At 39.0% G+C, this 72,089-nt stretch overlaps 2 protein-coding genes across 3 annotated transcripts; both read right to left on the bottom strand.

The window, feature by feature from the left end:
* Positions 1 to 36,548: 36,548 nt before the first annotated feature.
* LLPH (LLP homolog, long-term synaptic facilitation factor) lies at positions 36,549 to 48,923 on the bottom strand. Its single transcript, XM_037846390.1, has 3 exons — positions 47,983 to 48,923; positions 38,400 to 38,611; positions 36,549 to 36,914 (listed from the first exon to the last, which is right to left on the bottom strand). The coding sequence occupies exons 2-3, from the start codon at positions 38,602 to 38,604 to the stop codon at positions 36,736 to 36,738; spliced, it is 384 nt and encodes a 127-aa protein (XP_037702318.1). The 5' UTR covers positions 38,605 to 38,611; positions 47,983 to 48,923; the 3' UTR covers positions 36,549 to 36,735.
* A 2,187-nt stretch (positions 48,924 to 51,110) lies between these two features.
* On the bottom strand, positions 51,111 to 70,559 carry TMBIM4 (transmembrane BAX inhibitor motif containing 4). Of its 2 annotated transcripts, XM_037846388.1 has the most exons (7): positions 70,390 to 70,559; positions 66,171 to 66,279; positions 64,323 to 64,428; positions 57,728 to 57,761; positions 55,706 to 55,823; positions 51,925 to 51,970; positions 51,111 to 51,371 (listed from the first exon to the last, which is right to left on the bottom strand). In XM_037846388.1, the coding sequence occupies exons 1-7, from the start codon at positions 70,484 to 70,486 to the stop codon at positions 51,165 to 51,167; spliced, it is 717 nt and encodes a 238-aa protein (XP_037702316.1). In that variant the 5' UTR covers positions 70,487 to 70,559; the 3' UTR covers positions 51,111 to 51,164. The 2 variants fall into 2 exon arrangements, with proteins under 2 accessions (XP_037702316.1, XP_037702317.1); XM_037846389.1 differs by lacking the exon at positions 51,925 to 51,970 and having other exon boundaries at positions 51,145 to 51,349.
* Between the last annotated feature and the right edge of the window lie 1,530 nt (positions 70,560 to 72,089).

The raw sequence follows: 72,089 nt of genomic DNA, 5'->3' as shown, positions 1-72,089 counted from the left end.
CAGAGAATGTACAGCCAAAAATTGAAGGGGAAAAAACTGTCACAGAGGTGCCATAGACAGCAAAAATGTTATGATCTTTCCCTGGATTTTGTGATGTTTATGGTGTGTGTTAGCCTTTCAAAAATTTACAGTTTAAATGTATTATAATTGTGATTTTCCCGTTCTAAATAAATATTTACATTCTTGTTTTTGTATACTTTTTATTAGAGGGTCACCAAAATTGTGTTAGCTCCAGGACCCACCAAACCAGCATGTACCCCTGGTTCTGATCCTTGCTCAGCCACTCTCCTGCCACGTGATTTTGGATGTCATCGTACTTCTGTGGTGACCCTTCTGCTTCCTTATCTATAAAATGAGAGGCATGGAGAGGTTAGTGGCTCCCAAACTGGACTGATCATAAGAATCATATGAGAAATTAGGAAAGGATTCAAGGCACCCAGAAAACAAATCTTCCCCAAGACAGTTGTTTGAATTCTCTAGCTCACTGAGAGATTGTTGCTGAGGTTTAAGTAGCAGCCTGATCCAGAAGGAAACTTGCTGCAGACTAGGGTGATGATTATAGATTTAAGAGTTTCCCCAGGTAGAAAACTGTGGGCTGTACCCTGGATGGGCAGGAGCGATACTGGATGTTAAGCTCTGGGATCGGGGGCTTTAGCTATTGATTGATTTTGTCCCCCATTGGAGTACAGAAACAATGAGGCCACCTACCTTCAAAACAGAAGCAATGAAGCCAGCTGCCATGTCAGCTTAAACAATGATCATCACATCAGCTACAGCTTAGATGGACTGAAACCAGAGAAGCCCTTAAATTTTATTGTCCGTTGTGATAAGTTAAATTATTGGTCACCATTCTTTGCTCATCTGTATAGGACCATATATCCATACCATTTGCCAGGTGTTTTAGTTTCCTAGGCTGCTCAAAGCAGATGCTATGAAATGGGTTGGCTTTAAACAATGGAAATTTATTAGCTGACAGTTTGAGGTTGACTGAATGTCCAAATCAAGACATCATCACCAAGGTGATGCTTTCTTCCCAAAGACCAGGTGCTGGTGATCCTTGGCCCCTGTGCCACATGGTAAGGTACATGGCGTTGTCTACTGGTCTCTCCCTTCTCTTTTGGGTTCCATTGATTTCCGCTTCTTGCTCTTGTGACTTTCTCTTTCTCTCTCTGTATTCATTCCATTTATAAATGATTCCAGTAAGAGGATTAAGGCCCATCCTGACTGAGGTGGGTCACACCTTAGCTGAAGTAACCTCATCAAAAGATCAACAACAGCAATGGATTAAATTTAAGAACCTGTTTTTCCGGTACAGCTTCAAACCAACACACCAGGTAACTTTGCAGGGCTCTCCCACTGTGGGTGGAGATACTTCCCCACCCCCACCCCCACTGGTGTTGGGTTTGACCAGTTGCTTTTATCACTTGCTTTAGCAGATGTGAATGAAGCAGAGGCTTGAAGTGGGCTTGCATGATTTGGCTTATTTCTTGCATTCCTTCCATTTTCCTTGAAGAGAACTTGTTCTGGGTAGCTGCTGGTTCAAAGAAAGTGAAAGACTTGCAGAGCACACGTGAACCCAACTTATAGCCTAAGCAGGTCTGCCCTATTTAACTAGCAGACATGTGAGCATAAGAAATGTTTGCTTGTTGTTGTGTAAGGCATTGAGTTTTAGGGTGGATTGCTGTACAACATCATTGCAGCAATAGATGACTATTGTAACCACACAAGAGTCCCAAAGAACACAAAAAAGAGGGCAAGCCAGCCTGCCTTGGTCAGAGTTGCCTTCAACTGATTGAAATAAATGCTGTGACATTTCTTGCACCTACATTATGTGGCACAAATTTGTTCCCACCTCATTGTATGTGTATTGCTTTAATACTTTCCAGTTAACGAGCATGGTCAGGCTTGGGAATCACTAGATTAGATGACCTCTAAGGTTCTTTCTAATCTAAAACTTCATGATTCTTTATGATCCAGCTTACATCATTTGTTCACTGATTCACATGGAGCAACTCCATTCTGGCAGCTTCTGCTCCTAGTCAAGTGGAGGTCATTCTCTCCTCCTTGTGGGGATTGAATCATAACCCCCATGAAAGGCATGTTCAGATCCCAACTCCTGCTCCTGTGGGTGTAAACCCATTTGTAAATAGGACCTTTGAAGATGTTATTAGTTAAAGTGTGCCCAGACTGAATGAGCGTGGGCATTAATCCAACATGGCTAAAGTCCTTGTAGGAAATTGGACACAGAGAAGAAGTCACAGGGAACAGCCAGAAACTGGAAGTCAACGGAACCAGCAGAGAAAGGAGAAAACACAGCTATGTGCATTGCCATGCCATTGAAAGCCAAGGAGCCCCAAAGTTTGCTGGCCAGCAGAAGATACTGACCCAGGGAGGAAGCAGGGCTTAAGCCTTGAAACCATCAGCCAATAAATTCCAGGACTTCCAGATCAAATGGCTGCTTACAATTGGGTAGGGGTCCAGAAGTAAGGCAAAATTCAGTTAATAGCACAAATATGGAAATAAAAGTACCATACTGGAAATACTTTATAAATATTCATATTGAATAGGTACTTATTAGATTTTGCCTTTTGAACAAAGAACGTACGATAGAGGGAAAATAAAGTTATGTGGAATATTTGAAAGTCTCATCATCAAGAATGTCCAACTGACATCTTAGAAATTCCAAGACAGGGCCTGACCTTAAATATAGGTGGATATTAGAAGAATAATTGCTCCACTATATATTTTATTTTTCTTTTAATCAGGCTGTCTGTAACTTCTGGGGAGCATATAAAATTAATGGAATAAGTCCTCTACCACAGGACTTGCCCTTGGGAAGACTATTGCTGCAAAGGAGAGGCTAGGCCTCCCTATAATTGTGCCTAAGAGCCTTCTCCCAAATGCCTCTTTGTTGCTCAGAGGTGGCCCTCTCTCTCTAGCTAAGCCAACTTGGCAGGTGAAATCACTGCCCTCCCCCCTATGTGGGATCAGACACTCAGGGGAGTGAATCTCCCTGGCAGTGTGGAATATGACTCCCAGGGAGGAATGTAGACCCAGCATCGTGGGTTGGAGAACATCTTCTTGACCAAAAGGGGGAAGTGAAAGGAAATAAAATAAGCTTCAGTGGCAGAGAGATTCCAAAAGGTGCCAAGATGTCACTCTGGTGGGCACTCTTACGCACAATATAGACAGCCCTTTTTAGGTTCTAATGAATTGAGGTAGCTGGCAGTAGATATCTGAAACTATCAAACTACAACCCAGAACCCATGAATCTTGAAGATGATTGTATAAAAATGTAGCTTATGAGGGGTGACAATGTGATTGGGAAAGCCATATGGACCACACTTCCCTTTGTCTAGTTTATGGATGGATGAGTAGAAAAATGGGGGAAGGAAAAAAACAAACAAAGGCACCCAGTGTTCTTTTACTTTAATTGCCCTTTTTCACTTTAATTATTATTATTGTTATTTTTGTGCGTGTGCTAATGAAGGTGTCAGGGATTGATTTGGGGGATAAAAGCACAGCTATGTAATGATACTGTGAACAATCGAATGTACGATTTGTATTGTATGACTGCATGGTATGTGAATATATCTGAATAAAAAAATTAATGGAATATAAAGTCCATCTTTGGGGGAACTCCTGAGTACTTTTAGAGGTGTAATTCATCTGTAATAAGGTGTCAACATAGAAAGCACACCAATATTCACATCAGTCCCAAACGAATTCTTTCTATCCAAAGAGCAAGAAGTTTGCTGGATTAGAAAGGAATTTCCCTCTTTATCTTTAGAGATTATAACTTTTCTTCTTTTGTTACTGTTTCCTTCTCTTTCTCTCCTGGAAGGCTGACCTCTTCCTACTTTGTTCTTACTGATCCATCACATCCTACCCTAAGGAAAGAGAATCGCGGTTTAGACCACAGACTGTGTTTCATTGTTCAGCTTCTGTAAAAAGAGGTGTAATGATCCTTTATGCACTGCTAACTTTTGAACGTCTTGAGACCCTGGTATCTTTCTTTGGTAACCTCTAATTCTAGTTCAGGTGGGGTATATGCCTGTGTGTGGATATAGGCACACATTTTGGAGGTGATGATAAATTTTTAAAGCACAAAACAATTTTCTTCAAAAACAGACCTGAATTTAAAGGTGCTCTGGGAGGTCATATACTTATTCCAGTTTTGAGGCTTCATTCATGAAGGAGTTTTTAAAGGTTGGCTACCTTGACAGGAATATAGTCATTTGACAATATAGTCTCTGTGATGTTCGTCAATCTCACTTAAATGAATCAATTTCTGTGAAATAAAATTATGGCACCTACATATAATGGGAAGAATTCCCAACTCCGCAGCTGTTAAAAATAATTATTTAGCTCACCCCCAAGATGTATTGTTGAATGAAAAAAGGCAGAGGCAACAGTGTGTTTAATGTGTGACCATTTTTGTGAGGAGAAAAAAATAGAATATGTATGTACATGTTTATAAAAGCACAAAATATTTCTGAAGGAATACACAGGAAACTCGAACTGTGGTTGCCTCTGGGACCGTGGCCGAGGGCAGGACATAGATGGAGAGAAATTTATTTGTGACTGTGTATTTGAGTTTATCACATGTATGTTTTACCTATTTAACAAAAGAAATCTACCTCAGTCCCATTTTTAGTTGTCATGTAGAAGAGTTCTCTCCTGAAACAAAGCTGGGCTCTGGGGTCAGGCAGGTTAAGATTCCACTAACTGGGAGGCTTCACATGGAGCCCTTAGCTTACCTTGACATCCATCCCCTTTTCTGTAAAGTGGGGGAAATTATAACAACCTTATAACAAAAACAATGAATGGTAGGTCATGCAGTAGGCACTCAAAAAATCAGAGCCTCCATTTCTTCCCTGCATGTAGGTGATATGATGCTCTTAATAATATGCAAAATGTTAGTCATTTACCTCCTGTTCTTTTCCATCTTGTGTGACACCCAAAGGCTGTAAACAAATTGTGGGTTAAGAAGCGCCCCACTATGCTACAGGGAGCAGATACAGGTTCTTGGTGCCTCAAAACCAAGATCCTGACCGAGACAGCACCTTAGGTGGTGGTGGGGGTGGGGAAGGAAGTGGTTTTGAAGAAAAAGGAAAAAAGGCTGGGGTTGGGGGTAGACTTGTACTACTTGTATTGGTGCCTGAAATTTCACCATGAAATTTCTCCCTTTTTTATTTTGGTGGCTCGTAAATCCCTAGCAGCCTTAGTATAGATTATATTTGAGCCTCATCTGCTAACACTTTGCAGATAATTAGTTTAAGCAATTAAAATCCTCCCCCTCCCCAAACACCACCACCCATAAAAGCGAGGACTGTGAAAGGGGAGGCCAGCTAGCCTCTTGTTTGTCCAAACTACAACTTGATGGGATGTTAGAAAAATTAACTCTGCCTGGAGACCCTTTACTGCCATCTGCTGGCAAATTGTAAGTATTAACCATACAAATTCCCACAAGATAATGGCACTTCACCCTCCTTTCCTTCCCACTCCCAATCCCCACACCTACTCCCAACCATCCCCACCCCCGCTCTGGAATTGTGTGATATATGGCCTACATAACTGTGAGCAATGCCCCAAAAGAAGCTTCACAGCTTTGCCAAGGACTGGCACTACTTTTGCAGCACAGGCCCCCTTGATAAGTAGCTGTCATTTTCTGCTGTGTGTTCCCACCTGAATTCTTCCCTGCAAAGACAGTTTCCTTGGTGATTCTTGCCCATCCATGGTGCTGGGCTGAATGTTTCCCCCATCTCCCTTGTTTTAGTGTCCTTGTTGCTAAAGCAAATAACATGCCATGGGTTGGTTTAAACAATGGGAATTTATTGGCCCTCAGTTTTGAAGCTAAGAGAAGTCCAAAACCAAAGTGTCATCAAAGCGATGCTTTCTTCCTCAAGACTGGCATTCTGGGGCTGCCTGCCAGTGATCCTTGGTCCTGGGCTCCTCTGCCATGTGGCAATGCACATGGCAGCCTCTACTGGCCTCTCCCTTCTCTTCTGGGTTCCGTTGACTTTCAGCTTCCAGCTGCTTCCTCTGTGTGTTTTGTGTCTCCTCACTCTGCTTTTAAAAGACTCCAGTAATCCAGATTAAAGCCCAACATGATTCATTTGGGCCACACCTTAACTGAGGTAACATCTTGAAAAGATCTTATTTACAATGAGTCCACAACGACAGGAATGGATTAAGTTTAAAAACATGTTTTTTTCTGGGGTACATAGCTCCAAACCACCACAGAACCACTAGAATGAAATATCCGTATGGGCCCCTTCAGACCATTCTGAAGAGGGGTGCATGACCTCCCCAGGAGAAAAAAGTTTTTTAAAGAGTGTGAATTCATCTTTCCATCATTACTCAAGACAGCATCATAAATTGTGACAGCCAGGGGAGGCCGAATGGAATGCAGCATCACATGCAAGCTTTGTGGATGGGAAACAGATCTGACTAGGTGCCATCAAAACAAGGCAACTGGCCACTGGAAACTCTGCTGAGGTTTCGGGTGCTGGGTTGCAGAAAGAGGAGAGGAAGGGAAAGAAGTCCTGTGGGGCTCACACAGCCGGCCAGCCCCTCATCTCAAAGACAGAAATGAGGTTTGGCTTCATTCTTTTGAGCCCACTGATTGCTTTATTTCAAATTACCCTAACTACTTAGCATGGTAAATTAAGTTGAAACTCCCAAAAGTTTGCAGAAGGATGTCATCTAATCTGATTAAAAGGAATATTCCTGTCACAAGCTAGGGAGGAAATGGAAATTACTCTCAGTGCACTGCTATTAAATAATTTGCATAGACTTGCATATGCTAGACATCAGAAAAGCACATGCTCTTTAGATTTAATGAAATAATTTTCCCTCTCTAAAGACTGTTATAGTATCTGTCCTTCCCTATCTGTCTTTTTCTCTTCACATCTGTCTCTTTGAGTGTTAAAATTACTTCGTGGAAAGGGTATACAGCAATGCACAAACTACATGAACTATGCTAATAATCTTCTTGCTGGCAGGGCTTGGAGGTCCTGGAACTGCCTTGCCAAACTGCCCACGTGCCCTCTTCCTTTTCAATCTCACATAATTAAAGGCTCCCTTTACAGCCATTCAGAGGTTCAATTTGACTCAGTCGAGGCTTCCATTGATGGGGGCAGGGTGGTTAAAACCAATCCTTTGGCTCTACTTTCCAAATGATGTTTTCCTAACACCAAGGAATAGTATCTAAATCAAAATGAAAATGAAAGGAAAAATCCCCATAAAAACCAAGTCATCCATATCTGTTGCGTCTAGGATGCTGACATTGTGGTTGCACGTGTACAAAAATCATCCTTGAAAGATTTTTGCGCCTGCTCTGCTTTCCAAAGTTCAAAACCCTTGACAATGTTGGCTGCTGTTAAAGCATCACTCCCATTTTATCAATGGAGACAAGGAAGCCCAGATAGATGAACATGATGAGTTAGTGGCCAGGGGAGTGGAGAATGAAATCTATCTATTTTATATTCTCTACGGACATTCACTAGTTTTTTGGTAATATTTCAGCAGATCTCATGTTCAGTTGTAATGTAGCCAACAGAGGAATTCTGGTGAATTCCCCAACAAAATTACATTAGGATCAAATGTGATCGTTATAAATACTATCCAGATGTTGGGGATGGACTGGATATAACTCTTTAAGCCCTAAATTACAGTATAATAAATGCAAGCATGGGGATCTGCCAATACATCTGAACTTCATGTCGGAAACCAGGTCTGACCTTAATTTAACTCTATGAAGAATGAAGAGTTTCCCCACTTGTATATTTAGGATGCATCCAAAGATCTCCAAGAGCTATATTGTCACAAGTTTTATCACGTATTTGAAGCATAGCCATATCAGATTCTGGAGTCAGGCCAATCTTAATGCAAGCATTTTATTAACACATTTAGAAAGGAAATGGAATTGCAACCAGAAATAACTATCAAGGTTATGAAACAAACTTGTGAAATGAAACACAATATAATAATAAGATCCTACTTGTCCTTGGTAAATCTCAGTGAGTTCAGATACTATAATAAGCGGTAAAATATCTTTCTATGCAAACCAGGGATGCACACTAGCACAGTCCCACAGAGAAGGATAAAATTGAGCAAGAAAAAAACTTTGCTCTCTGGCCCTGAAATTTTTTCTGTCTACAAACTTGATAAACATAACTTTCTGTTATATTTGAAGATCAGTACTGAATATATCCTAAATAGAATGTATACAGTTAAAAGGGGAGGTGAACATTAATGGTGATTATAGGTTATATATATTCTAATGTAAAAAAAGGCAGGAATTTTGCAAAGCTGGAATCAATATAGTAAACAATTTGTTAAGTAGTAAACCATTGATTTATTATTTGTACATTACTTATGGCATGCCTACTCTCTATATGATGTGTTGAATGTTTTGGGAGAAACAGAAAATAAAAGGAAACATTTTAAGGAGTGCCAAACATGCATCAGGTCCTTTAAGAAATGTATGTTCTTTATCTGATCTTAATGTTGGGTGTACCAAACCATAGAATGGTCTCCTCCCTCAAGAAACTAAAAATATAGTGCCAAAAACATGAGATATACAACCCCCAAAATCTAGAAGTTAAATCACCAAGCAAAATAATAGATGTCACAAGTTAGCATCAATAAAGCAATGAGGGGACTCTGTGTACCTCCCACTACCAACTTTCAAATGAAACAAGCTATTTGCTGCAGTTGAATAGTATTGAGAAACACGTGAAATCAGCTACCAAAACAAAAACAAAAACAAAAACGTGAAACCTCCATCATGATTATAATTGTTTACAAGATATTAAAATATTCATATACTTTTTGCAAAAGGAAATAAAAATCTATCACAATCACATCCATATAGTCTTTGAGCCCTCCCACTTCTCTTTCCCAACCCGTCCCCCATATTTTTGCCACTCAGTATATGACCTTGAGGTAGACAAAAAAAAAGGGGAGTTCAAGAAGGGAGAGTTGTCTGAGAATGGGGAACATGGAGGAGCATCCCAGGCCTCAAGATATTCTCCAGGGAAAAGGCAGTGGGAGCTGAGATGCCCAGGCAGTGAGGGACCTGGAGTGTTAGAAGAAAAAGAATACCGAGAGTAGAGCAGGTTCATTGGCCTAAGGCAGATGTTCTCCAGTCAAGCAGTTACCTGAAATAATGAGTGGGGATTACTGAGAGAACTTGGAAGTGTCTGCTCCACCTCAAGGAAATAATTCGATCCAAAAACAAAGTAAACATACACTGTACAGAAAAAAACATCCTCAGGGTGAGGGTATCAATTTTTCACTCCTGGTATAAGACATCAATGTGAAATTAGACCTACACCAAATATTTATTATGGGACTTCTAAGAACAATGCATACAAAAATCTGGAGGTAGAACTTGGGGAAGGAGGGAGGGAGAGAAGACGACATGTCACCACCACCACCACCACCGTCTACAGTAAGCGTATCGTGTGCTGGAAACACTTTTACATGAGTTTTCTTATTTAATCCTCACAACCTATGAGGTAGCAATTAATCTGTGATTATGTGGAAACTGAGGCACAGAGGGGTTAAGTCTTTCACAGCCACTGAAGTGGAAGAACTAGCTGTGAGTCTGGTTGCAGTCTAGAGTCCCTGTCTTCAAGACATAAAAAAAGGATAGACCAGTCATCTTCAAACTGGAAGCCTTTTTAAAAATTACGCAGGGTTAAAGAGATATAATAGTCAGAGTTGCTAAAGTAAACTAGTGTTTTAGTTTCCTTGGCTACCCAAGCAAATACCATGCAATGGGGTGGCTAAAACAATGGGGATTTATTAGCTCATGGTTTTGAGGCTAAGAGCAAGTCCAAATCAAGAAGTCATCAAAGTAATGCTTTTTTTTTTCCTGAAAACTGCTGATCCTTGGTCCTGGGCTCCTCTTGTCACAGGGCAATACACATGGTGACCTCTCCTGCCCTCTCCCATCTCTTCCAGGTTCCCTTCACCTTCAGCTTCTTGCATCCTATGGCCTTTCTCTATATCTGTCTGAATTCCATTCTGTTTATAAAGGACTCCAGTAACAGGATTAAGACTCAAGTGGCTGGGCCACACCTTCAGTGAGTAACCTCATCAAAAGGTCCTTCTTACAATGGGTTCACACCCACAGGAATAGATTAAGAACATGTTTTTCTGGGGGAACCTACAGCTTCAATCACATCACAGCAAGGTTGACAAATGTAAGCATATACTAAAAGGAGATGATGGGGTCGAAACCTCAGCTAATGTCACTATTTAAGTGGAAAATGAAGGAAGAGAATGCAATGGAGACTGAGTTGTTCAAGATGCAGGAGAAGAAGCAAGAGTATTAGTGACATCAAGTCAAAGGAAAAGAGGGTTTCAAAAATATCAGTAATGTCCAATGTTGTGGAGAAATGACTGAGACTAGGCTCTTACTTCTAGATTTGAGTGCAATAACAATCCTAAAATCTCTGGGCTTAAAAAAGCAAGGTCGGGAGAGGCGGGGCAAGATGGCGGACTGGTGAGCTGTATGTTTTAGTTACTCCTCCAGGAAAGTAGGTAGAAAGCCAGGAACTGCGTGGACTGGACACCACAGAGCAATCTGACTTTGGGCATACTTCATACAACACTCATGAAAACGTGGAACTGCTGAGATCAGTGAAATCTGTAAGTTTTTGCGGCCAGGGGACCCGCGCCCCTCCCTGCCAGGCTCAGTCCCATGGGAGGAGGGGCTGTCAGCTCCGGGAAGGAGAAGGGAGAACTGCAGTGGCAGCCCTTATCGGAAACTCATTCTACTGATCCAAACTCCAACCATAGATAGACTGAGACCAGACACCAGAGAATCTGAGAGCAGCCAGCCCAGCAGAGAGGAGACAGGCATAGAAAAAAAAACAACACGAAAAACTCCAAAATAAAAGCGGAGGATTTTTGGAGTTCTGGTGGACATAGAAAGGGGAAGGGCAGAGCTCAGGCCCTGAGGTGCATATGCAAATCCCAAAGAAAAGCTGATCTCTCTGCCTTGTGGACCTTTCCTTAATGGCCCTGGTTGCTTTGTCTCTTAGCATTTCAATAACCCATTAGATCTCTGAGGAGGGCCCCCTTTTTTTTTTTTTTTTAATCCTTTTTTCTTTTTCTAAAACAATTACTCTAAGAAGCCCAATGCAGAAAGCTTCAAAGACTTGCAATTTGGGCAGGTCAAGTCAAGAGCAGAACTAAGAGAGCTCTGAGACAAAAGGCAATAATCCAGTGGCTGAGAAAATTCACTGAACACCACAACTTCCCAAGAAAAGGGGGGTGTCCGCTCACAGCCATCATCCTGGTGGACAGGAAACACTCCTGCCCATCGCCAGCCCCATAGCCCAGAGCTGCCCCAGACAACCCAGTGTGACGGAAGTGCTTCAAATAACAGGCACACACCACAAAACTGGGCGTGGACATTAGCCTTCCCTGCAACCTCAGCTGATTGTCCCAGAGTTGGGAAGGTGGAGCAGTGTGAATTAACAAAGCCCCATTCAGCCATCATTTCAGCAGACTGGGAGCCTCCCTACACAGCCCAGCAGCCCAGAACTGCCCTGGGGGGACAGCACTCACCTGTGACATAGCACAGTCATCCCTCAACAGAGGACCCGGGGTGCACAGCCTGGAAGAGGGGCCCACTTGCAAGTCTCAGGAGCCATACGCCAATACCAAGGACTTGTGGGTCAGTGGCAGAGACAAACTGTGGCAGGACTGAACTGAAGGATTAGACTATTGCAGCAGCTTTAAAACTCTAGGATCACCAGGGAGATTTGATTGTTAGGGCCACCACCCCTCCCTGACTGCCCAGAAACACGCCCCATATACAGGGCAGGCAACACCAACTACACATGCAAGCTTGGTACACCAATTGGACCCCACAAGTCTCACTCCCCCACTCACCAAAAAGGCTAAGCAGGGGAGAACTGGCTTGTGGAGAACAGGTGGCTCGTGGACGCCACCTGCTGGTTAGTTAGAGAAAGTGTACTCCACGAAGCTGTAGATCTGATAAATTAGAGATAAGGACTTCAATTGGTCTACAAATCCTAAAAGAACCCTATCAAGTTCAGCAAATGCCAAGAGGCCAAAAACAACAGAAAATTATAAAGCATATGAAAAAACCAGACGATATGGATAACCCAAGCCCAAGCACCCAAATCAAAAGACCAGAAGAGACACAGCACCTAGAGCAGCTACTCAAAGAACTAAAGATGAACAATGAGACCATAGTACGGGATACAAAGGAAATCAAGAAGACCCTAGAAGAGCATAAAGAAGACATTGCAAGACTAAATAAAAAAATGGATGATCTTATGGAAATTAAAGAAACTGTTGACCAAATTAAAAAGATTCTGGACACTCATAGTACAAGACTAGAGGAAGTTGAACAATGAATCAGTGACCTCGAAGATGACAGAATGGAAAATGAAAGCATAAAAGAAAGAATGGGGGAAAAAATTGAAAAACTCGAAATGAACCTCAGGGATATGATAGATAATATGAAACGTCCGAATGTAAGACTCATTGGTGTCCCAGAAGGGGAAGAAAAGGGTAACGGTCTAGGAAGAGTATTCAAAGAAATTGTTGGGGAAAACTTCCCAAATCTTCTAAACAACATAAATACACAAATCATAAATGCTCATCGAACTCCAAATAGAATAAATCCAAATAAACCCACTCCGAGACATATACTGATCACACTATCAAACACAGAAGAGAAGGAGCAAGTTCTGAAAGCAGCAAGAGAAAAGCAATTCACCACATACAAAGGAAACAGCATAAGACTAAGTAGTGACTACTCAGCAGCCACCATGGAGGCGAGAAGGCAGTGGCACGATATATTTAAAATTCTGAGTGAGAAAAATTTCCAGCCAAGAATACTTTATCCAGCAAAGCTCTCTTTCAAATTTGAGGGAGAGCTTAAATTTTTCACAGACAAACAAATGCTGAGAGAATTTGCTAACAAGAGACCTGCCCTACTGGAGATACTAAAGCGAGCCCTACAGACAGAGAAACAAAGAAAGGACAGAGAGACTTGGAGAAAGGTTCAGTACTAAAGAGATTCAGTATGGGTACAATAAAGGATATTAATAGACAGAGGGGAAAAATACGACAAACATAAACCAAAGGATAAGATGGCTGATTCAAGAAATGCCTTCACGGTTATAATGTTGAATGTAAATGGATTAAACTCCCCAATTAAAAGATATAGATTCGCAGAATGGATCAAAAAAAATGAACCATCAATATGTTGCATACAAGAGACTCATCTTAGACACAGGGACACAAAGAAACTGAAAGTTAAAGGATGGAAAAAAATATTTCATGCAAGCTACAGCCAAAAGAAAGCAGGTGTAGCAATATTAATCTCAGATAAAATAGACTTCAAATGCAGGGATGTTTTGAGAGACAAAGAAGGCCACTACGTACTAATAAAAGGGGCAATTCAGCAAGAAGAAATAACAATCGTAAATGTCTATGCACCCAATCAAGGTGCCACAAAATACATGAGAGAAACACTGGCAAAACTAAAGGAAGCAATTGATGTTTCCACAATAATTGTGGGAGACTTCAACACATCACTCTCTCCTATAGATAGATCAACCAGACAGAAGACCAATAAGGAAATTGAAAACCTAAACAATCTGATAAATGAATTAGATTTAACAGACATATACAGGACATTACATCCCAAATCACCAGGATACACATACTTTTCTAGTGCTCATGGAACTTTCTCCAGAATAGATCATATGCTGGGGCATAAAACAAGCCTCAATAAATTTAAAAAGATTGAAATTACTCAAAGCACATTCTCTGACCACAATGGAATACAATTAGAAGTCAATAACCATCAGAGACTTAGAAAATTCACAAATACCTGGAGGTTAAACAACACATTCCTAAACAATCAGTGGGTTAAAGAAGAAATAGCAAGAGAAATTGCTAAATATATAGAGACGAATGAAAATGAGAACACAACATACCAAAACCTATGGGATGCAGCAAAAGCAGTGCTAAGGGGGAAATTTATAGCACTAAACGCATATATTAAAAAGGAAGAAAGAGCCAAAATCAAAGAACTAATGGATCAACTGAAGAAGCTAGAAAATGAACAGCAAACCAATCCTAAACCAAGTACAAGAAAAGAAATAACAAGTATTAAAGCAGAAATAAATGACATAGAGAACAAAAAACAATAGAGAGGATAAATATCACCAAAAGTTGGTTCTTTGAGAAGATCAACAAGATTGACAAGCCCCTAGCTAGACTGACAAAATCAAAAAGAGAGAAGACCCATGTATACAAAATAATGAATGAAAAAGGTGACATAACTGCAGATCCTGAAGAAATTAAAAAAATTATAAGAGGATACTATGAACAACTGTATGGCAACAAACTGGATAATGTAGAGGAAACGGACAATTTCCTGGAAACATATGAACAACCTAGACTGACCAGAGAAGAAATAGAAGACCTCAACCAACCCATCACAAGCAAAGAGATCCAATCAGTCATCAAAAATCTTCCCACAAATAAATGCCCAGGGCCAGATGGCTTCACAGGGGAATTCTACCAAACTTTCCAGAAAGAAATGACACCAATCTTACTCAAACTCTTTCAAAACATTGAAGAAAATGGAACACTACCTAACTCATTTTATGAAGCTAACATCAATCTAATACCAAAACCAGGCAAAGATGCTACAAAAAAGGAAAACTACCGGCCAATCTCCCTAATGAATATAGATGCAAAAATCCTCAACAAAATACTTGCAAATCGAATCCAAAGACACATTAAAAAAATCATACACCATGACCAAGTGGGGTTTATTCCAGGCATGGAAAGATGGTTCAACATAAGAAAATCAATCAATGTATTACAACACATTAACAAGTCAAAAGGGAAAAATCAATTGATCATCTCAATAGATGCTGAAAAAGCATTTGACAAAATCCAACATCCCTTTTTGATAAAAACACTTCAAAAGGTAGGAATTGAAGGAAACTTCCTCAACATGATAAAGAGCATATATGAAAAACCCACAGCCAGCATAGTACTCAATGGTGAGAGACTGAAAGCCTTCCCTCTAAGATCAGGAACAAGACAAGGATGCCCGCTGTCACCACTGTTATTCAACATTGTGCTGGAAGTGCTAGCCAGGGCAAACCGGCAAGACAAAGAAATAAAAGGCATCCAAATTGGAAAAGAAGAAGTAAAACTGTCATTGTTTGCAGATGATATGATCTTATATCTAGAAAACCCTGAGAAATCGACGATACAGCTACTAGAGCTAATAAACAAATTTAGCAAAGTAGCGGGATACAAGGTTAATGCACGTAAGTCAGTAATGTTTCTATATGCTAGAAATGAACAAACTGAAGAGACACTCAAGAAAAAGATACCATTTTCAATAGCAACTAAAAAAATCAAGTACCTAGGAATAAACTTAACCAAAGATGTAAAAGACCTATACAAAGAAAACTACATAACTCTACTAAAAGAAATAGAAGGGGACCTTAAAAGATGGAAAAATATTCCATGTTCATGGATAGGAAGACTAAATGTCATTAAGATGTCAATTCTACCCAAACTCATCTACAGATTCAATGCAATCCCAATCAAAATTCCAACAACCTACTTTGCAGACTTGGAAAAGCTAGTTATCAAATTTATTTGGAAAGGGAAGATGCCTTGAATTGCTAAAGACACTCTAAAAAAGAAAAACGAAGTGGGAGGACTTACACTCCCTGACTTTGAAGCTTCTTATAAAGCCACAGTTGTCAAAACAGCATGGTACTGGCACAAAGATAGACATATAGATCAATGGAATCGAATTGAGAATTCAGAGATAGACCCTCAGATCTATGGCCGACTGATCTTTGATAAGGCCCCCAAAGTCACTGAACTGAGTCATAATGGTCTTTTCAACAAATGGGGCTGGGAGAGTTGGATATCCATATCCAAAAGAATGAAAGAGGACCCCTACCTCACCCCCTACACAAAAATTAACTCAAAATGGACCAAAGATCTCAATATAAAAGAAAGTACCATAAAACTCCTAGAAGATAATGTAGGAAAACATCTTCAAGACCTTGTATTAGGTGGCCACTTCCTAGACTTTACACCCAAAGCAGAAGCAACAAAAGAAAAAATAGATAAATGGGAACTCCTCAAGCTTAGAAGTTTCTGCACCTCAAAGGAATTTCTCAAAAAGGTAAAGAGGCAGCCAACTCAATGGGAAAAAATTTTTGGAAACCATGTATCCGACAAAAGACTGATATCTTGCATATATAAAGAAATCCTACAACTCAATGACAATAGTACAGATGGCCCAATTATAAAATGGGCAAAAGATATGAAAAGACAGTTCTCTGAAGAGGAAATACAAATGGCCAAGAAACACATGAAAAAATGTTCAGCTTCACTAGCTATTAGAGAGATGCAAATTAAGACCACAATGAGATACCATCTAACACCGGTTAGAATGGCTGCCATTAAACAAACAGGAAACTACAAATGCTGGAGGGGATGTGGAGAAATTTGAACTCTTATTCATTGTTGGTGGGACTGTATAATGGTTCAGCCACTCTGGAAGTCAGTCTGGCAGTTCCTTGGAAAACTAGATATAGAGCTACCATTCGATCCAGCGATTGTACTTCTCGGTATATACCCGGAAGATTGGAAAGCAGTGACACGAACAGATATCTGCACGCCAATGTTCATAGCAGCATTATTCACAATTGCCAAGAGATGGAAACAACCCAAATGTCCTTCAACAGATGAGTGGATAAATAAAATGTGGTATATACACACGATGGAATACTACGCGGCAGTAAGAAGGAACGATCTGGTGAAACATATGACAAAATGGATGAACCTTGAAGACATAATGCTGAGCGAAATAAGCCAGGCACAAAAAGAGAAATATTATATGCTACCACTAATGTGAACTTTGAAAAATGTAAAACAAATGGTTTATAATGTAGAATGTAGGGGAACTAGCAGTAGAGAGCAATTAAGGAAGGGGGAACAATAATCCAAGAAGAACAGATAAGCTATTTAACGTTCTGAGGATGCCCAGGAATGACTATGGTCTGTTAATTTCTGATGGATGTAGTAGGAACAAGTTCACTGAAATGTTGCTATATTATGTAACTTTCTTGGGGTAAAGTAGGAACATGTTGGAAGTTAAGCAGTTATCTTAGGTTAGTTGTCTTTTTCTTACTCCCTTGTTACGGTCTCTTTGAAATGTTCTTTTATTGTATGTTTGTTTTCTTTTTAACTTTTTTTTTTCATACAGTTGATTTAAAAAAGAAGGGAAAGTTAAAAAAAAAAAAAAGAAAAAGAAAAAAGACAAACAAGGAAAAAAAAAAAAAGTTGTAGTGCCCCCTTGAGGAGCCTGTGGAGAATGCAGGGGTATTCGCCTACCCCACCTCCATGGTTGCTAACATGACCACAGACATAGGGGACTGGTGGTTTGATGGGTTGAGCCCTCTACCATAAGTTTTACCCTTGGGAAAATGGTTGCTGCAAAGGAGAGGCTAGGCCTCCCTGTATTTGTGCCTAAGAGTCTCCTTCTGAATGCCTCTTTGTTGCTCAGATGTGGCCCTCTCTCTCTGGCTAAGCCAACTTGAAAGGTGAAATCACTGCCCTCCCCCCTACGTGGGATCAGACACCCAGGGAAGTGAATCTCCCTGGCAACGTGGAATATGACTCCCGGGGAGGAATGTAGACCCGGCATCGTGGGATGGAGAACATCTTCTTGACCAAAAGGGGGATGTGAAAGGAAATGAAATAAGCTTCAGTGGCAGAGAGATTCCAAAACGAGCCGAGAGATCACTCTGGTGGGCACTCTTACGCACACTTTAGACAACCTTTTTTAGGTTCTAAAGAATTGGGGTAGCTGGTGGTGGATACCTGTAACTATCAAACTACAACCCAGAACCCATGAATCTCGAAGACAGTTGTATAAAAATGTAGCTTATGAGGGGTGACAATGGGATTGGGAAAGCCATAAGGACCACACTCCCCTTTGTCTAGTTTATGGATGGATGTGTAGAAAAGTAGGGGAAGGAAACAAACAGACAAAGGTACCCAGTGTTCTTTTTTACTTCAATTGCTCTTTTTCACTCTAATTATTATTCTTGTTATTTTTGTGTGTGTGCTAATGAAGGTGTCAGGGATTGATTTAGGTGATGAATGTACAACTATGTAATGGTACTGTAAACAATCGGAAGTACAATGTGTTTTGTATGACTGCGTGGTATGTGAATATATCTCAATAAAATGATGATTAAAAAAAAAAAAAAAAAAAAGAAATCCTACAACTCAATGACAATAGTACAGACAGCCCAATTATAAAATGGGCAAAAGATATGAAAAGACAGTTCTCTGAAGAGGAAATACAAATGGCCAAGAAACACATGAAAAAATGTTCAGCTTCACTAGCTGTTAGAGAGATGCAAATTAAGACCGCAATGAGATACCATCTAACACCGGTTAGAATGGCTGCCATTAAACAAACAGGAAACTACAAATGCTGGAGGGGATGTGGAGAAATTGGAACTCTTATTCATTGTTGGTGGGACTGTATAATGGTTCAGCCACTCTGGAAGTCAGTCTGGCAGTTCCTTAGAAAACTAGATATAGAGTTACCATTCGATCCAGCGTTTGCACTTCTCGGTATATACCCGGAAGATCGGAAAGCAGTGACACGAACAGATATCTGCACGCCAATGTTCATAGCAGCATTATTCACAATTGCCAAGAGATGGAAACAACCCAAATGTCCTTCAACAGATGAGTGGATAAATAAAATGTGGTATATACACACGATGGAATACTACGCGGCAGTAAGAAGGAACGATCTGGTGAAACATATGACAAAATGGATGAACCTTGAAGACATAATGCTGAGCGAAATAAGCCAGGCACAAAAAGAGAAATATTATATGCTACCACTAATGTGAACTTTGAAAAATGTAAAACAAATGGTTTATAATGTAGAATGTAGGGGAACTAGCAATAGAGAGCAATTAAGGAAGGGGGAACAATAATCCAAGAAGAACAGATAAGCTATTTAACGTTCTGAGGATGCCCAGGAATGACTATGGTCTGTTAATTTCTGATGGATATAGTAGGAACAAGTTCACAGAAATGTTGTTATATTATGTAACTTTCTTGGGGTAAAGTAGGAACATGTTGGAAGTTAAGCAGTTATCTTAGGTTAGTTGTCTTTTTCTTACTCCCTTGTTATGGTCTCTTTGAAATGTTCTTTTATTGTATGTTTGTTTTCTTTTTAACTTTTTTTTTCATACAGTTGATTTAAAAAAGAAGGGAAAGTTAAAAAAAAAAGAAAAAGAAAAACAAGTTAAAAAAAAGATGCAGTGCCCCCTTGAGGAGCCTGTGGAGAATGCAGGGGTATTCATCTACCCCACCTCCATGGTTGCTAACATGACCACAGACATAGGGGACTGGTGGTTTAATGGGTTGAGCCCTCTACCATAGGTTTTACCCTTGGGAAGACGGTTGTTGCAAAGGAGAGGCTAGGCCTCCCTATGGTTGTGCCTAAGAGCCTCCTCCCGAATGCCTCTTTGTTGCTCAGATGTGGCCCTCTCTCTCTGGCTAAGCCAACTTGAAAGGTGAAATCACTGCCCTCCCCCCTACGTGGGATCAGACACCCAGGGGAGTGAATCTCCCAGGGAACGTGGAATATGACTCCCGGGGAGGAATGTAGACCCGGCATCGTGGGATGGAGAACATCTTCTTGACCAAAAGGGGGATGTGAAAGGAAATGAAATAAGCTTCAGTGGCAGAGAGATTCCAAAAGGAACCGAGAGGTCACTCTGGTGGGCACTCTTACGCACACTTTAGACAACCCTTTTTAGGTTCTAAAGAATTGGGGTAGCTGGTGGTGGATACCTGAAACTATCAAACTACAACCCAGAACCCATGAATCTCGAAGACAGTTGTATAAAAATGTAGCTTATGAGGGGTGACAATGGGATTGGGAAAGCCATAAGGACCACACTCCACTTTGTCTAGTTTATGGATGGATGAGTAGAAAATTAGGGGAAGGAAACAAACAGACAAAGGTACCCAGTGTTCTTTTTTACTTCAATTGCTCTTTTTCACTCTAATTATTATTCTTGTTATTTTTGTGTGTGTGCTAATGAAGGTGTCAGGGATTGATTTAGGTGATGAATGTACAACTATGTAATGGTACTGTAAACAATCGAAAGTACGATTTGTTTTGTATGACTGCGTGGTATGTGAATATATCTCAATAAAATGAAGATAAAAAAAAAGAAACAATTGGAAATAATATGGTTTTCACTCAGTAAAAATAACCTTTAGACAGTATGTTACAATAACCAATCTATGATCATTCCCTGTTTTATATGACTCTCCTTTGTAACATGGAACTTAATGTCAACCAAGGATTATAACTTCCCCTTTGGAAATCCCCTAATTGCCTTTGTAAGCTAATGTAACTTGCTGACTATTTTGAGACTTATTTTGGTTTGAGATCTCACTGTTCAGTCTACCTTTCAATAAACCCACTTTATTTATTATTAAAAAAAAAAAAAAAAAGCAAGGTCAAACTCTTCCTCAAGACACAGGTCCATTACTGGTTGGCAAGGGATTGCTCTCCATGTAGTTGTCCTTTCTCCAGGTTCCCAGCTGATGGAACAACCACCATCTGGAGCATTGCCCTGTACCTGGGCAGAGGGAATGGGAGAGGGCTAACAAGGCCTACCTCTTAAAAGTGTCTGCCCAAAAGTGACACGTCTCTTCCACTCATATGGCACTGGCCAAAGCAAGTCATGTGGCCACATCCAAAATGAAGGGGGTGGGAAAGCAAAATCCTATCATGGGCCTAAAAGGAATCAGAAATATTTGGTGGACAGCACCAATAACTACCACATTATACCTAAGAGTAGTCTCAATAGCAAAATACCATCCTAATGTTTTACATCATACTCCACAGATTAAAAACATTTCTCACATACTTTATCTCACTGGGTCTCACAAATCAAGGTCTGTTTTATCATTTCCATTTTAAAGCAGAGGAAACAGCCTCAGAGAAATCAAGTTGCTTGCCCAAGGTCACATATTAGTAAGTGGCAGGGCTGAGATTTGAACTTAACTACCTGACACTTAGTCCAGGCCTGTTTGCCTTGATGCCTCCAGGTGGACAGATGGGGAGATGCCAGATTGTAGAGGTTCAGAAACCAACTGGAAGTGAAGAAATGGAAGAGTGTACACACTAAGAAGCTCAGATGTGATCTTGCAGCCATGGGAAGTTTCCTAGCAGGGGAGTGACATATTGAAAGGAAGGTTTTAAAAGGCTAAATTTACAGCCCTTCAAGTGTGCCCCAGACAAGAACTCTCTCACACACTCCTGGAAGGATTATTAATCGCTTCAACCTTTGGGGAAAATAGTTTGGAAATATGGGTCAGGTACCTTTTCAAGAAAATGATTATACTCTTCTAGAACTCTTCTATAAAGTTATAACCAGATAAGGATTAGATTTACATCTAGGGCCAATAATATTGTAGTGAGGTATTTTAACAGCAAAAAAAAAAAAAACCAATTTGGGAAAAATGTAAATGTCCAGAAATAGGTAAATAAGAAAATTTATAGTTTATCCATAAGACAGAATATAAGGGAACTTTTCAAACAATGCTTTTGAAGAATTTTCAGTGGCATGGGAAAAATCCTCATGATATAAAGTTAAGAATGCTTAATATGAGGCTATACAATGCTAAGACAATTATGAAAATATACACACATATACACATTCTCTGGGTGGCTGGATTATGGTTTTATTTCCATTTAGACTTTCCTGGGTTTTCTAATTTTCTACAACATACATGTGTTACTTATATGAGAAAAAAATAATGAAAGTTATAAAAACAAAATGAAATTGACAACCACACAGGATGAATTAGAAGGTAAAGAGTAGAGACACATACAAAAAAAGCTTGCCTTTTGGGAGGTGGGGGGAACACGAGGGGTGGGGAGAGAAGGGGCAGTTTGTTGTTTTTGTTTGGTTTTAACTAAAAGATGTTATGCTGCCTGAGAAGCAAAGTGGCACAGTCACCAATGGGCAAGATTTGATTATTAACCACTTTAGAAACAACCTGCAGAAAAGACTGCTGGTTACAAAGCACAGTTTCATTTGGCAGCCCCTCTCTTTATAGAAAGGAAACTAATAGGAGGGTTAATCTTGACTTTAGTCAGAATGTTACCATTTGGGTGGCTAGTTGTCATCGCGTTATGGTTTAGAAAGACTGGTCTGAGAGTACAGATACCTGGGCTCCCGGACTCTGCCACAAACTCCTAGCATTTTGGGAAAGTCAGGAACTCAGTTTCCTCATCTGTTAAAGGTACAGGGTTACAATAAGTGATCCCTAAAATATTTTCCAGTCCTGAATTCTATGATTATTTTAGTCCTTATTAATTTCATGTTAATGAAACCAATCTGTAAAGTGTATTTGAGTAAAACATTTTCAGCTAGACCACCCACCAAATCAAACTAAACTGGAATGCCTTTATATGTGCCAGTTTTCTAGGTGCCACATTAAATTAAAACAGTCCTTTCTCCAGCATTGAACATTTCCAAAAATGGTTTGTAGATTTAAAGGAAAAGTTAGCTATGAGATCTGTGAAAAGCTTTACAATGGAACCATCTTTTTTTTTTTTTTTTTTTTTTTTTGGTCCAGAGACTAAAAGCAGCTCATCGGAGGTAGGTGGGGGGGGTGGGGAACACATCTAAACACAGACACACCCCACATGCCACCCACCTTGCTTTGCTACTCAGTGAGGGTGCACCTGATTGTCTTTTTTTTCCCTTTTATTTATTTATTTATTTTTTATTTTTATTTTTCCATTTTTATTGAGATTGTTCAGATACCATACAATTATCCAAAGATCCAAAGTGTACAATCACTTGCCCCTGGATACCCTCATACAGCTGTGCATCCATCACACTTAATTTTTGTTCAATTTTTAGAAACTTTTCATTACTCCAGACAAGAAATAAAGTGAAAGATGAAAAAAGAAAAAAAGAAAAGGAAACTCTAAACCTCTCCTATCCCTAACCAACCCCCCTCAATTGTTGACTCCTAGTATTGATAAAGTACGTTTGTTACTGTTTATGAAAAAATGTTGAAATACTACTAACTGTAGTATATAGTTTGTAATAGGTACATAGTTCTTCCCTATATGCCCCTCTATTATTAACTTCTAGTTGTATTGTCATACATTTGTTCTGGTTCATGAAGTGATTTCTAGTATTTGTACAGTTGATCATGGACATTGCCCACCATAGGATTCAGTTTTATACATTTCCATCTTTTGACCTCCAACTTTCCTTCTGGTGACATATATGACTTGGAGCTTCCCCTTTCCACCTCATTCACACACCATTCGGCGCTGTTAGTTATTCTCACATCTTGCTACCAACACCCCTGTTCATTTCCAAACATTTAAGTTCATCCTAATTGAACATTCTGCTCATACTAAGCAAGAGCATCTACATTTCTTCCACAAGGCAGGAGGGAGAGTCAAAGAAGGTAGAAAGGCAAAAGAAAGAGGAAACAAAAAAAATGACCACTAGGAAGCAGCAAAAGGAAAAACAACCTCAAATCAAAGCAGAATAAAGAATCAGACAATACCACCAATGCCAAGTATCTAACATGCCTCCCCTATCCCCCTCTCTTATCTGCATTCACATTGGTACATCACCCCTGCTACATTAAAGGAAGCACAACGCAATGACTCTATCAGTTACAGTCTCTAGCCTATGCTGATTGCATCCCTCCCCCAATGCCTCCCCATTTTTAACACCTTGCAAGGTTGACATTTGCTTGTTCTCCCTCGTAAAAGAACATATTTGTACATTTTATCACAATTGTTGAATACTCTAGATTTCACCAAGTTACACAGTCCCAGTCGTTATCTTTCCTCCTTTCTTGTGGTGTCTCACATGCTCCCCATCTTCCTCTCTCAACCGTATTCATAGTTACCTTTGTTCAGTGTACTTACGTTGTTGTGCTACCATCTCCCAAAATTGTGTTCCAAACCACACACTCCTGTCTTCTATCACCCTGTAGTGCTCCCTTTAGTATTTCCTGTAGGGCAGGTGTCTTATTCACAAAGTCTCTCATTGTCTGTTTGTCAGAAAATATTTTGAGCTCTCCCTCATATTTGAAGGACAGCCTTGCTGGATACAGGATTCTTGGTTGGTGGTTTTTCTCTTTCAGTATCTTAAATATATCACACCACTTCCTTCTTGCCTCCATGGTTTCTGCTGAGAGATCCGCACATAGCCTTATTAAGCTTCCTTTGTATGTAATGGGTTGCTTTTCTCTTGCTGCTTTCAGGATTCTCTCTTTGTCCCTGACATTTGATAATCTGATTATTAAGTGTCTTGGCGTAGGCCTCTTCATATCTCTTCTGTTTGGAGTACGCTGCACTTCTTGGATCTGTACTTTTATGTCTTTCATAAGAGATGGGAAATTTTCATTAATTATTTCCTCTATTATTGCTTCTGCCCCCTTTCCCTTCTCCTCTCCCTCTGGGATACCAATGATACGTACATTATTGTACTCTGCTTCATCCTTGAGTTCCTGGAGACATTGCTCATATTTTTTCTTTCTTTTCTCCATCTGCTCCTTTGCGTGTAGGCTTTCAGGTGTTTTGTTCTCCAGTTCCTGAGTGTTTTCCTCTGCCTCCTGAGATCTGCCGCTGCATGTTTCCACCGTGTCCTTCATCTCTCGTGTTGTGCCTTTCATTTCCACAGATTCTACTAGTAGGTTTTTTGAACTTTTGATTTCTGCCGTATACATGTCCAGTTCTTCCTTTACAGCCTCTATCTCTTTTGCAGTATCTTCTCTAAACTTTTTGAATTGATTTAGCATTAGTTGTTTAAATTCCTGTATCTCAGTTGAAGGGTACGTTTGTTCCTTTGACTGGGCCATAACTTTGTTTTTCTTAGTGTAGGTTGTAATTTTCTGTTGTCTAGGCATGGTTTCCTTGGTTATCCAAATCGGGTTTTCTCAGACCAGAACAGGCTCAGGTCCCAGAGGGAAGAAATATTCAGTATCTGGTTTCCCTATGGGTGTGTCTTAGAAAATTGCTCCACCCTTTGATGCCTCGGGTCACTGTGCTTTTCTGCCCAGCAGGTGACGCCTGTTAGCCTATAATTCTTGACTGGTGTGAGGAGGTACGGCCGTGTTCCCCCAGGCTCTGGGGTCTGGTTCTGAATGGAAAGGGCCCCACCACTTTCCTCCTAGAGAAGACAGAGCCCCCAGGTGGAGGTCATTAGCATTTCAATGGTCTCTCTCTGCTTGTGCTGTCTCCACCCTTCCCAGAGTCACAGCCCTGGAAACTGAAAATCACTGGGGCTTTCTCCACTGAGCCAAAAAAGAAACAGTCCCCTTCAGACCCAGTCAGTCGTCACCCAAAGCCTCTGTCTGTTTTTTGGCGCTGTGTACCTGTAGTGAGCAGTTCACACTTGCTACTTAAAACCCCAGTTGGAGCTCAGCTGAGCTGTATTCGCTTGCTGGGAGAGAGCTTCTCTGTGGCACCACGAGGCTCCGCAGCTCGGGCTATGGAGGAGGGGGTCTCCCGACCTGGTTCCGCAGGTTTTACTTACAGATTTTATGCTGTGTTCTCGGGCATTCCTCCCAATTCAGGTTGGTGTATGATGAATGGATGGTCGCGTTTGTCCCCCCGCAGTTATTCTGGATTATTTACTAGTTGTTTCTGGTTTTTTGTAGTTGTTCCAGGGGGACTACTTAGCTTCCACTCCTCTCTATGCCGCCATCTTGCCCGACTCTCCTCTTTTTTTTCTCTTTTGAATTCCATTTCTTTCAAGTAAGAAATTCAGGGAGAACTCACAAAAATAAAAGGAAATAATTTCATTAAGCAGAGATGGGAGAGATGAAACAGAATCAACTCACTCTGAGTGTCCAAATAAAGAACAAAAGCCTTCATTTAACAAATACAGAAAATATTTTAAAGCTGAAGTCAGCAAATGTTTTCTTAAAAGGTCAGAGAGTAAATATTTGAGGCTTTGAAGGGCTAAGGAGGGTCTCTGTCACATCTAGTCAACTCTGTCATTACAGTGCAAAAGCAGCTTTAGGTAATATTTGAACAAATGTGCATGGCTGTTCCAATAAAACTTTATTTACAAAACAGACAACCAACCCATTTACCAACCCCTGTTTTAAAGAGTATTTTCTATTCATATTGCATCCAGTTAAAGTTAAGAGGTGAGGGTGAAAAGGAGGAGGAAGAAAAACATAACAACTAAAAGACTGAGAGGAAAGGGGAAAAGAAAATTAGGAGGTAGTGACAGAATGAAAGATAGTTATTTGAGCCCAAGAAGGAAATCAAAGTAATACCCACACAGAAGAAGCCAGTGTTGAAAAGAAAAAAGAGGGACAAGCAAAGGGAGAGAGAGAGAAAGACACAGTGACAAACAGAAGAGACAAGAAACCTATTTCTACTTATGGTCACGGGACCACAAAGAAAAACACTAGGGCATTTAGAAACAAAAAGGACCTGTAACTAAATTTGTTGTTTTTCTTTTCCCCAAGAAGTAAATATAAAATGTTTGACCCACAGCTTTTAGTTTGAAGAATATCTGAGTCATAGCTTTCAATTTTAATTTGTAGAAACACAATAAAAATTAACTTGCAAAAAAAAAAAACCAGACTAGAAGACAAAGACAAAAATTAAAGGGATGCAAAGAAAGAAAAGGGAGGTACTAAGGGGAGCACCAAACGGGGGCTGGAGCAGGAGCAGGGGCAGTGTGGTGACAGCCAGGAGGAAAGAAAAAGGAAAGGGTCCGTTTTTAACATCCTCTCTATTTCTGCTCCCTGGAATTCCAAATGCCAAGTTTGATCTACACTCTTTTGGTCTTGCTGGAGATTTCCTGGCCAATATACTTGGCTGGAACATGCCCAGCAATGACATGGCAGTTGTACCCAATCGCCAGCCTCAGCCTACCAACCACTTGCCCTTCCAGCAATCACTCAAATTCCTACCTGTCACTGTGAGCTCAGTGTGCACAGTGCACATATCAGCACAGGTTTTCAATGACAAGGGTGGAAAATTAGCCATAGGTTTGTTTCCTCATCCATTGTTCACAGCTTAGAACTTCCTTTCAATTAAGAGTTATACCTGAAGGATCTCCAGGCAGTACTTTGGTTCTAATGACAGAAGTATGCTCTTCAGGACTAACCTTTTTAAACCTCATAACCCGAGGCACAGAACAACTGGGCAGAATTCCATGTGAGCCATCCCAAATAGATGGGGATCTCTCTCCCTGCCACCGTCTATTTCTTCCTTTTCTCTCTCTGATCCAGAAACAATTCAACAGCCTCTTTTCAATGTATACCTGACTTTCACTAACCCTCAGATTCAGGAAGTTCTTCTTTACATTTAACCTAAATCCCTTCTGCTACAGTTAAAACCCATTTCCTCAGTTGAGATTTGGAACAGCTGGTTTCCATTCTCTTTATAACAACTCTTCTAAAAGATTCATAGATTTATAAAGGACCTCTATACCAACTTCACCTAAGACAGCTCCCTTTACTTATGCATTTTCCAAGAATATTTTCCTATACATTTATCAATAACCAATTTCCAAGTCTGTGAAGATCTGACTCATTGAGCAAATTTCTATAGCTGAAGTAAGACATTAGCCCCTATCCATAACTAAAGAGGAAAAGGAACACAAGGGCAATCACTTTTACCTGAATTATTGAATACCTGCTTTTACGAAGACACTGTTAATTTGGAGTTAGGAACAAAACAAAGACTAAAACTTATGTCTGACTGGGAAGCATGTGGAAATGACCAATCTTTGGCCAACTGCCTACAGCTTTGCTCACACAAATCACTCTTTGTACGAGCAAAGCTAGGCATTTTAGCCTTTTAACAAATAGCAACCAGTGCTGGTCTCTCAATGAAATGTAACTCTGTCTTCCTCCATCACATATCACAAACTGTTTCTTTTCTAAAGCATTAAAAAAAAAAAGAAAATCCAGAGCAATACAAAAAGATCTTCAGCTGACTCATACGAGCAAACAACATATGTTCTTGAACATGTGTGCTTTTCCCAAGCAATTTTTTTCCATTATTGTGAAGCGAAAAGTTTAGTGGAATGTTTCTCCACAGAGGCACAAGTCTATAATACTCCCTGTTGATTACACATAAAAGACACAAAATATTAGTTTATTAAAAGCAGCTTCAACCATTGCTGTACAAAGCAGTTCTGCAATGGAATAGATTTATGAAGTAACAGTTGAAAGGTATGCAGATCACAAGATACATGACAAATGTACTTTATTACATGGATCAGAAATACCATATGTCCTAGCCGTTACTGTACAATGATACACAGCACCCAACTAAGAACATTTAAAGGTTTTGCTGATACTGAAAACTATAAAAACACAATGTGAGAGTGAGAAAGTGTTTCATAAGATAGCATAATGCCAAGACAATTCGTTGTGTTAGGAAATTAAATACCTTCTGCATATTACAAACAATATATTACAAAACAATACCATTCTTCCAATTAAAATTTGAAGGATTTTACTCCATTCATTTTTTGTAACATTTTTCCATACTTAAAAGTGGAATTTAGTGCAAAAAATATCAGACTTACCCTTAACAACATTAACAAACTTAAGATTTCAGATTTTGTTACTTCCACCAAAAAGATACTTGAATCTATAATCATGTAGTGCCAAAAGATGCATAAGAGCAAAACAAGCTTGATACATTTCAGACGTGACAGCTTCCTACAAGGCATTTCTCAGCTGCAAAGGACTCTTAATAGCTTTCAACCCAAATTTCAAGTACAATGTTTGAATCCATTCTACTACATTCCAGCCAAGTGGCTGTCCAACTTTAGCTTGACAGGGTAGTGCTCCCAAGGCCACCCATTCCACCTTCCAGCCTCTCGGTTAGAAAATTCTTCCTTTGATTGAATCAAAGTCTGTCTTTCTGTAGCTTCCCATCAAAGGAATTCACTCGGTAACATGGGACTATTCTGCTCTACTATGTATGACTTTGGGTAAGTTGACGTACCTCTTCAAAACTCAGTTTCATCTGAAATAAGGATAATGGAGTATTGATCCCATGGGATTAAGGATTAAATGAATACATGCAAAGCATTTAATACAGTGCCTGGCACATATTCAGCATTCTCTAAATGCTGGCCATTGTGTTTTTACTATTATTCTACCAAACAACATTTTGATGTGAATCAATTATATCCCCCCCAACATTTCCTTATAAAATTGGTATATATGAGTGCTGCAATGATGTTTTTTTATGCTGGCAAATACAGGAAGCAAGAAATATATTTTGTGCCTAGCACAAATTTGAATTGCTGTACTGTGAGAAGTAGTCACTTAGCTAGTAAGCTTAGAAAATAGCCCATCTGCATCTTAATCGTAGTATTTATAAATTTGGGATTTCCTTGGGGTCTCTTTAGATTCTTCCCAATTCTTTATTTTGTGGCTGGCATTTCACTTGTCTAAACTGCACCTCTCATCATCACCACCAGTCTGTTTCAAGTCTATGAATGTCATTTATAGCCAGTTTTTTTTTTTCTTCTCCAACTCCTAGATATATATGCAGATCCCAGATATATGTAGATCCAAATTTTGAAAATATTGAAATTTCCTAATAAGCACAAATATACTGCTTCATGCTTATTTCAGGAAGCATGTGAAATAGTGGGAGAAAAATATATCTACATCAAAGTGACATTAAAAAAAAAGAAGTGATCAAAACCACTGTTTCATTCTACCTTAGAGCTTAAACTGCAGTTTGCGTTTCTTCTCTCTCTATGGTTTGGGCGTCACTAACCCTGGGCTACAAATCCCCCTTAGGACTGGGACAGCCCATTCTTAAGGGAATGCTATCTAGGGAACTCCAGTCTAGTTTAGGCCTAGAGATTTGAGGAGGGTACTATGTCATTTCCCTACTGAAACCTGTTCTTAATCTAATCCTGAGCCTGCACCAACCCAGATCTTTCAGGGACTGAATCAAAAAGAGGTATTCCGAGACGGAAGAAGATGATGGCATAGAGAGGAGTGGAAGTTAGTTTGTCCCCCTGGAACAACTAATAAACAACCAGGAAAAACTAGTAAATCATCTGCAATAACTGCGGGGGGATAAACGTGACTGTCCACTCATCACACACCAACCTGAATTGGGAGGAATGCCTGAAATCGCAGCATAAAATCTGTAAAAAACTGTGGATCCAAGCTGGGATCCCCCCTTCCCCCCACAGCCCAATCTGCAAAGCCTCCTGGTGCTAGAGAGCAGCTCTCTCCCAGCAAGCAAATATAGCTCAGCTGAGCTCCAACTGGGGTTTTAATTAACAAACATGGACTGCTCAATACAAGCTACGAATCTCCAACAAGCAGACAGAGGCTTTTGGTGATGACTGACCTTGGAGAACCAGAGGTTTGCCACAGACTGACCCTGAAGGGGGGCTTTCTGTCCCTTTTTCAGCTCAGGGGAGAAAGCCTCAGCCATTTTCAGTTCCCAGCACTCTAACCCAGACAAGAGTGGAGATAACACAGGCAGAGAGACTATTCAAATGTAAATGACCTTTCTCTATGGGGTATATTTTCCCTAAGAGGAAGAAGGTGGTGCCAAGCTCTACTACCCACCTTCCATTCAGAACCAGACCCCAGAGCCTGGGGGAAAACAGCCACAGGCCACACCTCCTTACACCAGTCTGGAGCTACAGGCTGACAGGCACCACCTGCTAGGCAGAAAAGCACAGAGACTTGAGGCCTCACAGGGTGTACCAATCTTCTAAGACACACCCTCAGGGAGACGTGATACTATTGCCTCCTTCTGAGACCTGAGCCCGTTGTGGTCCGGGAAAACCTGATTGGGGTAATCAAGGAAACCAGTTGCCTAGACAACAGAAAACTACAACCTACACTAAGAAAAATGAAGTTATGGCCCAGTCAAAGGAACAAACTTACACTTCAACTGAGATACAGGAGTTTAAACAACTAATACTAAATCGATTCAAAAATTTTAGGGAATATATGGCAAAAGAGATGATGTGTATAATGAAAACACTGGGTGTACCCAAGGTAGAAATTGAAAGTTCAAAAAGACAACTGGCAGAATCTATGGAAAAGAAAGGCACAACACAAGAGATGAAAGACACAACAGAAACATACAACAGCAGATCTCAAGAGGCAGAAGAAAACACTCACAAACTGGAGAACAAGGCACCTGAAAGCCTACACACAAAAGAACAGATAGAGAAAAGAATGGAAAAATATGAGTAACGTCTCCGGGAACTTAAGGACAAAATGAAATGCAGGAATGTACATGCCATTCCTGTCCCAGAAGGAGAAGAGAAGGGAAAAGGGGCAGAAGAAATAATAAAGGAAATAATCAATGAAAATCTCCCATGTCTTATGAAAGACATAAAATTACAGATCTAAGAAGCACAGTGTACCCCAAACAGAATAGATCTGAACAGGCCTATGCCGAGGCACTTAATGTTCAGATTATCAAACATCAAAGATAAAGAGAGAATCCTGAAAGCAGCAAGAGAAAAGTGATCCATCACATACAAAGGAAGCTTGATAAGACTATGTGCAGATTTCTCAGTAGAAACCATGGAGGCAAGAAGGAAGTGGGGTGATATATTTAAGATACTGAAAGAGAAAAACCACCAACCAAGAATCCTATATCTGGCAAAACTATCCTTCAAATATGAGGGAGAGTTTAAAATATTCTCTGACAAACAGACAATGAGAGAGTTTGTGAACAAGATACCTGCTCTACAGGAAACACTAAAGGAAGCACTGCAGACAGAAAGGAAAGACAGGAGTGAGAGGTTTGGAACACAGTTTTGGGCAATAGTAGCACAGCAATGTAAGTACACTGAACAAAGATGACTGTGAGCATGGTTGAAGGAGGAAGTTAGGACCATATGGGGCACCAGAACGAAGACAAAAGATAAAGTCTGGGACTGTATAACTCAGTGAAACTTAGGGTGCTCAATGATTGTAATAAAAGGTACAAATATGTTTTTACATGAGGTAGAACAAATGAATGTCAACCTTGCAAGGTATTAAAAATAGGGTGGGATTGGGGGAAAAATACAATCAATGCAAACTAGAGACTATGGTTGACAGAAGCATTGTGTTATGCTTCCTTTAATGTGGCAAAGGCAATATACCAAAGCTGAATGCATATAGGAGGGGGACATGAGGGAGGGGTATGGGACTCTTGGCATTGGTGATGTTGTCTGACTCTTTATTCTACTTTAGTTTAATGCTATCTTTCCTTCTGTTGTTTCCTAGCTGTCATGTTTGTTTGTTTTCTTCTTTTTTCTTTTTCTTTTGACTGTCTACCTTCTTTGACTATTCCTCCTTCTTTGTGGAAGAAATGATGTACTTATATAGATAATGGCAATGGTGCTGAATACATAAATATGTGACTATACAGGGAACCAATGATTGTTTACTTAGGACAGAATGTATGGTGTGTGAACAAAACCATCTTAAAAAAAATGGGTTGATGAAGAAACCTTGAGGGCACTATATTGAGTGAAGACAGACAGACACATAAGGACAAATGTTGCATGGTCTCACTGATATGAACTAATTATAATATGTAAACTCATAGACGAGAAATATTTAAGTTACCAGGATATAGAACAAAGCTAAAGAATGGGCAGTGGTTGCTTATTATAAGCAGAATGTTCAACTAGGGTGAACTTAAACATTTGGAAATGGACAAAGATGATGGTAGCATGTTGTGAGAATAACTGATGGTAGCATGTTGTGAGAATAACTAACAGTGCTGAATGGTGTGTGAAGGTGGTGGAAAGGATAAGTTCAGAGTCACGTATGTCACCAGAAGGAACACTGGAGGTTAAAATGTAGGAATGTATAAAACAGTGAATCTTGTGGTTGACAATGTCCGTGATTAACTGTACAAATATTAGAAATCCCTCTCATTGAACTAGAATAAATGTATGACATTATAACTAGAAGTTAATAATAGAGGGGCATATAGGAAAAAATATATATACCTATTGCAAACTATATACTATAGTTAGTAGTATTTTAACATTCTTTCATCAACAATAACAAGTGTTTTATACCAAAACTATGAATCAATAATGGAGGGAGGGTGTGTGCCAGTTTGAATGTATTATGTCCCCCCAAATGCCATTATCTTTGATGTAATCTTGTGCGGGCAGACTTATCAGTGTTAATTAGATTGTAATTCTTTGAGTGTTTCCATGGAGATGTGCCACACCCAACTGTGGGTAATGACTCTGATTGGATAATTTCCATGGAGGTGTTGGCCCACCCATTCAGGGTGGGTCTGAATTAAATTACTGGAGCACTATGTAAGATCAGACAGAAGGAGCAAGCTGCTACAGCCAAGAGGGACACTTTAAAGAAAGCACAGGAGCTACAGATGAGAGACATTTTGAAGACAGCCGTTGAAAGCAGACTCTTGCTCCAGAGAAGCTGAGACATCCAGAGAAGCTAAGAGTGACATTTTTGAGGAACTGCAGCCTAGAGAGGAACGTCCTGGGAGAAAGCCATTCTGAAACCAGAACTTTGGAGCAGACGCCAGCCACGTGCCTTCCCAGCTAACAGAGGTTTTCTGGACACCAATGGCCATCCTCCAGTGAAGTTACCTGATTGCTGATGTGTTACCTTGGACACTTTGTGGCCTTGGGACTGTAACTGTGCAACCAAATAAACCCCCTTTTATAGAGGCCAGTCCATCTCTGGTGTTCTGCGTTCCGGCAGCATTAGCAAACTACAACAGGGTGGTTAGGGATATGGGGGGATTTGAGTTTCCTTTTTTTGTCTTTCTTTCTTTTCTGGAGTAATGAAAATATTCTAAAAATTGAAAAAAAAATTAATTGTGGTGATGGATGCACAGCTGCATGATGGTACCATGGGCAACTGATTATACAATTTGGATCTTTGGATAGTTATATGGTATGTGAATCGTCTCAATTAAAAAAAAAAAGAGGTATTCTACCCTAAAATTACCTTTTTTTCTTATCAAGTTTGCATATCCTTGAGAAGTAGAAAAGTATCCTAAGAGTATAAGCTCTGGAGCCAGAATGCCTGACCTTGAATACCAGCTTTAGCAATATGGGCTGTGTGACTGTTTCCCTATGTGTAAAAATATTAATCCCTAACTCATAGGATTGCTGAGTGGATTAAATGAGTTAATACTTTATTAAATAGTTTAGGATTAATTAATTTAGACCAAGGCCTGACACACAGTAAGTAACCAATAAATGAATGCAATTTCAATTACCCTGAAATGATACTTTAAATTTCTTTTAAAACAAATATAAAATGTTAGATTTAACTCCTAATGTGATTTAGTCCACTCAGTCTAGTTACAAGAATGATTTGGTACTTAGCTTGCGCTCCACCTGGTGGTTTTGCAGCAATTCTCCAGAAAACATGAGTTAAAAAATGACAAATTTCAAAAAGATAAGGTAATCATTAGAGAATTATACTTCTTAATGTACAATATTTAGGAATAAAGCAACCAGGAAGCTAGGCGACCATCTGTTTAAACTACCCTTGGCACTAACTTTGGAATACTAGTCTAAATTCCCTGCCAAAATTTGAGGGTGGGAAGACTAGCTGGCCGTGCAGTTCAGGAACTTGGTGCCTTAGAGGACCTACTGACAACATCGTGCAAAACAATTTCTCCTCAGTAGTCATCTTTCCAGAGGATATGACACTTGGGAACATGTTTCCCAAATGAGTTTTTTGGTGTCTTGATTGTTGATTTTGTTAACTTTTAAGTTAAATCATAACTGGACAAACTTCATGACTGGTAAAAACTTAGGTGGACATCCTTGGGTGAAACAGCTCCAAATTACTACCACTGGAGTTAAATGAGCGGTTATCAGCCACAGAAAATGTGAACATAACCTTGGTATTGGGCTTTCACGTCACCTTAATGAAAAACCAGTGCAAAAATACCTGGCAATGTTGCCCAAATTTAAATAAATTTAAATAAGGTCGGTAACATCACTGATGTAAACAATTTCCACAATGAAAAAAAAGGTGAACTATTTAGCTAGCATATTTAAGCTAGTATTGTCAATGCCTTAACTGGACAGTGTCAGCAAGTTTTTCTTTCATGAATAAACATTAATGTGCTCACTTTTTCTCACAAATGCTACTTAGTATTCATAACTATACCAAAAGGCAAAAAAGTCAAGAATGGCATTTCTTTTTTAATTCACACCTTTCTCTTCACTTTTGAGAAAATTTATTTTAGTGTTTTAAAATTATACACTACTTCTCAGTGAGCAACCATTGAGTATATTGAGAAAAGTCTATTATGTTAAAGTAAGTTCAAGATTTTACTGGTATTAAATTTCAAAGAGTCAAATCTCCTAAGAGATTTGGGTCATGTCCAATTTATCTCTATTTTGTGCCCCAGCTTAGTAGCGTGCCTGACACAAAGTTTGTTCTCTTAAGTTAACATTGTTTGAGCAGATGCACAGCTGTCAACCCCAGGAGAACAGACACTTTGTCTTGTTCCTTACATCCCCATCATCTGGAAATGTCCCTGACGCACAGTAGGCACTCAAAAAATGTGCCAATGAACAAATGAAGTGTTAATATGAGTAGTGAAATTTCAGAGGGAATGCTAAATGTAAACTGCTTAACTAAAAGTGAATGCAATTAGAGAACTATAGGAAGACAGATTTAATTAAAAATCATTTCATTATACCATCATTTCCAATAGCACATTCTATTCTTCAAAATACTAATTTCAGAGAGTCAAAGTTAAGAAGTTTCCTTAATGCTAGATCTCTATAAGACTACTGCTAATACTTACAGTGAATCTTCAAGTATGTAGTATTTCTCAAATTGATGCAAACATGAAATTTTTTCACCAAGCATCCAGAAGAATACACTCTGGGAAATGCTGCATTATACTGTATTAGGCTACATAAGAAAAAACCTGAAGAACATTAAACTAGTTCCCGGGAAAAAATCAGATGTTCTACTCTTCTAAAAAGATGGATCATACCAAATTGTACATGTTGATAATCTATTTAAAAATTAAGATTAAAAAATTAACTGAAGACTTGTCTTCTCTACCAGTAGAAAACTATTTTCTTAAGGATTTATAACATAAAAGGTCAAACTTCACAATCTACAATTAAAATATCTTTTATTCTGAATTACAAAAAATCAAAACTCCAAAAAGGTACTAGTTATAAGGCCCAGTGACATTATATTTCAAAGTGATGATTATATAATAGCTTTCTTTATATTTGAGTTAGCTCATTAAATTTGTCACTGTCATTTGTTTTATCTTTAGTGACTATGATTACTACCAAGTTGTAAGAATAACAATTAGAACCATATTAATACTTGACAGAATTTTGATAAATGGTAACACCTGGATATTGGACAGCATCCAATTAAAATAACAACATAGCTTTCATTCATCAAAGAAAATATTTTATTTAAGTTCCCAAAGCAAACTAAAAAGTCATGCTGAGTTTGAACTGAAGAAAAGGGCCAAGCTGAAATATGGAAACAAACAGGAAAAAAATACAAAGTGAAAAATGTATACATTCAAATCAAACATCTGTCCCATGTGTCATTTTTCAAGTTTTTATGAGTCTACCAGGCCAAACCCTTTGCTGCCTTTGCAGCTTTTGCTTTGCTTTTCCCCTTCCCTTTCTCTCGCTTTGCCTTCAGTCTTTTTCTTTGCCTCTGGTTCATCCATACTGGGTACTGTCCATACTGGTCTAGAAGACTCTTTCTGTTTCTCTTAATATCAGTCTCCATTTTCATGTCATCTGAATAAAAAAAAAAATGGAGCAACTATTAACTCATGAAATGAAAAAACAACCCTATGAAAAACATTAATGCACTGAGAATGTCAGAAGTGAAGAGGGTCCGAAACTTCCAAAGAAAACAAATCCCTTGTTTATGAAATGCTGTTTGACTAACACTCTGAAAACTCATTCAACGGAATCATATACATGCTGCCACGTGCCACATCCTACAACCAACAAAGATGTAAAAAATACTGGTGAGTAACGAAGGACACCATCTATTTGGTCACTGGGAAACTTTCAAAAGAATGTTGTCATGGTTGTCCTTATTTGGAGTAGTAAAAGTTAAACAGGAAACATTTAGAATGTTTGGCTTTGAGTTAGTGCATTAAGGATAAGTTTACAGTTCTGAGCATGAGTTATAAGAACATTTCTCATTTTAAGTGGTTCCTTGAGCTAAATAAGAAGTACACAGATAGGCCTTGGAAGTAAATGAACTTATTAGGAATGACCGCCCACTTCTAATGAAGAGATTGCCCACCTCTAACTTAGAAGAGGTGGACTAGTAAGCAGCAGAGGCCTTGTGAGGACAGAGATGAGCAAAAGAAAAGAAAGACTTAGATACATCTTGTGGCTGCCATACACTCAAATGCATACACACTTGAAAACTGGGAATATGAGGGCATTTCTGTTGATTGCTCCTATTTCTCGAAGTTGAGGTAAAAAGCTTTTTGTAGTTCTTATTTGTGTGGAGTGGAAGAGGGATGGAATGCACTGAGAAAATAATCGTCATTTTGAAGAATGGGAAAGGAAACTTCTAGAATTGGAAAGATGATGTTTGCTGCTCTCTTCCTTAATCATAACACAGCAAATAAATATACTTCTATTTTAAGAGCCTGGGTTTTATGAGATCTTAATTCAGTTTGCTGCCAAATTTGTGCCTGAGTATATGAAAACCAAGGAGCCTTTTCTCCTGCTGAAACAAGGATCATATACAGCCTCAAACTTTAGACTATATTAAGACTTAGAGGTCCCTCAAATTTTTCAAAATCAAATACAGTGAAACCCTGTAATTTTCAGAATAGTGTAAGGGCACAAGACTCACAAATGGGAACTAGAGCTTGCACAGGGTAGAATGAAGACCTCCTTCTACCCTGCCTAGGCTCTGGCTGAATTGTATACCCTTTACCTGTGTCTTGGTTTGTTTATTCCAGTAGGTATTTCTATCCTTGAGGCATTCAGGCTATTGTACAAGCACCAAAGGCCCACCCTAACAATCCAAAACATGCCTGTTCACATGAACTGGCTTTAAAACAGTTCAGCATAGATTTTCAAGTAGTACTATTAAGTCTTCAAAGAATAAAAATATGCGCACACAGGGAGGGTTGCAAAGGAGTATGTGGGTGTGTATATGTAGGGATGGGTGGAGAACAGTTTAAAAGGGGCAAAGAATCACATAAAAGAAAGGGACAGAATTTCTTTTTTTAATGAAGTACATGAACTCACCTTTTTCACCTTCCACTGCACACTGTGTTTTCTCTTGGTAATGTTTAGGTGCCAATACAGTTGCTATCTCTTGAACATCTTTCATTAAAGCATCACTATCTACTTTAAGAATACTTTTAAGTCTGCTTAGCTCCTTTGGTGCATTTTTTTTTCTCTTTTCAGCACGCATCTTCCTTTTCCACTTACTCCGTAAGCTTTTAGCCATGCTTTACCTGGAAAGTTAACCAAAATGCACATTCAAAAACAAATCTTTACTATGCAAAAAAAGGTGCAAATCTTCCAAAAACCACTACAAAAAGTTAGCCAAGGAAACGCAAAATGCTTCACTCTGTATCAACTTGGCATTAGTTATTAGTATAGCCACTAATAACAAGTAAGACTATCAAATCAAAATCCAGGTGATCACTAACAAACTATAAATCAAGCCAATTCTGTAAGCTCCCCAAGTTTTCTTGGAAGACGCAGAAATTTAATTTTCCCAGAAACGCAAACAGCATTATCACTGTATATTTATACAGCTTACAAAATACAAAATGTCTTTAAGAAGACTGTCTCGGAGGCGGGGCAAGATGGCAGACTGGTGAGCTGTATGTTTTAGTTACTCCTCCAGGAAAGTAGGTAAAAAGCCAGGAACTGCGTGGACTGGACACCACAGAGCAATCTGTCTTTGGGCATACTTCATACAACACTCATGAAAACGTGGAACTGCTGAGATCAGCGAAATCTGTAAGTTTTTGCGGCCAGGGGACCCGCGCCCCTCCCTGCCAGGCTCAGTCCCGGGGGAGGAGGGGCTGCCAGCTCCAGGAAGGAGAAGGGAGAATTGCAGTGGCTGCTCTTACCGGAAACTCATTCTACTGATTCAAACTCCAACCATAGATAGACTGAGGCCAGACACCAGAGACTCTGAGAGCAGCCAGCCCAGCAGAGAGGAGACAGGCATAGAAAAAAAACAACACGAAAAACTCCAAAATAAAAGCAGAGGATTTTTGGAGTTCTGGTGAACACAGAAAGGGGAAGGGCGGAGATCAGGCCTTGAGGCGCATATGCAAATCCCGAAGCAAGGCTGATCTCTCTGCCCTGGGCACTTTTCCTTAATGGCCCTGGTTGCTTTGTCTATTAGCATTTCAATAACCCATTAGATCTCTGAGGAGGGCCGGTTTTTTTTTTTTTTTTTTTTTTTTTTTTAAATCCTTTTTGCTTTTTCTAAAACAATTACTCTAAGAAGCTCAATACAGAAAGCTTCAAAGAATTGAAATTTGGGCACGTCAAGTCAAGAGCAGAACTAAGAGAGCTCTGAGACAAAAGGCAATAATCCAGTGGCTGAGAAAATTCACTAAACAACACAACTTCCCAAGAAAAGGGGGGTGTCCGCTCACAGCCACCATCCTGGTGGACAGGAAACACTCCTGCCCATCGCCAGCCCCATAGCCCAGAGCTGCCCCAGACAACCCAGTGTGACGGAAGTGCTTCAAATAACAGGCACACACCACAAAACTGGGCGTGGACATTAGCCTTCCCTGCAACCTCAGCTGAATGTCCCAGAGCTGGGAAGGGGGAGCAGTGTGAATTAACAGAGCCCCATTCAGCCATCATTTGAGCAGACTGGGAGCCTCCCAACACAGCCCAGCAGCCCAGAACTGCCCTGGGGGGACGGCACTCACCTGCGACATAGCACAGTCATCCCTCAACAGAGGACCCGGGGTGCACAGCCTGGAAGAGGGGCCCACTTGCAAGTCTCAGGAGCCATACGCCAATACCAAAGACTTGTGGGTCAGTGGCAGAGACAAACTGTGGCAGGACTGAACTGAAGGATTAGACTATTGCAGTAGCTTTAAAACTCTAGGATCATCAGGGAGATTTGATTGTTAGGGCCACCCCCCCTCCCCGACTGCCCAGAAACACGCCCCACATACAGGGCAGGCAACACCAACTACACACGCAAGCCTGGGACACCAATTGGGCCCCACAAGACTCACTCCCCCACTCACCAAAAAGGCTAAGCAGGGGAGATCTGGCTTGTGGAGAACAGGTGGCTCGTGGACGCCACCTGCTGGTTAGTTAGAGAAAGTGTACTCCACGAAGCTGTAGATCTGATAAATTAGAGATAAGGACTCCAACTGGTCTACAAACCCTAAAAGAACCCTATCAAGGTCAGCAAATGCCACGAGGCCAAAAACAACAGAAAATTATAAAGCATATGAAAAAAACAGACGATATGGATAACCCAAGCCCAAGCACCCAAATCAAAAGACCAGAAGAGACACACCTAGAGCAGCTACTCAAAGAACTAAAGATGAACAATGAGACCCTAGTACGGGATATGAAGGAAATCAAGAAGACCCTAGAAGAGCATAAAGAAGACATTGCAAGACTAAATAAAAAAATGGATGATCTTATGGAAATTAAAGAAACTGTTGACCAAATTAAAAAGATTCTGGACACTCATAGTACAAGACTAGAGGAAGTTGAACAACGAATCAGTGACCTGGAAGATGACAGAATGGAAAATGAAAACATAAAAGAAAGAATGGGGAAAAAAATTGAAAAACTCGAAATGGACCTCAGGGATATGATAGATAATATGAAACGTCCGAATATAAGACTCATTGGTGTCCCAGAAGGGGAAGAAAAGGGTAAAGGTCTAGGAAGAGTATTCAAAGAAATTGTTGGGGAAAACTTCCCAAATCTTCTAAACAACATAAATACACAAATCATAAATGCTCAGCGAACTCCAAATAGAATAAATCCAAAAAAACCCACTCCGAGACATATACTGATCACACTGTCAAACATAGAAGAGAAGGAGCAAGTTCTGAAAGCAGCAAGAGAAAAGCAATTCACCACATACAAAGGAAACAGCATAAGACTAAGTAGTGACTACTCAGCAGCCACCATGGAGGCAAGAAGGCAGTGGCACGATATATTTAAAATTCTGAGTGAGAGGAATTTCCAGCCAAGAATACTTTATCCAGCAAAGCTCTCCTTCAAATTTGAGGGAGAGCTTAAATTTTTCACAGACAAAGAAATGCTGAGAGAATTTGCTAACAAGAGACCTGCCCTACTGGAGATACTAAAGGGAGCCCTACAGACAGAGAAACAAAGACAGGACAGAGAGACTTGGAGAAAGCTTCAGTACTAAAGAGATTCGGTATGGGTACAATAAAGGATATTAATAGAGAGAGGGAAAAATATGGCAAACATAATCCAAAGGATAAGATGGCCGATTCAAGAAATGCCTTCACGGTTTTAACGTTGAATGTAAATGGATTAAACTCCCCAATTAAAAGATATAGATTCGCAGAATGGATCAAAAAAAATGAACCATCAATATGTTGCATACAAGAGACTCATCTTAGACACAGGGACACAAAGAAACTGAAAGTGAAAGGATGGAAAAAAATATTTCATGCAAGCTACAGCCAAAAGAAAGCAGGTGTAGCAATATTAATCTCAGATAAAATAGACTTCAAATGCAGGGATGTTTTGAGAGACAAAGAAGGCCACTACATACTAATAAAAGGGGCAATTCAGCAAGAAGAAATAACAATCGTAAATGTCTATGCACCCAATCAAGGTGCCACAAAATACATGAGAGAAACATTGGCAAAACTAAAGGAAGCAATTGATGTTTCCACAATAATTGTGGGAGACTTCAACACATCACTCTCTCCTACAGATAGATCAACCAGACAGAAGACCAATAAGGAAATTGAAAACCTAAACAATCTGATAAATGAATTAGATTTAACAGACATCTACAGGACATTACATCCCAAATCACCAGGATACACATACTTTTCTAGTGCTCACGGAACTTTCTCCAGAATAGATCATATGCTGGGACATAAAACAAGCCTCAATAAATTTAAAAAGATTGAAATTATTCAAAGCACATTCTCGGACCACAATGGAATACAATTAGAAGTTAATAACCATCAGAGACTTAGAAAATTCACAAATACCTGGAGGTTAAACAACACACTCCTAAACAATCAGTGGGTTAAAGAAGAAATAGCAAGAGAAATTGCTAAATATATAGAGACGAATGAAAATGAGAACACAACATACCAAAACCTATGGGATGCAGCAAAAGCAGTGCTAAGGGGGAAATTTATAGCACTAAACGCATATATTAAAAAGGAAGAAAGAGCCAAAATCAAAGAACTAATGGATCAACTGAAGAAGCTAGAAAATCAACAGCAAACCAATCCTAAACCAAGTACAAGAAAAGAAATAACAAGGATTAAAGCAGAAATAAATGACATAGAGAACAAAAAAACAATAGAAAGGATAAATATCACCAAAAGTTGGTTCTTTGAGAAGATCAACAAGATTGACAAGCCCCTAGCTAGACTGACAAAATCAAAAAGAGAGAAGACCCATATAAACAAAATAATGAATGAAAAAGGTGACATAACTGCAGATCCTGAAGAAATTAAAAAAATTGTAAGAGGATATTATGAACAACTGTATGGCAACAAACTGGATAATGTAGAAGAAATGGACAATTTCCTGGAAACATATGAACAACCTAGACTGACCAGAGAAGAAATAGAAGACCTCAACCAACCCATCACAAGCAAAGAGATCCAATCAGTCATCAAAAATCTTCCCACAAATAAATGCCCAGGGCCAGATGGCTTCACAGGGGAATTCTACCAAACTTTCCAGAAAGAACTGACACCAATCTTACTCAAACTCTTTCAAAACATTGAAAAAAATGGAACACTACCTAATTCATTTTATGAAGCTAACATCAATCTAATACCAAAACCAGGCAAAGATGCTACAAAAAAGGAAAACTACCGGCCAATCTCCCTAATGAATATAGATGCAAAAATCCTCAACAAAATACTTGCAAATCGAATCCAAAGACACATTAAAAAAAATCATACACCATGACCAAGTGGGGTTCATTCCAGGCATGCAAGGATGGTTCAACATAAGAAAATCAATCAATGTATTACAACACATTAACAAGTCAAAAGGGAAAAATCAATTGATCATCTCAATAGATGCTGAAAAAGCATTTGACAAAATCCAACATCCCTTTTTGATAAAAACACTTCAAAAGGTAGGAATTGAAGGAAACTTCCTCAACATGATAAAGAGCATATATGAAAAACCCACAGCCAGCATAGTACTCAATGGTGAGAGACTGAAAGCCTTCCCTCTAAGATCAGGAACAAGACAAGGATGCCCGCTGTCACCACTGTTATTCAACATTGTGCTGGAAGTGCTAGCCAGGGCAATCCGGCAAGACAAAGAAATAAAAGGCATCCAAATTGGAAAAGAAGAAGTAAAACTGTCATTGTTTGCAGATGATATGATCTTATATCTAGAAAACCCTGAGAAATCAACGATACACCTACTAGAGCTAATAAACAAATTCAGCAAAGTAGCGGGATACAAGATTAATGCACATAAGTCAGTAATGTTTCTATATGCTAGAAATGAACAAACTGAAGAGACACTCAAGAAAAAGATACCATTTTCAATAGCAACTAAAAAAATCAAGTACCTAGGAATAAACTTAACCAAAGATGTAAAAGACCTATACAAAGAAAACTACATAACTCTACTAAAAGAAATAGAAGGGGACCTTAAAAGATGGAAAAATATTCCATGTTCATGGATAGGAAGGCTAAATGTCATTAAGATGTCAATTCTACCCAAACTCATCTACAGATTCAATGCAATCCCAATCAAAATTCCAACAACCTACTTTGCAGACTTGGAAAAGCTAGTTATCAAATTTATTTGGAAAGGGAAGATGCCTCGAATTGCTAAAGACACTTTAAAAAAGAAAAACGAAGTGGGAGGACTTACACTCCCTGACTTTGAAGCTTATTATAAAGCCACAGTTGCCAAAACAGCATGGTACTGGCACAAAGATAGACATATAGATCAATGGAATCGAATTGAGAATTCAGAGATAGACCCTCAGATCTATGGCCGACTGATCTTTGATAAGGCCCCCAAAGTCACCGAACTGAGCCATAATGGTCTTTTCAACAAATGGGGCTGGGAGAGTTGGATATCCATATCCAAAAGAATGAAAGAGGACCCCTACCTCACCCCCTACACAAAAATTAACTCAAAATGGACCAAAGATCTCAATATAAAAGAAAGTACCATTAAACTCCTAGAAGATAATGTAGGAAAACATCTTCAAGACCTTGTATTAGGAGGCCACTTCCTAGACTTTACACCCAAAGCACAAGCAACAAAAGAGAAAATAGATAAATGGGAACTCCTCAAGCTTAGAAGTTTCTGCACCTCAAAGGAATTTCTCAAAAAGGTAAAGAGGCAGCCAACTCAATGGGAAAAAATTTTTGGAAACCATGTATCTGACAAAAGACTGATATCTTGCATATACAAAGAAATCCTACAACTCAATGACAATAGTACAGACAGCCCAATTATAAAATGGGCAAAAGATATGAAAAGACAGTTCTCTGAAGAGGAAATACAAATGGCCAAGAAACACATGAAAAAATGTTCAGCTTCACTAGCTATTAGAGAGATGCAAATTAAGACCACAATGAGATACCATCTAACACCGGTTAGAATGGCTGCCATTAAACAAACAGGAAACTACAAATGCTGGAGGGGATGTGGAGAAATTGGAACTCTTATTCATTGTTGGTGGGACTGTATAATGGTTCAGCCACTCTGGAAGTCAGTCTGGCAGTTTCTTAGAAAACTAGAGATAGAGCTACCATTCGATCCAGCGATTGCACTTCTCGGGATATACCCGGAAGATCGGAAAGCAGTGACACGAACAGATATCTGCACGCCAATGTTCATAGCAGCATTATTCACAATTGCCAAGAGATGGAAACAACCCAAATGTCCTTCAACAGATGAGTGGATAAATAAAATGTGGTATATACACACGATGGAATACTACGCGGCAGTAAGAAGGAACGATCTGGTGAAACATATGACAACATGGATGAACCTTGAAGACATAATGCTGAGCGAAATAAGCCAGGCACAAAAAGAGAAATATTATATGCTACCACTAATGTGAACTTTGAAAAATGTAAAACAAATGGTTTATAATGTAGAATGTAGGGGAACTAGCAGTAGAGAGCAATTAAGGAAGGGGGAACAATAATCCAAGAAGAACAGATAAGCTATTTAACGTTCTGGGGATGCCCAGAAATGACTATGGTCTGTTAATTTCTGATGGATGTAGTAGGAACAAGTTCACTGAAATGTTGCTATAGTATGTAACTTTCTTGGGGTAAAGTAGGAACATGTTGGAAGTTAAGCAGTTATCTTAGGTTAGTTGTCTTTTCTTACTCCCTTGCTATGGTCTCTTTGAAATGTTCTTTTATTGTATGTTTGTTTTCTTTTTAACTTTTTTTTTCATACAGTTGATTTGAAAAAAGAAGGGAAAGTTAAAAAAAAAAAAAAAAGAAAAAAGACAAACAAGGAAAAAAAAAAAAAAAAAAAAAACAAAAAAAAACGATGTAGTGCCCCCTTGAGGAGCCTGTGGAGAATGCAGGGGTATTCGCCTACCCCACCTCCATGGTTGCTAACATGACCACAGACATAGGGGACTGGTGGTTTGATGGGTTGAGCCCTCTACCATAAGTTTTACCCTTGGGAAGACGGTTGCTGCAAAGGAGAGGCTAGGCCTCCCTGTATTTGTGCCTAAGAGTCTCCTCCTGAATGCCTCTTTGTTGCTCAGATGTGGCCCTCTCTCTCTGGCTAAGCCAACTTGAAAGGTGAAATCACTGCCCTCCCCCCTACGTGGGATCAGACACCCAGGGAAGTGAATCTCCCTGGCAACGTGGAATATGACTCCCGGGGAGGAATGTAGACCCGGCATCGTGGGATGGAGAACATCTTCTTGACCAAAAGGGGGATGTGAAAGGAAATGAAATAAGCTTCAGTGGCAGAGAGATTCCAAAACGAGCCGAGAGATCACTCTGGTGGGCACTCTTACGCACACTTTAGACAACCTTTTTTAGGTTCTAAAGAATTGGGGTAGCTGGTGGTGGATACCTGAAACTATTAAACTACAACCCAGAACCCATGAATCTCGAAGACAGTTGTATAAAAATGTAGCTTATGAGGGGTGACAGTGGGATTGGGAATGCCATAAGGACCAAACTCCACTTTGTCTAGTTTATGGATCGATGTGTAGAAAAGTAGGGGAAGCAAACAAACAGACAAAGGTACCTAGTGTTCTTTTTTACTTCAATTGCTCTTTTCACTCTAATTATTATTCTTGTTATTTTTGTGTGTGTGCTAATGAAGGTGTCAGGGATTGATTTAGGTGATGAATGTACAACTATGTAATGGTACTGTAAACAATCGAAAGTACAATTTGTTTTGTATGACTGCGTGGTATGTGAATATATCTCAATAAAATGATGATTAAAAAAAAATAAAAATAAAATAAAGTCCACAAACTCATTTTTTTAATACTTTTCCTCTCTTCATTCTACTTCTGTTTTCCCTTACTTTATTTAAATAAAGTTCCTTTAGAACAATTTCAATTAGGCTTAACTGAGTGAAAGGACAAAAAAAAAAAAAAAAAAAAAAAAAAAAAAAAAAAAAAAAAAGAAGACTGTCTCTTAACTGAATCTGAATTTACCCCAAACCTATCCTTTCCGCACCCCAGTCTTCCTCACTGTCCACCACTCAAGCCAACCTAGCTATTTTAAACTTTTCTCCCTATTCCCACTCTTGCTTTCTTTCCACCCCTCAGCTCCTGGCCCATCTCAACTCCTCCACAAGGCGGTCAGGGTCAGTTTTTGAACGCTTACAGCATGCCATGCCTTTCTTTGAACTCATTAATGACTTCCCACCTCATATATTCAAGACTTACAAGGTCATTTGTAATCTGGCTCCTGTCTTTTTCAATTCTATTTCAACGCACTCTCCACCACCCCTTCCAAGCTCCAACTACAGCACAGTCCAAACTATGTCCGCCTCAGTAACTTTACATTTGTTGTTTCCATGCCTAAGAACTTTTCCCAAGGTTCACTCCTTCACTTCTCTTTAACTTCAGTACCTCAGGGAGGGCTTCCTGACCTCCGTAAGCTCCCCTCCCTTTACTCTCTCTCACATCATCCATTTATTTCCTTCTTATTACGAAACCAGAAGCTAAGTAGGTCTTGTTCACCGTTGGATCCCTCAATGGGTAGAACCTTGCACACATTAAAGGCTAGTTAAATGCGGGACGGATGACTGAAATCCACAATAATTGAGTAACGTTTCTGCTCGCCAGCAATCAGAAACTCAATCTGAGTCCTTGTCTACAACTCAAGTCAGGTAAGGGGCTGGACTAGAAGGGCTGCGGTTAAAAACCCGAAGGTCGGGTTAACCTGATTGGCAGTGAACCACAAGGGAAGTACCTGTACGCGCAGAGCACTGTGCGCAGACGCCAAGCGCCACTAAGACCCGGGACAGGGATCCTTGCCCCTGAGGGAGACCTATGTCTCGGGTCGAGGGTTCAAGCTTGGCCCAGAGAGAAAAGAAGTTTGAGACGAGATTCTCTACCGGCTGCGAAAACGAGTTCCAAGTCCCACGCCACACTTGACCCGAAAAGGACCTAACTCACCAGAGAAGATTCGCAGACTCACAGGCCTTCCGCAGATCACGCCGATCAGAAGACTCACTTCCGCCTTCCGGACAGACTGCCCCTCGGGCGCGTTGCATGCCGGGAGCCAAAGCGCCTCGGGAACACCCCGAGAGGCGGGACCTTGGGGATCCCGGCTTTGTTGCGTTTCCTGGTTTTGGTGTGAGTGAGGTTCTGGCAGCTTGGCTCTTATACGGGTATCAAGTTAGACATGGAAAATGAGCAGGAAAATCCCAGTCGAGGTTCCGCCCCCTGCTAAGCCCGCTTGCCGGACGTGGGTGGGGCAGCTCCGAAATTTTAACCCAAGGAGTAAACAGAGCAAGGTGACCCTGCCTGTCAAGGGAGCTCCGAGCCGACCCTTAGCTCTCATGTCCGGCCTCACTGTTCTCTTGAGGTTCACAGATCTCCTTAGACCGAATCATCCAAGATCACCTGTTCTCTCAGAGGTCGGGTATTCTTTATTTGCAGCCCTTAAATTTTCCCATGCTGGGTGATGGTCTCACAGATGTCAAAACTTACCAAATTGTACACGTTAGTATACGCAGTTTCTTGTATGCCAATTATACCTCAATAAACTATTACCAAAAACACAAAATAAAACCTTCCCATGCCAAATAAGACTTTAAAGGGTAAAATGGTCAAACTAATTCAGTTCTGGCTGAACATTACCTGGCTGATTCACTTGATGTATACCAGTCACAGTGCTAAACCTAGGAGTTATCTTTAGTGATGTCACATTGGTCACAAACACTTTTTTTTTCACCTTACGTACACTCCTAATAACAAGCTTTGGAACTAGACAAGTCTGTGTTGTGTTCTTGGTCCCAACATTTGTGAGTAATGTGGGTGAGTAATTAACATCTCAGAGCCTAGATTTTCTTGTTCATAAAATGAAAATAATCTAGAGCTCAGCACACACAGATTCTAGGTAGGTGGTAAGAGCTCAACAGATAGTGGCTCGTACTATTATTTTTACATTACGGTTCCAAACATATTCAAATACAGTACATGTTCAAATACATAGTTAAAACAGCACTATTTTTCATAAGTATTTCCTAGAGAATTAAACATGTACAAAAAAAAAAAAAAAGGAAATTGTCAAATAATAGCCTAGTAAATTCCTGTCTTCTTTCTAGCAGAGTTCTTGCTATGAAAATTTGTGGGTACCTTTTTTCCTTTAAATTTGTGTCCTTTAAGAAACTATGCATAGTACAGACTACTGAATTCAGAATATGGCAAGTTCTATTTTTTTAAAACACAGGCTGAAAAAAACTCATAAAAAAGGAGCATGCCTAGGGAAATTATGGTTTCTTTAAATAGGAGATTAAATTTTTATAGAAGTGGATTTCTGTTTTGTATTTCATATTTTCTATGCTAACCATATATCTGAGTCTTTCAAATTAGAACTTAGCCACCTCTCCCAAATGTACACACACGTATTTTGGAGAAAGCTCACTTCCAGTGTCCAAATGACTACATCTTGCTTAACATATCAAGACAAGACTTTTGAATAGATAGTTGGCACCAGAAAAAAATAACTGAAAAGGTCATGATGTTAAAATATATGCCATAAATCAGCATTGCTAATGCTTTAAAAAGCTGAATCATAGACTGCACTATTGAATTTTTTTCACCAGTTTGTATAAAAGTAGTTCTAACAGAATAGTTAAATGACCTTAGTGTATTTAAAAATCCTTAATTCATTTCCTCATTCAAACATTCGAGTATGCACTCTATGACAGGGACTATGCTAGGTATTCAAAGATGAAGGAAACCAAACTACTGTTGTCACGCAACTTTAACCCCTTGATGGAGAGACAGGCTTAAGAAATAATATGGAAATTGTCTTGGCTTCTTGTAGAAGTAGAAGGAGACTATGGAACTGGAGGCCCAGTGGGTGGCTGAATAATTAACAGGACACAGACTGGATCCCCATCTCAAAGGCATGCTGTTGCACTGACACCAGCCAATGGGACCACTGGAATCAGGCTTCTCCCACAGAACCCCTGATCTTTATCATCCACTAATAAGGACCAGGAAGACTTCTGGGATTCAGATGGTCAACCCACACAGTCCAGACCCTAGATGACAGAGACTTCAAGACAAAGCTCTGAAAAAGTAAAAGGAAGAAGCATAAAGAATCTTAAGTTCCCAGCTGCTCCAAAAAGGCATTCTGGTGACCACTGACACCACTAATCTCTAGAACTGCCTGAAGTTGGTCAAAGCCAGGTCTGAGGCCTACAAAGAAACAAAGGCAGGTAGACAGGGTTCACTGCCCCTTTCCCCAAATTACATTCAGTATATACAGAAGTTCTCAGATACTGCTCTTTCCTCATTTTCCTCCTACCTCTCTGGCTGTCCTTCCTTTAATCCCTTGTACATCAACTTGCCGATGACTATGTCCAGATCCAGCTAGTTCCACTTTCTTAATTTTCTGGAGTCTGCACATTATCAACTTTATTTGATACAAAAAATTGAAATTGCACACACTCTTTTATCCAGCAATTTCACTTTTAGGTATATTTCCTGGCCTAGGCAAACTCTTGCACCTATGCATAATGAGACACATAGCAGCCACTGACTATGATAGTAAAGAAGGAGAAACCATATAAAATTCATCGACAGAAAAATATATAAATAACTATAGTTCATTTATAAAATATAATACTCCATGCCAGTGGTTTTCAAACTTCTTGGTCTTGGAATTGCTTTATACTCTTAAAAATAATATTCATCATATTAGAAATTAAAACAGAATTTTTTGAAAATTCATCTACATCATTAAAAAAATGATACATTCATTACATGTTAACATTATCTAGATGAAAAATAACTGTATTTTCCAAACCAAAAAATAACTTAGTGAAAAAAAAGGCCTTGTTTTAACATTTTTTAAATGTCAAATCTGCTTATTTAGTATCTTTAAATTACAATTCAGTCCATTCTGCCTTTGGATTGAAAATAATAATATTAATAATAGCACCTAACATTAATTAAGCATTATGTTTTACATGAGATTCTAAATCAAGGGTTGAGAAATAGAACACCATGAAGAATACTAAGATTTTAAGTTCAAAAGTACATAGAATACAAATAAAGATCATAAAATATTTAATTGTATCTCCAATTTTATTACTTAAAGAGTTTCTATACACTGCTTTCAATCACTTTTTATTAACCGCTTCCAGTAAATGTAATAGGTGCAGGAACAGATTGATGATATCCAAGTAGAGGCTAATGGCAGCCAGTATATACTCTTCAGGTGATAACCTATGCATCAGTGAGTGAGTGTCATAGATGATGAATCCACAGAAAAGAAGGGCTCCCACAGCAGCCAAGACCAACTCTACTGTCTCACTATAAAAAAATAACTATAGGCGAGAGATTAAAGGAATACATTTTTAAACTGTATTTTAAACACTATTCAAGAGTACTTAAGTTCCTTGCCATAATGACCTACTGCTACATACATATTTAATAGTAGTGTACAACTGTGAATACAAAAGTTAAAAGCAGAAAAAGGGGAGACAGGTCCACTCTTGCTTCTTTGGGTGAATGAATGGACATCTTCCTTTCCACTGGACTACCCACTTGACTTTCAACAGTAGCATTCCAAATATAAATTATTTAAAATGTATTTCTTTTTGAAAATTAAATGTGCCACATGGAAGTTGGCAGTTACAAGTGAGGGTGTCTTTCTAAGTGATTTAACTCATCTGTTCATTCATCTTTCTTTCAGTGAATAGTATTGCTCAATATAAGACTTTGATTTTTTAAAGACATTTGTAGCCATTCTATATATAAACGTTCCAGATAGTTATAACTAAGTGTTCTATTATAAGAGTACCTCTTCCAGCTTTTTGAGATTATTTATATTGATATGATCAGAACTATTTTTCAAGTTACCATTCTAAAAAAACTTACTTTTAGGAATCCTGACAGGCACAAAATCCACAAAACAGCAAACAGTCTATAAAAATATAATATAAATAATTTAGAATATTGTTCCTTACAAAACAACTTTGTAAACCCATTCAAAAGTTTCTGAGAAAACAAAGAGCCAAGTAAAAAGAAATACATCCATACTTTTGCCAAAGAATAATTAAAATGTAAGAATTTATAAGCATACAATTAAGGTACAAAATACCTATTTTTAATTTTTTTTTTAATAACTGAAAGAACAGCTGTCTGTTCAACATTTGTTTTTATGGTGCACAAAACTAGTTAAAAGTATCATTTTTAAAGTTTTCAATCAGAACACAAAGAAAACGACATAAACAGAAATATCATTGAAGTATTTTAATTCAGATTCAAAAAAACTTCTAGAAAAAAATATACATGAACAAATGAAATATAACTGCATTTTAAAACCAAATAATAGTAATAGCAAGCTATTCTGAGAATATGCATATCCATTAAAGGTCCTTGTGTACTTTCTATTCTATTCCTATGTATTATAAAATTATTTTATGCACATAAATTTGCCACTGCTATAATTTCTGAGTTACCATTCAAATGTTTTAAAGCATAATTATATGACAAAGGACATCTAAGAAGTCAGTCCTTTGTTATCATATATGGAATCTGGAAGCCCAAAAAACTTAATTGCTGCCACAAGGAAGTAACATGGGAAGTAACATGGGTCAAATTTACCTCCTCACCAAAAACCTAGACAGAATATATGAAATAACAGTTTTCATCCATTGGACAACAAGCAGCATAGGATAGTGATTCTTGAGATAAGGGAAACAAGGAAGTATTTCCTCAACTTATTGACTGGAGAATTTCCAGGCCACAGTGTAGGACTGGAGAATCCATCTAGAAGCTAGTGGTCTCCCTGAGTTGAAGAGATAAGAATTCAAGGGTCAGGAGGTCAAGACGGCTAGAATTTGCAGGGCAGAGTACCAGAGAGGAAAGAGCCATACAGAAAAATGCTCTGGTGACATGCAGAGGGTTCCCCTCTAGTCTTTAGCTGAGGGGATAAATGCACACACATGAGGAAATGATCAAGTTTGTGGAAAGAACCACCAAAAAGGAGCAGATAGAATAATCCTCAGAGCTCACACAGGGCTGGGAATAGTTCCTATTCACACAAGCCAGAGTGGAAAGACATCCTAACACATGAGACATTGAACAGTCCTCTAAAGGTTACTGTCTCAGTAGTGGGGCCAAATTAGGCCTATTGTTCTGGACCTGCCTAACAGAGATTTAAAGCAAGCCTTAAAAGAAGCAGACTGTCTCTAAGGAACATAAATGCATTCTAGAACAAAGCCAAAAACTTTTAAAGGAATACAAAAAAAAAATCCAGCATCCAACAATGTAAAATTTACAACGCTGGTATCCGATCAGAAATAACAGAGACATGAAAAAGAACCAAGAAAATTAGGAACAAATCTGGAAATGGCACAATAATAGAATTACCAGACAGTGATGCTAAAAATATATTCCACATATTAAAGAAGGTAGAGGAAAGCATGATCATGAGGAGATAAATGGAAGATATATATACATATATCTTCCTATCTTAAGAGACTATCTTAAAAGCACCAAACAACTGACAAGATAGAATTACCAGGATAAAATCGAGGTGGAAGTGGCAACCCCAAGAAGTAATGGTACTGCATTTGCTCAAAGCTTACAACCTTAATGTTAGGGTAAACCACAAGAAATCTGGAAGGACAGAAGGTTGAAGAAAGAAGGAAGGACATCTGCATTTAAGATTTCAGCAATGAAACAATCTTTAGCGAAGATAGGAAGATGAAAGTTGCTGAAGCAGAAGTCGTCCAGAAATACTTGGAAGCTAAGGTGTTGGATGAGTCTAACATGTGGTTTGATGCTGAAGTCTTTAAAGAATGAGGGAGGCTGACACAAAAGGGCATCAGTGAGAATGCTGAGGAAGAGTAGGAAGTGTATAGCCAGATAACATAAGCCTTAAAGCAATGAATTTCCACCATGCTGAAGGAATAAACAAAGCAGCTCTGGGGAATTAAAGCAGTTCTCAACTTTAAACTTCCATCCTAAGCTACATAAGGTGTAGGAGAATAAGCAGCTAGAGAACAGTGTTCTCAGGGAGGACTCAAGTTTCAGATGAGATAAGGAAGAAGAAAGAATATATTATGAAGAGGCTGACACATGAAGGAATGGATGGAAAGAAGGAGAGCTGCTGGTGATTTGATGGGTTGGAAAGAGGAAGCAGAGGACAAACCTTTCATATACATACCACACAAAAGGATATGAAACATTCCCCTCCAAAGGAAAAGAATAAAAGAAAGAAAGAAAATGTTGCCTCTCCCTAAATCAAATTCTATTCTAATGAAACTATTTAAGCAGTCTGCAGAATTGTCAGTGTTGCTGGACCAATTATATTAAATCCTGATAGAGATTTCTGGTAACTCCAATTACAAGAAAATAAGGGGAGGAAAGAGTTTTGCAAGAGCAGTATTTTGTAAATGTTTAGTGTTGTAACAGGAAAAAGACAGAAAATGGGTGGTTGACTTTGCCAATAGGAAGCCACTGTGAGACTAGAGAAGAGCCTGTGCATTCTTACCAGGTGAGGGCAACAGTACCATTATCTTAATATAAGGATGGTTCCATAGATTGTTTTGAAGGAGTATGGAGGTTAAACTAGATGGACTGAAAAGGTTTAAAGTTCATGCAGACATCCCCAAAGCCTGTGTCAATTAGCTCATTTTTGCAATAAAGATACAGACAGTCTTGATAACATTTATGCTAAGACAAAGGCCTAAATATTTGGGGTAAATTCTGCACTGTTCATAAATCAAGGCTGGCCTCTCCTGGAAAGCTGTGGACATTCACTTCCCTTCCTCTATAGAGTGGAAGCAAATTACTCAAAGCCACTTTCCATCTCCTTTTATGCTTTAGCATACAAGGCCTGGCCCCAGTACTCAAAGAGACGCTCTCCCATCACCCTCCATTAAAAGACAGAATCCAAAGTGTTTCAGTTTCAATGTATTTTGTCCCCCCAAATGCCATTAGCTTTGATCCAATCTTGTGTAGGCAGATGTATTAGTGTTGATTAGATTGTAATTCTTTTGAGTGTTTCCATGGAGATGTGACCCACCCAACTGTAGGTGATAACTCTGATTAGATAATTTCCATGGAGGAGTGACCCGCCCATTCAGCATGGGCCTTGATTAGTTTCATACAGCACTATATAAGCTCAGACAGAAGGAATGAGCTTGCTACAGCCAAGAGGGACACTTTGAAGAATACACAGGAGCTGAGAGAGGAACTGCAGCTTATAGAGACATTTTGGACATGGCCTTTTAAAGCAGTCTTTTGCTCCTGAGAAGCTAAGAGAGGACAAAAGCCCCAAGAGCAACTAAGAGTGACATTTTTGAGGAGCTGCAGCCTAGAGAAGAACATTCTGGGAGAAAGCCATTTTGAAGCCAGAACTCTTGAGCAGACGCCAGCCATGTGACTCCCAGCTAAGAGAGGTTTTCCGGATACCATTGGCCATCCTCCAGTGAAGGTACCTGATTGTTGATGACTTACCTTGGATACTTCATGGTCTTAAGACTGTAATTTTGTAACCAAATAAACCCCCTTTCTAAAAGCCAATCCATTTCTGGTGTTTTGTGAAAAAGCAGCATTAGCAAACCGGAACACGAAGGTAATAGCATGGCACTTCTCTCAAAACTACTAAAAATGTCCATTTATTGTAGCCAAGAATATATATACCTACCCTGCTCCAAATTTGCTGAAATCTCTCTTAGATTGTAGAGTATATGCAGTCAAACCAAGAAATACTGCAGTAGTCAGTATAAAAGCTTGCAAAACAACATATATATCGTAGAAAGTAACTGTAAAATTAAAACACTGATTAAAACTACTCAATATAAAACAGCTTGTTCTGGCATTTAAGAGAAATGCTTTTTCTCCTTCTGTACTACCCACCATAAAAGCAATTATGAAATTCCTTAAACAGCCTTGATTACTGGTACAGTAATACTACCTCCATAATGCAATAAAGGGGCTCAAAAAAAAAAAAAAAACCCATCATACAAAATTAGGGGGGTTCATTATTGTGAAGTTAATGAAATAACTAGTGAGATATTGTACAGCTAGCTAGGCAGAAGTTTCAAGGACATGGAGGAATGATTCTCACCCATCTCTGTCCCAGCTGCAGCTTATCACCACCTGTGGTGGTTATCCACTAAGGCTTGAATATCAAAAGGGATGATTCTAGGTCCCTGTGGCTGGCTGGGAACTCCCAGACAGTAGCCATGATTACAGCAATCACCTGGCTAGCTGGCATCTAGTTCATCAGCCTGATTCAAGAAAACTGTGAAAAAAAAATTGGGGCTGCCTGGGGTTCCCTGAAATTCTCCTACCCTGCAGAGGATAGAAACCAACCACTAATTGCTTTATATTAAAAAAAAATCTGCATTATGTTGGAATGCATTATTGTGGGTTTTAACTGCATATGTACCAAATTTCCTTCTAAAATTCTAGAATGAGTATCCAGATTGACTATGGCTATCATAATATAGCTGCTTAACATTTTAAGAGAAAGCTAAATTATAACTTTTTTAAAGGAGGTCAAGTTCTTTGAACCCAAACCATTTAAGTAATTTTTAATTTTTCAAGGATTAATTATTCTAAATGCTACATTATTGAAGTATAATTTCTCTATTAATGCCATTAGCAGATTAGGAAGGTGAACACAAAAAAGATAAAACATGAAGTCACTTTGCTATTTATCAGCAATTTCAGTATAAGATAGGTGGCAAAAAAATGTTACAATTAATGAGGAAAATGGTATTCTTAGATTACACCATCTATATATTTCTACCCCCAGTTCCAATAACTCTGAAATAAGTATTTCTCCTACATCCCTTATACAAGGTGGCAATGGAGAAGAGAAGATGTAAGTTAAATAACATTTATAATAGTAAACATTAACAATACTTCTTTTCTGTGTTGAAATTTTTCAATCCTATTTGTTTTACTACTTATTACTGTATATATTCTGATTCTTAAAAAAGGAGGGGGTGAAAATATATAGATTCACTAAAATTGGAATAGAAAGGCAAAAGCAGTTATCACAAAAAAAGGAGATAAATAAATTAACCATAAAGGCTAACAATTTGCTGTGATTAATATTAATAGTTAACTTTGACCTTTTTGTCAGACAAGGTTAACCATTTCATTGAGACAGAATTTTTATTGTTAATATCATGAATTTTTTTACGTGAGGTAATATATAGGATACATCAAGTAACAACAGGCACCTACCTTCAAACACGTTTAACACCAATAACAAAAATTACCAGTTTCTTGTAGTGCTATCAAGAATATGGGGCTATGACTTTGAAACACAGTTCCAAGCAGGCAATTTCTCATACTAAACTCATGAGATTAATGTACCTGACTCAAAACAATGTTATCAGTCCACCTAAGATCCTTTTAAATTAGGTAAATGATAAACTACTATTGTCTTAATTCTGTAAGTGGGTAAACGCAAGGAAATATTATTCTCTATTCTGTTTTCCATCTTCTTTTCTACTTCCTCTAAGCTAAACTGGACTGTGTAAAGTATATACATTTGACTTTTGCTTACATTTCAGGAGTTCTTCATCCTATGCCATATTTTTGAAATGATATTCCATGATGCTAAGCTTCAGCCCCAAACACCTTTTTACCAAAAGATTAATCCACATTAAAAAGTTACTCTAACATGTAGTAGCACAATTAAATGGCTTACCAATAACAGCCACAGTCAGAGCTTCCGACAGTGTCTAAGAAAAAGAAACTGAAATTACATAAATGCATGCAAAACTTTATACCATCTCATTTACATTTTCTGATTTCTAGGAGTCCAATGCCGTTCTACATGCATGATCTCATTTTTGGCCTCAGAGTAGCCCTGTGAAGTATGTGGGACAGATATTATGACCATCATGTTGAAAATGAGGCCTCAATGTGTTGAGTGAGAACATTTACAATCTAATTGTTATTCTAGTACCCTTTAAGCCCTAATTCAAGATATTTTTTTCATATCTGTAACAAGGCCATTATGAAATAATACAGGAAATTCTATTTTCCTCAATCTCAGTAATGCAAATAAAAATAAAATTGCAAACTATGTGCATATTTACAAAAACCTCAATACGTCACGCAAGCAAATATAGGAAGAATAAAACAGGTAGTATTTTGGTGTGGCAGTCTTGAAACTGTCCCCCAGTATTCATTCTCCCTTTCTTCCCTAGTAACAGTTTTTAGCTGGACTTCTGGCTGTTCAGGTTACATATTACATTTTTCAGTCTCCCCTAGCAGCTAGTTCTGGCCAGGTGACCATATTCTAGCCAATGGAATGTGAATAGAGAAATGTACAACTTCTAGATTGTGCTCTAAAAGCAAAAAGTCTTGCTCTGCCTTTTTCCTCCCCCATCACTTTTTTTTCTGCATTTGTGACTGGATTGAATTTGGACATGATGGTGAGCTATCTTATACCATGCAACAGACTAGGAATGTCTGAACAACAGCAGGGGCCTGGGTCCGTCAATGTCACTGAACAGAACAGTCATTCAGACTTTTACATGAAAGCAAAATAAACTATCTTGCTTAAGCCCTTGTTATTTTGGGTCTCTGTCACAAGTAGCTGAGCCCATATCCTAAATAAATGATTTGGTTATACTGAGCTTTGAACTCCTCTAGCTTCTCTTTCCCCTTAATGACTTATTTTTATATTTTGTTTTATATGCTTACTCTAGGCAGATTTTATCAACGATCTGATGGACCATACCACAAGAGGCAAAGTCAAAAGTAACACCAAGCTCTAAACTCATACTCTGGTGGGAAGCACTCCCTGCACACCACCTCTACATGAAATCAAGGAATTGTAGGAACCAGAGCAAAAATGGTATTAGAAATTGTATATAGATGTGGAGGCAATGAAACTGCTGCAACATTTTATTATAATGTTGTTGGTAGTGCCAGGGAAGTGGTAGCAAAAGATAATAGAAATTTTTTCTGGGCAACATGATTATATTACATTCATGATATCTGTGACATGCTTTTAGGCAAGAAATCAGACCCCATACTCAAGTATCTTAAATAAGACAGTACAAACAAGAATAAAGATAGAAAACATAATGAAAACACAATGATACCATTGCAAAATAAGTCCCCTCTTAAAATTCACGGATATGCATACCTCCTAAGGCAGGGTATGCCCCATTTACTTTCTTAAAAAACCAATGTCTAAAGTCTCTGAGTAATATAAAGAAATGTATTTTACATGCTTCCTTATTTGCTAAACCATTTTTAAATATGGACATGATCAGTAGTTATAGCAGTAAGTGACCATCTTGCCCACAAGCATTTGGCTGATGTTTTTCTAGCAGGTCCTCTCCCTGCTGGGTAAAAGTTGGTCTATGCCCTCTTTCAATCGTAGTCTTTCTTAAAGGATGCTACATGTACCACAGTCTTGAAAAGGAACTCTATATGTCTCTGTTTCTTTCTGTACCTCCTCCCTGTCTCCTGAACAACAGGTTACTGGGTCAGGAGTTGGCATCTGACTCAAGGGCTTCCAACCTATATTTTGGCTAACAATCTATAATGTGACCTGTGCCAATCAGATTCTTTCTCGATCAGGATTTAAACTAAGAGGATGAAGAAATGACAGTGGCAGCTAAAGCTAAAGATTAATGAAGTAGAGAGAACCTAAGATGGTGGCTAGGTGAGACAGGGCAAAAAAACACCTCTGTGAAAAATACTAGATAAAAACCAGAAAGTGACCCAGAACACCACTTCCACAGTAGCAACAGCCAGACAAGGTCTGCTAAATCTACAGGGACCGTGCATTTGGTGAAATCAGGAGTCTGCTTTCTGAAACGAATGAGTGAGTTGGCTGAAAGTCCCTGGGCCGTGATGTGGTGTGGGGAAACGGTGGGTTGGCATTTGGAGACGGACTAGTTCTTTAAAAAGAAAAAAGAAAAAAAAAAAAAGCCTGGGAGCAGCTGCAGATACAACAGGAGTGGGCTGGGCTAACGCCTCGGTGTCTGGGGTGGAGAATACCCCTTCCCACACCCACTGCTGATTGTCTCGGGCCCAGGGGAGCAAAGGGGAGCCAAAAGGAGGAAAAAACGCATGACTTGCAGCCATCTCCCCGGCGGGTGGGGGCACTCCTTCCCGGGGCCGAACCCACAGCACATAGCCGCACCAAGAAACCCAATGTGACAGGGACTCTTTCCCACAGCACCATGCACACACCACAATATCTGCTGTGGACAGTGGCCTTTAATACACCCATGGCTGATTGTCCTGGAGCTGGGAGGGTGGAGCTGTATGGAAAGGGGGAAGTTAACACGTCCCATTCAACCATCTTTGAAGCGGGCTGGGAACACCCCTGCATGGCCTTCCCTGGGGGCTGGAGCCACTTGTGACGTGGCACGGCCCTCCCTCCCTCAGCAGAGGTCCTGGAAGAGCACAGCAGGGAAGGGGGAACCACTCAGAAATTCCAGGGAACCTACGCCAATACCAAGGACTTTTGGGTCAGTGGCAGTGAACAGCTTTAAATCTCCGAGAACACCTGGGAGGTTTGATTATTAAAGCTGCCCTTCCTCCCTAACTGCTCAGACACACGCCCCTCATTCAGGGCTGACAGCACCAACAACACACCCAAATTAAGTGCACCATTTGGACCCCACAAGAATCAGATCCCAAACACCAAAAAGACAAAGTTGGGGAGAACTGACTTGAGGGGAATAGGTGACTCACGGATGCCATCTGCTGGTTAGAGAAAGTGTATGCCACCAAGCTGCAATTCTGACAAATTAAAGATCAAGTAAAGCAAATGCCAAGAGGCCAAAAACAACAGAAAATTTTAAAGCATATGATAAAACCAGATGATATGGAGAACCAAAACCCAAACACCCAAATCAAAAGATCAGAAGACACACAGTACTTGGTGCAATTAATCAAAGAACTACAGACAGGCAACAAGAGCATGGCACAGGATATAAAGGACATGAAGAAGAGCATGGCACAGGATATAAAAGACATAAAGAAGACCCTAGAAGAGCATAAAAAAAATATTGCAAGAGTAAATAAAAAAATAGAAGATCTTACGGAAATTAAAGAAACTATAGGCCAAATTAAAAAGACTCTGGATACTCATAATACAAAATTAGAGGAAGGTGAACAGCAACTCAGCCTCCTCAAGGACCACAGAACAGAAAATGAAAGAACAAAAGAAAGAATGGGGGAAAAAATTAAAAAATCGAAATGGATCTCAGGGATATGATAGATAAAATAAAATGTCCAAATTTAAGACTCACTGGTGTCCCAGAAGGGGAAGAGAAGAGTAAAGGTCTAGAAAGAATATTCAAAGAAATTGCTGGGGAAAACTTCCCAAAACTTCTACACAATACAAATACACAAAGCATAAATGCCCAGTGAACTCCAAATAGAATAAATCCAAACTGTCCAATACTGAAGAAAAGGAGCAAGTTCTGAAAGCAGCAAGAGAAAAGCAATTCACCACATACAAAGGAAACAACATAATACTAAGTAATGACTACTCAGCGGCCACCATGGAGGCGAGAAGGCAGTGACATGACATATTTAAAATTCTGAGAGAGAAAAATTTCCAACCAAGAATACTTTATCCAGCAAAACTCTCCTTCAAATTTGAGGGAGAGCTTAAATTTTTCACAAACAAATGCTGAGAGATTTTGCTAATAGAAGACCTGCCCTACTTCAGATACCAAAGGGAGCCCTACCGACAGAGAAACAAAGAAAGGAGACAGCGATATGGAGAATTTTAACAGACATATATAGAATATTACATCTCAGGTCACCGGGACACACATTCTTCTCTAGTGATCATGGATCTTTCTCCAGAATGGACCATATGCTGGGACATAAAAACAAGCCTCAATAAAATAAAAAAATAAAAAAATAAATGAATTTGTTCAAAGCACATTCTCTCATCACAATGGAATACAAATAGAAGTCAATAACCATCAGAGATGGAGAATTCACAAACACCTGGAGTCTAAAAATGAGGGGGAGATGAAAACATTCACAGATAATCAAAAGCTGAGGGACTTCATCACCTGTAATCAGTCCTATAAGAAATGCTAAAGGGAATTGAGCAGGCTGAAAGGAAGGGACACTAAACAACTGACTGAAACTACATGAAGAAATAAAAGATTTCCAGTAAGGATCACATGGTAAATATAAATACCAATACTACTGTATTTTTGACTTATAACTCTACTATTTACTTCCTACAGGATCTAAAATACATAAACTGTAATGATAAACCAGTGGTTTTGGACTCAATGTAAAATATGTAATTTTTGACAAGAACTACATAAAGGTGGGGGAATGATGGAATATAGGAACATAGTTTATGTGTCATATTGAAGTTAAGTTGGTATCAAAGAAAAACAGATTGTTATAGATTTAAGATGTTAGATTTAAGCCCCACAGTAGACACAAAGAAAGTATCAGAGAATATGACCATAGAGATGAAAAGTAGAGTAGGGGTTCTGAGAAGTAGGGGAAGGGGCAATGGGGAGTTAAGAAATGAGAGTAGGGTTTCTGTTTGGGGTGAAGGGAAACTTCTAGAAACGGATGGTGGGAAGGTGACAGCATTGCAACATTCTAAATGTGATTAATCCCACTAATGGAATGCTAGGGAGGGGGTGGAATGGGAAGAATTAGGCTACGTATATGTTCCCACAATTGGGAAAAAAAAAAAAAAAAAAGACACCCTAAATAGATGACAATTAAATGTCAAGGATGATCCTGGATGGGAGCTGAGGATGGAGGAGAGGAGGCTCAAAAGGACACAAGATAAAAAAAAAAAAGGAAATATAGAATGTAAGCTTTATATCAATGTTGAATTTCTTGAACTTCTTAGCTGCGCTTAATGAGATTGCATAAAAGAATGTTCTTGTCCATGGGAAAGGTGTATGTGAATTATATTGTTTGTTCAAAGATATGTGCAGCTTGCTCTCATATGTTCAGAGCACAGAGCAATAGATGATGGATAATAGGGAGGGAAGGAGGGAGGGAGGAAGAGAGGAAGGGAAAGAAAGAAATGGTGGTGTGACAGGATGTTAAGGGTGGTGGATCAGGGTATCAGGGGAGGGGGGGAGGGGTATGATGGAGTTCTATGTATGGGGTTTGTACTGTTTTTGCAACTGTTCCTGTAAGATTGACTTAATTTCAAAATAAAATTTATTACATAAAAAAAAAAGATTAATGAAGTAGATGGAAGCCACAATGGACCATATAAAACTATGGTTTCTATATTCTATAGAAAATAGAATCATTTCTCCCGTTCCTATTCTTCTTGAGGCCTGTTTCATTTGGGTTGGTGGGTTCCCAAGATCTTATATCCTTTAAATACCCTGTTTCTTGAGATAACTTGAATTAGAGTTCATAACTTGCATGCAAAAGAGCTTAAGATTTAAATTAATAACCTTTCCTGTAATTGAAACTTCCAAAAACATGAGCTTTTCTTTCATCATATTAACTTGAACTTGTTATCAGAACTCACATACATTCCACTCTTATTTGACTACAAATAGTCTTAATCTTAGTCTAGAATGTTTTGAAGTAAATTTTTAGGTCAGAACTCAAAGACATTAGATATGAAAAGAGGAAACAATTTTAAAATATATATAACTTAAGCCTTACCAAGTCGTTCTGGTCATAAGCTAAGAGTGAGTTTTCATAGATGGTAGCTTAGGTTTTATTTTTAACAAATAACTCAGCAAACATGACTTAAAGTTGGGTTCCTCCCAACTATGATCTTTAAACAAGTTAGTAAAGCATATCATTTGAATAAAATGGTCCATTAAAAGAACAGAATAATAAGACAAAAATAACACTGAGGAGTTAATCATAAAATTTAGATTTAAGTTCTAAATTAAAGCTATAATGTAATTTTTCCCTCCAAAATCACAGAATATTACAGGTAGTATCACAAGGATTATCTACTTTAACATTTTCCTTTTACACATGAGAAAACTTAGGTACAGAAAGGCTAAATGTTTTGCCACATGTCACATACCTAGATAGTATCAAAGTCAGGTAATCTGATTCCAATTCAGGGTTTTTTTCACTACATCCTAATAGTGACAGAAAAACCTCTGAAACTGACAAACCATTGAAAGTAGTAAAAGACCACAAAATTACAAGTAATTTCCTAAAATGTCCTAAGGAAAAAATACTCATTAATTTTGTTCTGCTATTGTTATAGTTATATGCATTCAATTAAATAAACATATTTAAAACTCAGGAATAAAGGTTAAAGGAATAGACATTGTAAAAGTACTCACAAATCCAAAAAGCAGATATAGGTTAAGGGGATGCTTATGTCTGTTTAAAGTCAGTGCTAAAATCAAACCCAAAGATCCGAGGGCAAACACCAAAATTAAGGCAGGACTGAAAGACATAATATTAAAAGCATTTTTGAGTTTAAAACAAGCATAAATAATATTATCCAATTTTACAAAATGCATCTATTTTATGAGTTTATGAATGTACAGGAAAAACGTATAGAAAGATCCAAAATAAGATGTCAAAAGAAATTACTTTTACAACTGAGAAATTTGAGGGGTGGGTTGAGAAGTGGAGATCAGGACAAAGAAAAGAGTCTACGGGGAAACTTTTCCTTTTACTTTATGAACTCCTCTAAGATTTTTTTTTTTTTTTTTTTTTTTTTTTGCAGTTAGCATACTTTCATAATTAACTTTGTATTATAACTAAAATACAACAAGGAAAAATTAAGTAATAAATAAATTGTATACCTTACTACTTTTATAGGGTATTTACCAAGTAGCTATAATTTAAATTAAAGAACTTTACCCTTAATAGCAAACTAATACTTTAAGACTCCCCTTTTCCAGAAAAGGGAGGGCAATCTCTACTTCTTGGAATATATTCATTCTTTATTCTTCCTTCATTTAATATAAAAAAACCTACGTTGCTTTTAGCCACAGAAATGATTGGTTTGGAGCTCAGACCTTAAACAGACTAGGGATGAGTAAAACAGAGCTCTTCTAAAAACTTTTCAATGAAATTATACTAGACAGGGGCCAAAATTAAAATAAATACATGTGTATTAAGTACCTTTATTTTCCAAGCACTGTCTTAGCCTTTGGGGATATAAAGCGTTTGGGGATATAAGACTATATAGCTATATAGTCTAATAAAACCAAACAATTAAGACTTAAAAAATAACTTGCATGGAGTGAATACTCTTAATACTATCCCAGGAGATGAGGATTTATCCCTAAGAAAAATCTAAGCTAAAAAAGTTGAGGTATATACCATTTGCAGGACATTTTCCTTAATAAAAACTTGAAAGCAAATCTTACACTCCCCCCTACGTGGGATCAGACACCCAGGGGAGTGAATCTCCCTGGCAACGTGGAATATGACTCCCAGGGAGGAATGTAGACCTGGCATCGTGGGACGGAGAACATCTTCTTGACCAAAAGGGGGATGTGAAAGGAAATGAAATAAGCTTCAGTGGCAGAGAGAATCCACAAGGAGCCGAGAGGTCACTCTGGTGGGCACTCTTATGCACGCTTTAGACAACCCTTTTTAGGTTCTAAAGAATTGGGGTAGCTGGTGGTGGATACCTGAAACTATCAAACTACAACCCAGAACCCATGAATCTCGAAGACAGCTGTATAAAAATGTGGCTTATGAGGGGTGACAATGGGATTGGGAAAGCCATAAGGACCACACTCCACTTTGTCTAGTTTATGGATGGATGAGTAGAAAAATAGGGGAAGGAAACAAACAGACAAAGGTACCCAGTGTTCTTTTTTACTTCAATTGCTCTTTTTCACTCTAATTATTATTCTTGTTATTTTTGTGTGTGTGCTAATGAAGGTGTCAGGGATTGATTTGGGTGATGAATGTACCACTATGTAATGGTACTGTAAACAATCGAAAGCACGATTTGTTTTGTATGACTGCGTGGTATGTGAATATATCTCAATAAAATGAAGATTAAAAAAAAAAAAGAAAGAAAGCAAATCTTACAAGAGTTAAATAACTCTTTTTATGTTCTATCTTAAAAGTTAATAGAAAAGAAAATAATGAACTTTGTTTAAAATATGCCCTCTTAATCATATGTAGTCAGAAAATAATTTACAATCATCTCATTACCTTACCTTTCATGTACAAATGTCCGTATAGACTCAAAGTATAAAAAAACTGTAGATGTCATTGTAGTTAAGAGAACTTGTAGAGAAAGGATGCTGTAGACTTTTCTTAGAAAGGCTGAAAGAGAAAAAGTGTGTGACTATATTCTTAAACACTTATCATAGGACAGCAAGGTCAAATTTCTTTTAAAAAAATTAAATTTTTACATATAATCTTAGATCTTAATCCACATAATGTAATCTGTAATTAAAATTAGAGAAAAAATGTTTCCCAAAGTGATTCAAAATTGTCATGTCTAAACCTCCAAAAAGCAGGAGTTTAAAAAAAGCAAACAAACATTAAATCAATGGGAGAGAATACAAATATTTTCATAAAAATAAAAATAAAGTAGTAAATGTACTTGGCCTAGGTATAGGTACATATCTTGAACACAAGTAAGATAAATAGGGCTAATCTCCATAAAAGGTTTACAACTTACTTTCTTATAAAGGGCCTGATGTCTGCATGTTTTGGGGTTCATTTCCACCTTTTTTATAATAGAAGAAATAAAAATACATGACTGCTATGGGTGATGTTATTTGGGCTATCTTTCTGCAAATGTAATTATTAAGCCAAAAGTCAAACCATTATTCTCCCAAGGGATTTTCTGGACTGCAAACAAATCATCATATTCTTTACTTTTGATATTCCTTTATGTATCTCATGTAACTCAAACCCACTCTATATGATAAATATTTTTGATTAAGTTAATGTTAATTCTTACAATTTTATAGAACTGTTCTACAGTTCAAAACAGAATACACAGAAAGATCAGTTTATCGGTCTATGTGTACATATGCACAAAAGTGCTTATGCAATAAAAGACCAGATGAGTAGAAAAACGGGGGCAAAAAAAAAAAGCACCCAGTGATCTTTTATTTTAATTGTTCTTTTTCATTTTAATTTTTATTCTTATTACTTGTGTGTGTGTAGTAACGAAAATGTTCAAAAATTAATTTTGGTGATGGATGCACAACTATATGGAGGTACTGTGAACAACTGTATGCTTTGTATGATTGTACAGTATTTGAATATATCTCAATTTAAAAAAATAAAAAATAAAATAAAAAAATAATGATTTTCTCTGGGTGGAGTCATCAAGGATGATTTTGATGCTCAGTTTTCTGCCAATGTATGTTTTCTAGATATCACCAATAAATATTACTTTTCTAGTAGAAAAACATTTTAAAGAAATATGTGCTAAGGCTGTAAATTCATCATAAAAATTATTCTTATGGAAATATTCCTGACCAAAATATCTTTCTATATTCTTTAAAATGTGACCTTACATAAAATGTCAGGCACCCATTTTGAATAACTAATACAAAAAGTTGCAAAGGACATGTATATGCAGCTCACAGGAAAAAAAGTTTTAGTATGAAAAGAATATGAGCCAAATAGAAAAGAATACAAGCCAAATAGAAAATTAAATAGCCAAATAAAATTTTGAGTACTGATTTCTCCCCTTCTGCTGACATCTCAAACTTAATGTGGCCAGTAACTCTTAACTTCCACCCAATCTGTCATTCTCCTAGTCATCTCATCAGTAACCAGCACCAACATTCTCCAGTCCCAAAACACAGGAGTCATCTTTGATTCCCCTCCCCTTTGCCAATCTAAAAGCAACTACTATCGCTTCTACTTCCAAAAACAGAACACATCCCCCTCTTTTGGTCTCCTCTTCTACCTCCCTTAGTCAAAGTCTGCATGACCTCTCACTTGGACTTTCGGAGTAGTTGTCTAACTGGTCTCCATGCTTTCCTCTTGTCCCACCTAATCCAGCTCCACACAGCTGTCAGAGTCATGTTTTTATAAAGTATATCTATGACTCACCTCTTAAATCCTTTTAATGGTTTCTCTCACACTTAGAATAAAATTCAAAAGCTCTTCTGGGGCTGATAAGGCCTCTAGAATCTTTCAACTTCATCGTGCACTACTCTCCCTCTTCCTCGCTATAGTTTATACACGCTGGTTACCTTCCCTGGCCCCTTCCCCTGCCCCCAATTCCCTTTTTATACGCAAATCCCAGCTTCCTCCTTCAAGCTTTCCTAGGTTACTCCAGCTCTCTGGCTTCCTTACCAAACTCCCTTCTTACTTGCTACTTTAGAACTTAATTAAGCTACTAACATAAGATTAATTTGGCTGGTGGCCAAGAGAAATGACATGTCTTCAGGACAGGAACTGTGACTTCTAAAACTTGTTTATCAACTGATCTTTCACGCAGTACAAAGGGGCTGTTCGATGAATGTAGTTGATTTATTAAATGTATATTAAGGATTCAAATATGTGTCCTTCTGGCAGACCTTCTGACTTAGGCCTCTCTACTGAAAGCATTCTATTCACACATCCAACACCAGGTACACAGAAATTTAATTTCCTCTAATACCTGCCATTTTCTACCCCTGTCCTTTCCAAGGGTAATCCACTCTCTCTTCACCACTTCTAGGACCAGCAATGACACCACTCCCCCTCTTCTATCTGTGAGGTTCTTATCCACTGCCAGTACATCCAGTACTGGTTTTTAATTACTCTGTTGTATCATACTATCACAGACTACTTTACAGTTGGATGGAATCTGAAAACGCTTTATTGGTTTAAAAACACTAAAAAGCTGTGTTCATTTGCCAAGCTAATTTTAAAATTAATTTTAAAATTAAACATATAGATGTTGGGTGCCAAGATTCTTAGTGCATCAGATCTATCTCCATAATTTCTTTTCAAGAACAACTGCCCAGATAGGATTAAAAACTGGGGTGGCTTCTGTGATCAAATGGCTGAACTATAAGGACAATGAATTCCACTTACATAAAGCTGAGCATTTTAAATTCAAATTAATTTCTGCCCACTGGCTACTGAGGCAGGCAAGAACAGGGCACTCTGGGCAGGCCAGGGGCGTTGATCAGTTAAGATGGAGAGCCAGCATCAAGTCATAAACAGCCAGATAGAGATCAAGAAGGAGGGGCTGAGCCAAAAGGTGACCAAACCCTGCCAGTTGAGACAGCCAGATGGAGGAAAAGGAGGGGTTAAGCCATGGTGGGGGGAGAATGGGAATTTCCACCCCAACCCTAGCCTGAAGCCTGGCAACAGGCTAACATACAAAACCTGGACATAACTCAACCCTGCGCGTCTCCTTTATTGGGCACGCCCACGCTGACTTCTCAAGCATGTATTCCCTCTTAACAACTTGTGCTATTCCCCGTGTGTGCTGGCTTTTCAAATAAACTCGACCGCTTGCTATTATTCCTCTTGTCCCTGAATTCTTACTCGAGACAAGAAAAACGAGCCTGCACCGGAGCTCACCTCAGGTGCCAACCAGAGGTGAGCTACACATTAAAAAACTACTACACATTAAAAAACTTAAAACAAATATCGGCAGTTTGATTGGCTTAGGAAAACTTTGGTTTCCAACAACCGCCTCAAAGTTAACACTCAAACATATGTCGAGTTTTAGGTCCTACAGAGAGAATGTAGAGAGCGAGATAGTTAGGGTCTCTGTCCTCATGGAGCTCACAATCTAACAGTGGAGACAGACAGGTAAAGAGAAATTTACAACGCGTTCACGTCCCATAAAGCAAATACTCCCGAACAATAATCCAATCAGTTGTATATCACAATGACCATACAATAAAGTTACTGTCACCAAAAAATAACCCTTAGTTTCTTTTGATTTCAAGATGCTAAAAATTAAGGCTGCTAAGATTTTCACATGTTCTCTACACCGAAAAAGAACAGGGCTAAAACAGAATATGGTCGTTTCCGAGCCCAAAGGTATGGGACCACCAAGTGTCTCCGAGCGCTCTTTCTGAGCCCCTGGATAGGGGAGGGAACCCTTACTCAAAACCCTGGGGGAGGGCGCTCTTTCTTCGAGCTCTGGGTGCAGTGGGGCGGAGGGGTGGCCTCTCTTCCTGAGCTTTAGTTGGAAAGACCTCGATTTCTGAACTTCTGGGGAAGGGAGCTCCCTCTGATTCCCCATGGAGCTCTCCCTGAGCTCCTGGTGAAGGGAGAGGCAGGGCAATCTCCCTCAGAGCCCCTGGGAAAAAGCACTCTCCCTCGAGGCTTCTCGGGGGAGGTCGCTCTTCCTCGTAGGCCCGGATGGCTAACCCCGCGGGTAAAGCGCCTCCAGAGACCGACTGCGCAGCAAGTCAGAGGAGAGGCGGCTAAGAGGGACGGAGGGCGGGGGCGGCATACCCATTCGGATGTGCACACTGGCGGAGGCCACGCAGCTGCCATAGTTGAAATCATCTTCGATCGAGGAGCAGGGGTAGCGAGGGTCAGGGTCGGCCATGGCGGCGACAGAACCCCCAGCCGCCCCTGCCGAACAAGAAAAACCACAAACGGCCTTCAACCCACTTCCGGGATGAAGCAATCCAACCCCAACTAGCCGAGCTGCCTCGACGAAGCGAACCCTGAGCTAATCGATTATCTCGAGTCCAAAATTCAGTCAGGCTGAGAAGGAGGAGATTGCTTCGGTTTAGGAAGGAGAGAAAACGGATTACACTCTCAGGGTCATCTGAAGTGAGACATTTCTCAGCTTTTCCTCAAAAAGCTTTTTAAGTTCTCTCACCAAGAGAATTGCTAAAAGTGATTAAAGTGACGTTTCATTCATCCATTCAACAAATACCCATCTCATTTATCCACTCCTTCAATAATCACTTTAATTCTATTATTTTAAAAATAATAACAATAATAATAATTTCTAACATAGAGCACTTTCTATGAGCCAGGCTTTCTGGATGAGGTAATGCTTACTCCTGAATGACAAGTAGGAGCCAACCAAAGAAAAATGGAGTGATGTAGATAAATTCTTAAGGGAACAAAATCTGCAAAGAAGGGGAAGGCAAGGGCTTGTTGGAGTTGGGAAGCAGTGACAAAGAATGAGGCTGGATAGATCAACAAAGGCCAGATCACTATATGCCAAATGTAGAATGCATTGGGGAGGGGATGACCAAAGGCAGGGAAACAGGAGATGGTTGCATTAATCTAAAAGAGAGATGATGGTGGCAAATATGATGAATCTGAGTGGATAGTCATCATACTGGTGCCATTCCAATATAAAGATGAGATGTAGATACATTCAGAGTTAATATCATACCAGGGTTCCTTGGAATTTTTTTGGTAAGTGTGTTTTGATCCACCTAACATTTACCCATTCCTCACTTTAACCATCAGTACCCAAAAGACTCAGCAAGTGGGACAGAATAGCTGTGGAGTTATAAGAGAAATAAGCACTGAGCGTTATGGAACCAAGAAGAAATGGATCAACTCTGAGGAGACCATAAATGGCTTCATAAAGGTTGTGACTTTTCAATTGGGCCTTACAGGATAAGTAGGAGTTCACCAGGAAGAAGATACTGCAATAATCCGAACATGAAGGAACTAAAACAAACAAGTGGAAAGAGTCAGCTAAGGATGAAAGATATCACAGAAGAAAAACAAGGTTTGAAGACTTATCAAATATAGGTACCTAGGGTGGTGCCTTTTGTAATAGGTGCTCAATAAATCCTTTTGAATATGTCAATCAATCAATCGAAATTAGTCAGGAGTTTCCTTGGCCAGAAACAAGGAAGTTGGTTTTCTTGGGGATAGTCAGTTTGTGGTATGCTGATTTGAGACGAAAGAAAGAAATCCGAGTGGAATTGTTTAATAATTACTGGAGACAGGAATTGAGAAGGGAATTTGCGGGGCACGTTAAAGCTGAGGACACAAATATGCAAGTGATTCACTTAGGGATATTGCACGAAGAATGAAAGCATACAAGATGTCCAAGACCTAGAATAAAATAATCAAAGATCTCAGCTTGTGGATGCATAGTACAGGCAACAGAGTAAAGGGAAAGTCGGGTAAGGAAATAGAAGAGCCAGTCAGGAATATAAGAAGAAAATACTACA

The sequence above is a fragment of the Choloepus didactylus genome, chromosome 8, assembly GCF_015220235.1.
Source record: "Choloepus didactylus isolate mChoDid1 chromosome 8, mChoDid1.pri, whole genome shotgun sequence".
Lineage (NCBI taxonomy): Eukaryota > Metazoa > Chordata > Mammalia > Pilosa > Megalonychidae > Choloepus > Choloepus didactylus.
This window is presented reverse-complemented; position numbering and strand designations above follow the sequence as displayed.

What these genes read in the sequence shown, in the direction of transcription:
- LLPH (XM_037846390.1), bottom strand. Translation starts at nt 38,604, where the DNA reads ATGGCTAAAAGCTTACGGAGTAAGTGGAAAAGGAAGATGCGTGCTGAA. An exon ending in TGCAGTGGAAGGTGAAAAAG is followed by an intron (nt 36,915 to 38,399) that starts GTGAGTTCATGT and finishes TTTTTTATTCAG; the next exon opens with ATGACATGAAAATGGAGACT.
- TMBIM4 (XM_037846388.1), bottom strand. Translation starts at nt 70,486, where the DNA reads ATGGCCGACCCTGACCCTCGCTACCCCTGCTCCTCGATCGAAGATGAT. An exon ending in TCTGACTGTGGCTGTTATTG is followed by an intron (nt 55,824 to 57,727) that starts GTAAGCCATTTA and finishes TTAATTTTACAG; the next exon opens with TTACTTTCTACGATATATAT. An exon ending in GCCTGTCAGGATTCCTAAAA is followed by an intron (nt 51,372 to 51,924) that starts GTAAGTTTTTTT and finishes TCTCGCCTATAG; the next exon opens with TTATTTTTTTATAGTGAGAC.